General features: G+C 28.8%; 5 protein-coding genes, 1 long non-coding RNA gene and 1 pseudogene across 7 annotated transcripts in view; 6 read left to right on the forward strand and 1 right to left on the reverse strand.

Annotated features, from left to right (window-relative positions):
- The window catches only part of LOC149888552 (uncharacterized), a 2808-nt gene extending 1934 nt beyond the window's left edge, over positions 1-874 (reverse strand). The window contains exons 1-2 of the mRNA XM_090088094.1: positions 513-874; positions 80-204 (exon numbers count right to left, since the gene is read on the reverse strand). Coding sequence (XP_089944220.1) covers positions 80-98 — 19 coding nt within the window. The 5' untranslated portion in view covers positions 99-204; positions 513-874. The remainder of the gene's footprint in view (positions 1-79; positions 205-512) is intronic.
- A 980-nt stretch (positions 875-1854) lies between these two features.
- Positions 1855-5027, forward strand: LOC149888553 (uncharacterized; annotated as a pseudogene).
- Positions 5028-5338: 311 nt separating this feature from the next.
- LOC149888554 (uncharacterized) lies at positions 5339-6569 on the forward strand. The gene is made up of 3 exons (XR_016452670.1): positions 5339-5450; positions 5543-5588; positions 6408-6569. It is a non-coding gene; the product is annotated as an uncharacterized LOC149888554 (long non-coding RNA).
- Positions 6570-7562: 993 nt separating this feature from the next.
- Positions 7563-9598, forward strand: LOC149888555 (uncharacterized). Its single transcript, XM_090089091.1, has 5 exons — positions 7563-7567; positions 7745-7815; positions 8325-8506; positions 8746-8935; positions 9407-9598. Exons 1-5 carry the CDS (start codon positions 7563-7565, stop codon positions 9571-9573), a joined length of 615 nt encoding a protein of 204 aa, XP_089945217.1. The 3' UTR covers positions 9574-9598.
- A 4447-nt stretch (positions 9599-14045) lies between these two features.
- LOC149888556 (uncharacterized) lies at positions 14046-15262 on the forward strand. Its single transcript, XM_090089092.1, has 2 exons — positions 14046-14300; positions 14500-15262. Exons 1-2 carry the CDS (start codon positions 14046-14048, stop codon positions 14677-14679), a joined length of 435 nt encoding a protein of 144 aa, XP_089945218.1. The 3' UTR covers positions 14680-15262.
- Positions 15263-16993: 1731 nt separating this feature from the next.
- Positions 16994-55728, forward strand: LOC145188598 (lysine-specific histone demethylase 2-like). 2 transcript variants are annotated; one of them, XM_090089437.1, is made up of 21 exons: positions 16994-17133; positions 17788-17918; positions 24384-24798; positions 25204-25293; positions 25844-26048; positions 27506-27541; positions 35482-35623; positions 35697-35823; positions 35955-36018; positions 40360-40530; positions 41076-41150; positions 43443-43577; positions 44048-44225; positions 45184-45242; positions 46401-46601; positions 47461-47535; positions 47803-47919; positions 49355-49480; positions 49589-49708; positions 51698-51850; positions 55426-55728. In XM_090089437.1, exons 2-21 carry the CDS (start codon positions 17909-17911, stop codon positions 55513-55515), a joined length of 2589 nt encoding a protein of 862 aa, XP_089945563.1. In that variant the 5' UTR covers positions 16994-17133; positions 17788-17908; the 3' UTR covers positions 55516-55728. The 2 variants fall into 2 exon arrangements, with proteins under 2 accessions (XP_089945563.1, XP_089945564.1); XM_090089438.1 differs by lacking the exon at positions 16994-17133 and adding an exon at positions 17377-17400.
- A 12358-nt stretch (positions 55729-68086) lies between these two features.
- Positions 68087-68950, forward strand: LOC149888557 (uncharacterized). The gene has a single exon (XM_090088666.1). It carries the CDS (start codon positions 68087-68089, stop codon positions 68921-68923), a length of 837 nt encoding a protein of 278 aa, XP_089944792.1. The 3' UTR covers positions 68924-68950.
- The last annotated feature ends 3139 nt before the right edge of the window (positions 68951-72089 follow it).

The raw sequence follows: 72089 nt of genomic DNA on the forward strand, positions 1-72089 counted from the left end.
AATGAATTTGTTAATTATTGCTCTAAGTCACAGGTACAAGATATGCTGTTTACTTTTGTGAATTTCAAAGTTATTTTACCTAAATGAGAGCAGGCCATTTCACGAGTTCAATTCATTGCTCTATTCATTGTGATGATTCCTTGTCTTTTTAAAGAAATATTGACATGTTTGGCATCCCATCGTCTCCAAAACGACTTACTTAGGCTAGATAGAAATATATATATATATATATAAGTCAATGCAGTAATAAAGAATTGTAACATTTATAACAATAAAAAGTAAAGGGCTTTCTAGATCATATTTTTTTGTTTATTTATTTAGTTTGGTGTTTAAATATTGAAAACTTTATACATTATACTTTACACTATGATATACAAAGGGTTTACATATAACCGAGTAATAATTCCTAATTTTTGATGTTCTTTTTCTTGTAAATTTGTTTGGAACTGTGGACATATACAACTATAGAGATATGCAACTTCTATAGTTTTAACAAATTATGTAATTTCTACCTTTTCTTTAAAAGAGCTTTCCTTCCATTTTTAGTCAAAGCAATAAACTTTCTTCCTCCTTTCATCTTTTTGTTAGCATGATCTCGAATTTTTAACACATCCATAATGAGATTTGTTAGTTTTTTTCTGCTCATAGCTTGATAAGCACGATTTTTACAGCGCACATACTCAACTATAGTATCTTCTTCTTCAGCTGTTAGAATCATAAGATGTTTTTTCTCATTTCCTGTAAGAACTAGATTATCTAATCGCTTATCAATCACATTTTTACTTTTTATTAATGGAAAATGCCCTGTTGATATTGCAGCATACCCTCGCTTTCCATTAATTTTGCACCACTCTACAGCTTGGTTTATCTGTTTGTATCTTTCATCTCGGTTAAACTGCTTTACAGCTGCTTCTGATTTATTCCTTGGCTTTTTTATTACAGAACTTGCATTTGCTCTTACTCTTAAGCTAAATTTTGGTTTCATTTTTATTTTTATCTATGATAATAAACATTTTAAACTATTAAAACAATTACTCTACAAGCACTATAATGTAAAAATGCAGCACATAAATAAATGGACTTTTAAGTCTTTTTTTTTCAATTTGCACTAAAATAAGTAGCTATTAACTGAAATTGTAAGATATAAGAATTGTTACTATGTCAAAATAAACTTTAAGATATGAAGAGAAGAAAAAAATATAAAAATACTGAAATTATTTAAGAAAAAGATGTTCTTGATGCTTATTAAGAAATGAAGTATTTGAGTCAAAATACATGATTTTTCTAATTATTTTGAAAAATAATAAAGTAATTCCAGATTTCCTTATATTATAAGATACATATATCTAGCAGATAATACTAAACAAATTATCTCCATGATTGAGATAATCGTTAAGGAGATATCAACAAAAAAAAGATTGTCTTTTTAAGGGCACCCAGCCAAAAATAGACAATTTTTAAGTACAAATAAAATAGTAAAAATAAAATTGAGTAATGTTTTTAACCACCAGGAAGAAATTAAATGACTCTAGACAAGATAAAAATATAAAAATTTCAAAAAAAATACTGCTACCAAATTCTTAAAAGCATATTTAAATTTGTTGTCTTTTTAAGGGCACTATACCTGTACAGTTCAACTGTAGATAAAGTTCTTAAAATTTTTATCTTCAATTAAATTAATAAACTTTATTAAAAAAACCTTGTACAAATAATAAAGTTAATTATAAATAAAGTTAAAAAAACCTTGTGCAAATAATAAAGTTAATTATTTTTCTTTATTATAAAGAAGTATAATTAACTTTATTATTTGCACAAGATTTTTTTAACTTAATAAAAGTTAATATCTACAAAAATATGACTGAAGGCACTGTTAAAAAGGTCACAAAAAATTACAATGTCTATCTTTTATTCAGTTATGACTTTGATTTCATTTATTTAAACTTGAAAAGTTTATTTGATTCATTTCTTCATAACTGCATTTTAAAAAAAATTTTTTTTTCATTATATATGTTCATTTATTTTTTTAACTTGTTATTAATTTATAATTGTTCATTTAAAACAGTTAATTTGCAATTTTAAATAGTTCTTTAACCAATTTTTGTTTAACTTTTTTTTTAATATGCAGTTAATAAGATTAAAATTGGTTTTAGTGAAATTGAAAACATTGGTATTGTACTTAGCATTGGTTGTAGAAGGTATTTATGCTATTGTTTGCGCTTACTCTTTCTTTTATCTATTTATATTTTCTTATTATAGTATTTCTCCTATTGCATAGTATTTACCCAATTGACTAAGTTGGTATAATTTTAAAGATAATATGGGCCCAAAAAGAAATTTTCATATATTTCGTGGCAAGTTTAAAAACTTTTTGTTTGCTAACTTCACATAACCTTGCAAAACAAACAATCAGTGTAGGGTAGGGCATATACTTTTTTGTTTTACTTTAAACAGTGAGTTGTTTATTGAAACTGTCAAACAAGTCAAAGAGTATTTTGGCTTCAGCATTAGCAAAAATAATATTTAGACCCTTGTTAATAAAGCAAAGAAATGGGTTTACAACTTTAAAAGAGACTCTAAACATTTTATTGCATTTTGTAATGAGACCTATGCATTCCAAAAACCACTATTGACCAATTCATTGCAAGCTAATTCTAGTAGCATAAACCTTATATCAACTTCTTCAGTTGTGTCATCATTGGAAAACATTACTATGTTATCTTTAATAAATAGTGAATCTTTATGTTCACAAGATCAAATTATAAATTTACAAAATAGGCTCAGTTCAAGAGAAGAATTAGCTCCAAAGAAAATAAAATTAAAAAATAGGTTGTCTCATTTGTCTTCAAAGTTAGCTAGCTCTTCTAAAGAATACCAAAATAAGATAGCTTCATTAAAAGCTAAAATAAAGAGCACATCATATCAATTGAAAGTTTTAAGGCAAAGTGTCGAAAGAAAAGAAGATATTATAAAAGCTTTAAGAGCAGAAGTTAGAGACTTAAAACAAAAGTTACAAACATATTATTACAGTAGACGTATTCGTAACCTTATAATTACAAGAAAGGCAAAAAAAAGTTAAAGAAAAAGAAAAGTTAAGACAAATGAATCTCAAACATAGTAATGTCATAAGGAAAAACAAAATGGCATTATCTAAATTAGAAAATGATATGATCCAGATGGAGGAGGACAATATTTCACTTTCAGATACATCAGAAGACAATAAGGCTCATGCATTACAAACAAGAATGATAATTTACAGCATGTTGTTGTCTGTCCCAACATATAACATTCCATTCTTATTGCAGAAAATTGCACAATATTTGTGTTAAATTTTTACATATTCCTCAGCGTATTACAGTTGAGCAAATGGCTCATGAACTAGGCAGTATATCTGAATTGCAAGCAGCAGAATGGGCTTTCAATAATAATAATCTAACTCTTGGGTTTGATGCAACAACGCAAGAGGGTGTCCATATCAACAGCATCCACTTGACTTCAAAGAATAAATGTCAAGTCATTGCCCTTGACCAATTACCTGGAGGTACATCTGATGATTACCAAAATCACATATGTAATGCTGTGGATCATATAGCTTTAGTTTATTCAGATTATTTCTCACTTTCCTTTGACGAATGTCGTAAGTCTATTATTTCAAATATATCAAACACAATGACAGACAGAGTTTCAGCAAATCATCTTACCATTACCAAAGTTTGTGCAACCTGGGGTAAGAATTTAAATGAGCTGAACTGTCATTTGCACCCGCTTGATATAATAGCTATTTCATGTTGATCAGCATTACAGTCTTTGGAAAAGGAAAGTTGCCTATTATTTGGACACGACTGTATGGCAGTTAAAATTGTTTTGGCAATGAACAAAATGAGATTTAAAGATGGCAAAGGTGATCCGGCAGGATTCGTAAACTTTTTAGACAATAACGATTCGTAAATTTTTTAGACATTGTACTTGTTTCATCTTTATGAAACACTACAATGCTTTTAAGCAATTTCTGACCATTGGAACAGTAAAGTGTGGCACTTTACAAACAGTTCTGCGATCAGCATTTTGTAATACATCTGCCATAAAACAAATGTGTGTGCTAGCAATATTTGGAAAACTTCACACTGAACCCTGGATAAAAAAATATCCAAGTAGTTAAAATGTTTTGCAAACAATTAAAAATTGAAAATCTAATCCAGGTGCACTGATAAACAGTAAAAAGGATTTTTTTGAAAATCCCCTTAAATCAAATGTTTTAGAACCTGTCAAAAATTTATGCTCCATTGATGAGCAGGTTATCAACATGATTTTGGCTTGTCTTATTGCAGTGGAAGATGTTTTGAACTGTCAATATGAGCGATATTTCTCACTTTCTATAACAGAGACACTTAAAAAGGAGACAGCTAGTGCAAGGCTTCACAACATAGATAGTGAAGAGTTAATGGGTATGTTTAATGAAGCTAAAGGAAGATCTCCAAATGCAACAGTTTGTTATATATCTTGCAAAATAAGATAAAAAAATATAGAACTATAGATTACCAAGAAAGTCTTGACCAAATAACTAGGGAAAATATAGTTAATTGGTCAATGTAAGCAGCTCGTAAAAAAAGAATAAACAATTGACTGAAACACTGCATTACGAGCAGAGATTTCAAAAAGACAGACATGCAAAAGACAAAAAATGGATGAAAAAGAAAACAGAAAGCTGGAGCAAGAGCTGCGTGTTCTATCTTTTAATGATATGAAAAATTTATATAAGCACTTATCTATTAAATAACTTGATGACTTGTATGATGTAATGTATGAAAGAATTGTTGGGAGAGAACTCTGTCATGAATGGTTTGATACAGATAATAACAAATCTGTCATGAATGATGGGCGAGTAGAAAAAGTAAGTAAGAGAAAAGAAGACAGAATTTATAACATTTCTTACTGGAAAAAGGATGAATCTGATTCAGAAGCTGTTGACCATCTCATAAAAAATCCAGCTTGCTGCCGATATTATTGCAGGAGAGTTGATTTTTTCATAATTTTGCTGTTTTATTATGTGGTTTAATGTTATTTATGTAATAGTGTTGTCACTTGCAAAAAAAGTATAGCAAGTGTTGTCACTTGCAAAAAAAGTATAGCAAGTGGTGTGACTTGCAAAAAAAAGTATAGCAAGCGGTGTGACTTGCAAAAAAAAGTATAGCAAGCGGTGTGACTTGCAATTTTTTTGATAGACGGGCTCTGGCTTACGTTCTCGTCGTGTCTATCGTTAAAAATGATTATTATTTTGTTTAATTGATTGGTTTTTTCATTGATGGAATTTAGAATTTTAATCATTTACTAAAAGCCAAGACAAAAATTAATAATTAGATCAAAATAATTTAATGTAAAAATATTATTTTTAGATTGGGAAGGGGGATTTAAACGCTATTTTTACAGAGAGAATGGATCCTCTGATGCATCTTGTAATTTTTTTAATGTTATTTTATTTTATTTTAAATAAAAGTAATTTAAATCTTTTTCTAAATTGCATATAAAAATTTGATTCTATTTTTAGGTTGGAGGGACGTGGTAGTATACACCCCGTATTTCACTGAATCAATGTGTGTATTGCTAGTAGTAAAATAAAATTTTTGTATTTGATTTATTTAATTTTTTTTTTAATAAGGAAAAACATTTTATAGAAAAGATTTTTTCATTTTAGGGTGTGTTAACACCATTACACCCACTGACACCCTTACACCCACCCTAAGTCTCATATTTGGCAGTGGTCTGCAAACAAATAATAACTACTTCTAAAAAATGATATGAAAATCAACTATTTTACCAAAAAAAAACTTTTATAAATAAAAATTGCATTTATTGGCGGTGTAGGTGTTGGTTTGGTACCCCCTCTAGCCTCCCATATATGCCCGGTGGCTAGAAACCAACATGAATTTGTAGCCTACTCTAATACCTAACTTTTGATACCAAGTTATAGGCGTCTAAAAAATAATTGACAAACTTATGTTAAGTTTAGTTAAGAAAAGTATTTTTTTGACCACAGTTTCTTCAACAAATCCATATATCAAAAAAATCGGTGTTTAAAACGTTATAACTTTTTGTCAAATTGATGGATTTTGATAATTTTTTCATTTTTAAAATACTGTAATAAAGCTCTTTTCAATGATATAAAACAATCTAATATTAGATCAATTAAAAAATTTCATGTAACACACCTATTCTAATGTTTTTAAGCAAATGGACATAATCAAAGATTAAGAAAATACCATCATTAGTCAACCAGGGTTTATCTGGAGCTGATCTTTCAAAGATTTTAAAAAATGCCTGATATTTTCTGTTTCCATCGCATTATAGCTTTATTGATTGTATTTTAATATTAATTTTTTCAAAAAGAAATTGAGAGTTTAATTTACTTATAGGTATCGTTTTGGAAATGAACAATGGTCCACCAAATAAGCAGTTAACCATTAAACCCAATATATTTTGCAAGAGAAGTTGAATCGTCCATTGCTTTTCCGAATAATGTACCACCATGGTATAACAACATTTTTAAAACATAAACCTTATCATGCAATAAATAACAAAGTTTCTGTTTTTCTCCAACAGAGTGAAAAATATTAGTCAAAAAATGTTTCTCATTTAATTTAGAAACTTTTGAAGTTATTCTTGTCAAAGTTCTTTCAAAAGGCAATTTGTAATCTGTTCGCAATTGATTATACAAACATCTGGATGTAGTGAAATACTGAAAAGATCTAATAATAACCTCCTTAGAATATATTTTACTACCAACACACTGCCCAGTAAACACGCTTTAGTTGGTCCAACTGACGGGCCAGTATTGGCTATAGTTGGCTAACTGTTGGCATTTCTTGCCAACCATTAACCGACTTTGTACCGCGTGTTTTTGAATCGTTAAAGTTTCCCGTAAGTTTTATAAACGTATTTTAATAATTTAGTCGCATGGTCTAAGTAAACATATTCACTTAGACCATATTCACTTAGATAGACCATATTCACTTAGACCATGCGACTAATTATTAAAATTACTCAAATAGATTCATTCAATAATTAAAACTATTCAATAGAGTTAGTTTAGTTTAAAGCTTTTTATTATTATTTTTCTTTCAAACGCTTTTTTTACCCTTCAACTAAAGTTTTAAACTCAAACTCTCCTACACCTCTTAATAAAACCGTTACGCTGGTAAGTACAAATATTTTACATTTATCCATTAGTTACACATTCAGATATAATTTTTGACATTGGTTGAGTTTTTAATTTATCTTTATGATGACACCATTTTTGTATTTATATTAGACATTTTAGCTCTATTTTAACTATTATTAAAAGTTAAAATACAGCTAAAATGTATATGTGCGTGTATAGTAGTATGTAGTAGTATATAGGGAAAAGTCAGAGAAATCCACCTTAAAATATTGGCAGACATCCTTTACATAACATGCATGCATAAAAGTTGTTATATTCTAATATAAATGTTATATATAATAATTTATATGTATGTATTTTGTATATATTGCATATAATATATGCCATATATACAATATTGACATAATATATGCAGTATATAAATAAATGGTATATGCAGTTGCATATACAATATGACATATACATTTCATATTAAGCATATATGACATTTATATTATATTATGTGTGTGTGTGTGTGTGTGTGTGTGTGTGTGTGTGTGTGTGTGTGTGTATATGTATATATATATATTCATATAATGCATATAATTATAGCATTTTATTAAAAGAAACATCAACTTCTAAAAACTATGAGAAAACTATTCAAAATTTTGGGGATCAGGAAAGTAAGGTTTTGGATAAACTATTTGTTTGTTGTTTTTTTTTTGTTTTACTACTTGTTATACATTGTATATGTGTTACGCATACATACATTGATTATGATGCTGACATATATTGACAAAAGAAAACTATTTTTATTTTTTGTAAAAAAAAAAATTTTTCTTTTAATTAAAGTCATAAATGGATGAAGGCTTTAAAAAAATACATATTTCATGTTACAAAATTACACATTTCTATTTTTTTATGCAGATAAAGGTTTTAAATAACGCTCTTTTCCGTGACTTTAATAACACAGCACAAAAATGTGCTAGAATACCATTTTTATAGCAATCAATTCACCTGCAGGGATAAATAACATGAATGTTTAAAACTTTAACTCCAAATATTTGAGTTCCATAACACCTTCATCCGTGTATGTCTTCAATTTAATAACTAGATTGTGTTTTTGAAACCAGTTTTCCAATAAGATTCAAATGCAATGAAATATTATTTAATTATTTATGTATGTTTATAGAGAAGTTGGCAGCTTTGGAGTTAAGATTAACAGAACTGGAGCAAAAAAATAATTTTTTAGAAGTTCAAAGTTTTTTGGATAATGAAGACATTGTTGTTCCCCCTGGCCTTCCAATGGAAAGTAAGGAAGATTTGGAGAGGCTAAACCTTATGCTACAGATGAAATCTGAGATGGCTCTCTATGTAATTTGAAATTATTTTTTATATTATAATGTTTCTAGCAGTCTACAGGTTGCGTTTAAACTAGTAACTATTATTTTATAAGATCAAAGATAAGTTTTTTTATAAGTCTTATAATTGTAATTTATCAAAGGTAATTTAATAATACCTTAGTTATATTATACCGCATTACATTTTCATTTACCTTTGAAAAAATAATTTAAATAAAAAAAGTTGTAATATGTAGCATTATTTGTTTTTAGGTTGAATATCTGTGTTCTATTGGCGGTAAAGTTGAACGTCCAAAATACATACGATGTGTGTTGGGAGCCATGTTTTTCAAAAATTTTAGCGTTTTATGTAATCTAAACGGATCTTCAAGTAAGATGATAGCTACTGGAGTGGGCAAGATTAAGTTGCAATGTTATCATTTTGTGTTAAAGTGCTTACTATGTAAGTATTACTAGTTATGTAAATTTTTAGTCTATTAAAGTCAACCATATTTTTATATTTACAAAAATATGTTTACAACACTAAGAAAGAATACAATATGTTAGTACTTATGACAATTACCAGTGTTGTCATTAGTTGTGAATTTGTAAGATATTATGTTCTCCCTTGGTGACTTGAACTTATTAATGCCATATTTTATTGTCAACTAGAGACATTAATTGCCAATGTAAACCATGATTTATTAGTATTCAACTATATGATTCTTAAAGAGCATATAGAAGTTTGTCTTGAACCGATAAGCTAATTGCTCTTGGTTATCATATGCACATATTTTTAAAACTGCTAACCAGTTAATGTAATTCTTAATTTGCAAAGTATACGTATAAGAGCTTAAAAATAACTTAAAAATAATTTATATTTAAACAAAAAATAAATTGAGTTTTTAAATTTATTTTCATTTTATTCTTTTAGCAACAGTAAGAATTCAGTATCTTAATTCCAAGGATAAAGATATTTACCCGATCGTTTCAAGATGGTTTCAGGGCGCAATTGATCAAGGAGATGGGCGAATAAATAGACAGATGAAAAGCAAGTTTATAAAAAATCAGTTGCAGTTAATCAATGAAAAGAATATTTAGTTATTATTTTCTTTTGCAAATTTATAAAAGCTTATTTATCTTGATTTTTATAATTCTAATTTTTCTTAATTATAATTAATAATTATCTAATAAATCGCCACGTTTTTAAATACTTGTGTTTTAAAATATTGTTTTTAATTTAAACTGCCAATATTAGTTTCAAACCTTTAATAATATTAACTACAATAATAGAATATTTTTAGTTCTTTATTTGTAAATATTTTTCTTTAATGGTCTGGAAATAAATGTTTAATGATAAAAAATTTGTTCTTTTTTTTGTATTCAACTAAGTTATCTATAAATAATACAATATTTTGTGTGGACAGTAGTACTGTTTGGTAAAATCTGATATACAAACAATCACTATTAGATAGGAGATTAAATATTAAAAAGCTAAGTTATACTTTGTTATTAAGCAATATTCAAAACATGATTTATAACTTTTGCACTTTCAATTTAAGCGCAAAAGTAAGTTTGAAAAATCGCGAAAAAAAATCATATAGTTGGGCCGGTAATGGTACCAACTGTTAGCCAACTGTTTTATTACTGTTGGGCCGTTAATGGCAAACAGTTGGCTTAGTGTTGGTAAAAGCGTTACGTTTTTTTCACGGTACCAACTAAATAGCCGACTGTTGGCCTAACTGTAGCTAATAGTTGGTTATTAGGATCGGGCCAACTACTTACCAACTGTTCGATGTTTACTGGGTGTGTACCCATAGAAGCTAAATGTACCTGGATTACAATTTCATTTCTGCCTGGAATTAAATTTTTCAAATAATGCAAAACTTCTAATATAGACCATGTGTTGATTTTTGAAATTCTGTTTTTAGAAATTGTAGGAACTTTATTTTTGGCACCATGATGATAAGTTTCAAAACGCAAATCCTCACTAATCCTTATTAAAAAATATGGAACTCCATTTGAATAAACTTGTGATAGTAAATGAATAGTGTTATTAATTATAAAGCATAATAATGGAACACCTAAATCTCTTTCATTATTTCAAATATTTTTTTCATTTCAGCAAAAGTTACTATCTTTTTCTAAAAAAGTGGATAGTTAATCTTGAGCGAAATTTCGAAAACACGAAGAAGTTGTTGAACGAGTTGTTGCACGTAATGGAGGAAGATGGCTAGGAATTTGACAAGACGGTATACCAGGCCAAATAGATGGTGGAAATTTAGGACGATATTTTCCTCGAACTATTTGTTTTTCAAAATTTATCGGCCAATGCAACTCACAAACTACAGTGTTATTAGTTACTTTTAAGTTTGCATTTGGAATTACTTTAATCCACATTTGTTTTTCTTCTTCATTTTTAGGAAATCGATATACTGAAAGCTTTAAATGATCAGATTTCTTTTTTGCAGATAGATAATTTGTGGTGCAGCCATAAATACAACATTTTTTGCCCACATTTTAATATCACTAAAATGGCGACTAAAGTTAAACGAAATTTAAAATAGGCCCCCAGTCAGATACGCGGTTTGCACGTTGGCTAGGCCAGCAGTATAGATCGCCGTGGATCTATCCTAATGAACAAAGGCATTTGTATGTCATTTATGCTCGTAGATGCTATTTTATCTTAATTTCTTTGTTCTTATTTTAGTTTTTTGTGTTGAAAAAAAAAAACTTTTACTTTTTATTTACTAATTCTATGATTTGCCAGTAGGAAAAAACCGCATTTAAAAAAAAAATCGTGGTTTCAATTCTTCTTGTTATACAATAAAAGTTATCTAAGTTTATCTTCCGTTATTTATTTAAAAACTTGTTCTAACATGTTTTTATTCCAACATAAAACTTATAAGGAATTATTTTTATTGTAAAAGAGTATCAAGAAAACTTAAGATTTTAATGATTTGTCAGATAATCGTGATCTGATTTTGTGCAGAAACTGGTGCAGGTCGAAAAAACACGTTTCACATCCGTTGACGTGGGCTTTTTAGAGAGAATCGCATTATAAATCTTTTCAAGATTTTGTGTTCTCTTGCCCGTATTTCGACAGCAAAAACTCTTGCTTAAGTCATTAGAATTGATCAGTAGATTTGGGCCAGTGTGCGATACCATCTTTGTTGAGAAATGCGTTTAATTCATCCTTAAGAGAAACAGGTGAACTTTCAGATGTTGTACATGGAGCTTCAGCTAGTAGTGGTTCCTCATCATAACACTCTAAAGCCGTATGGTTCTTTGAAGAACCTTAGAGGTTCTTCAAAGAATTCTTTGATCGGGTTCTTCGAAAGAATCTTACGATAAGGTTCTTTAAAGAGCCCTAAACCATTTTTTGAAGAACCTAAGAGTGCTTGAGAGTTCCGATAAATCATCCGGTTCTTCGAAGGACCTTAAAGAGAACCTTTTTTTAAAAGAAAAATTAATTGTAAAGGTTCTTTAAAAATCTGTTTTTGGAGAACTATTTCAGATTCAAAACATCTGACTGAAAAAATGTCCACTTTAAAATTTTTGAATAATTTTTTGAAAAAAAACCCAAATTAATAGTTATTATTGAATTTTCGTATTATTTTTAAGACTAACAATTTTGTTAAAACTTATTACTTTTTTAAACTTTTCTTATCAATCCAAGTTCTTCCAAAAAGTCTACATTACGTGATAAAATGATTTAAGGTTTTACTATTGCCTTGTTATCAAAAATGATGAATTAAATAACGACTAGATTAACAAAAAGCATATGTTACAAGCAATAATATATTACAAAACTGTTGGATAAAATAAATTTAAAAAGTCACTTTATTTTAAACGTTTCTGTTGCGCTATAAAAAAACGATTCTTTGCATATAAACCATGGCTAAAGTTTATTCTAAATCATAACGACGTTTTTAATACTTACGTTTTTTTACTTCTATTCACAAATTCAAGTGACGTTAAATAACAAAAACATGAAAAGCCACAAATAAATTGCAGAATTCACATCCCTTCGTAGAATTAGATAAACCTAAACAAACAATAGACAATAAAGGTAAAGTGGTACTCATAATCTAATAAAACTCAGACTAATTCTCATTAAGTTACAGCATTATTAAAGGGGCTCTTTCCTTCTTGAACTTATTTTTTAGACATTCCAATAGCGTAGGCTACCATTGTAAGTAAATTTATCTGACGTAAGTTAAGGTTATTATATACATATATTATACACATACGTATATATTTATATACAATTATATACATATACATTGCATATACATTTTAATATATTTTACATATTCTTATTATATTATATAGTTCATATTATTTATTATATAATAGTAAATGCGACAAGTAACTTGAGTATGGTTAGCTAAATTTTGATCATAGCTATCCCAGATAAAACTTTCATTTTTTCTTTAGTAACTCTAGTTATTTTATGGAGCTTTGTAGACTTTCTACCAAAAATTTTAAAACAAACAGCACATACATTGTTAAATACAAAAACGCTATCTTTTAATTGAAAAGTCTATACTATTTTGATAAAAATGGCGGGTAGTTTTAACTAAAAATTCTTCATTTACTTTTTTGATTTATATTTTTCCACTCCATTAGAGAACTTTTACCAATCAAAATATAATAAATATACATAAAATAAAATTTGATGTGGGGAAAGTCAAACCTAACGATTACTCTGGAGCATTGTGTTTTGCCCATAATATTATAAGTTAGAACCTCAACATGAAATTATTGTTTATATATGCTGATAATACCACATTACCTACTTTAACTTAATGTATTTCTTGCTACACAATTATAAAAGAATTTTAATCAATAATTTAAGTTTTAAATCAAATTTTTATTAGGCTATAAAATTACTTTTTTTCAACTCAAAATATGTTTTATCTTTAATTTTAAATAATTAGCTAAATATACATAGACACATCAAACTTACCTTCAATGCCGGATTAACCCGGGTTCCAGGGAGCCTAGGCGCCCGGCCCCCAAAAATTAGGGTATCAGTGGGGCCCCCGATTTTCAACGTTTATATTATTTTTTTTTATTATATATGACTTGACATTCTAAATTAGTTTTATTAATTTCTAAGGAAATAATTTTGATAATTTCTAATCAAATTAATTCCATTAATTTCTCATGTAATTAAAAATAAAAACTCTAAACTTTAAAAAAAAAAAGCTCGAACTTGAACACGTTCGAACTGTATTGGAAAAAAGTTCGAACAATTTTTATTTTTTTTTACTTACTTGAAAAAGTGAAATAAACGGATACAAGTTAAATGCTAAACTGCTTAATTATTTATCAAGAAATGCGAATTGACATTTTGATTTGAATTTTTTATTTCATTTGAGAACAAATAATATCACTTAAATTAATAGTTGTTTATTTTTTTATATTTATTGTTAAATATGTATTAAATATTTTATATATTTTTTGAAATGTTAGTTTTTTACTTCTTTTTTTTTTTTTTTTTTTTTTTTTACCACTAAAGAGTTTTAAATTAAGATTACAATTATTTTTGCAATAATTGGACAATAATGTATAGAAAATATCTAAGCGGAAATTTAAAACGCAAACTAAAAAAAAATAAATGTGACAGACAGCAAACAACATTAAAAAAAATCCCAAAATTGACTAATTTTTTCCGATCTCCTGATAAAACATTAGAGGAGAATCAATGTTTTTCAACTGAATCAAATCCAACTGCAGAAAGTTCACAATTGCAGAACGTAACAGATAATTCTTCAATGAACAATTCAACAGCGCAGCAAGAAAATGTGTCATATGGCAATGTAAGAATACCTTGGAATTTAGAGGAAAGAATAAATAGTTAAATTTATTGTTATTATTGTTATTACCATTATTATTATTTCTTTTGTTATTGCTGTTTTTATTATCATTATTGTTATTATTTTTGTTATGAGTAATATTATTAAACGCATTATTATCTTTAATCGTTAACTTAAACGGCAACGTTGTTTTTTGTTTTAGTCCAGTTTGTTAATATGTCAATCTGACCCAGCATTGTGGACGGATTTGAAAGAAGCACAGCGCTACTGCGTTTCTATAAAAGAAATTCCTGATCAAAATGTTGAAGACAAAAGTTTTGAAAAATCTAAAAAAGTAACAAATACCAAAATAAGGTGCTGCTCTCATCTGTTTTTCTTTTAAGTTGAAAAATGGTGAAATTCGAAAGAGAGACTGGCTTATCTATTCACCATCCACAGGAAAAATATTTTTTTTCTTCTGCTTGCTTTTTCAAGATTCAGACGACAATTTTGGATCTGGATTCAACGACTGGGCACATGGACTGCGTTCTATACATAGACACGAACAAAGCAAGCAGCATTCTGATGCAGTCCAGTGCTATTTTGGAAAAGTTACATTAAAAGGAAAAATTGATATTCATTTAAAACAGCAGTTGGAGGAAAAGCGTTACTATAGGGAAGTTCTGAGAAGAGTTGTTAAATGCTTGAAAATTTTGTGCAGTCGAGGTCTAGCTCTTAGAGGTGATTCAGAAGAAATAGATGACTTCAGTAATGGAAATTTTCTCGGGGCCTTAGAGTTCTTAGCAAAATTTGATCCATTCTTGCTAAACACTTGGAAAACCGAGGAAACCAGGGGCAGAGGAAATGTTTCATACATTTCATCAACAAGTTATGAAGAAATTGTCTAATGAGAAGAATATATCAGCACTTGAATGTTTACAAGCAATTCGTAGGAATAAGTTAGAATCAGTTTTTCCCAATGTTGACATCGCATATCGGATTTTTCTTACTCTTCCCATTACTAATTGTAGTGCAGAGAGAGAGCATTTTCAAAAATGGCAATAATTAAGAATGATCTCCGTTCCTCAATGTTAAACGATCGTTTAAATGCTCTTTGTTTAATGACAATTAAAAGAACACTGTTAAAAAATACAAATTTTCAAGATGTTGTAATTGATTTTGCAAATGTGAAAGCAAGAAAAGTTTCTATTTAAATAAAAAAGTAATCTTATGTTTTTGCATTCATTTTAAAATACACTTTTTTAGGAAATGGGCCCCAAATATTTTTCGGCTCCCGGCCCCCAAGACCCTTAATCCGGCCTTGCTTACCTTGTTTAAAGAGGTATAAAATAAGATAATTTTAGATAAGAATGTGGCACATATTTGAAAAGCAACAACAATTTAAATTTTGAAAAAGTACGTTACGAAAACATATTTTTTATTATCATTTCCTACTACATTTATTTGGAAGTTGAGAAATGAAGCATGTTTTATTCGACTATCACCTTAAGCTATCTTATACGTTCGAAGTTCTAAGAACAATCTCAGTGTAGTTATTTTTTTTTAGATAGCTTTTCAACTAATTTAGCTTGAACAAGTTTATTTCAATCTGACAAACCATTTTTTGGGATCTAATTTCTGGGAATGTGTAACGGCTTACTCTTGTCTTTTATATAAACAAATTGCGGTGACAGTCAAATAACTAAAAAAAACATGCTCAGAAGGCGCAGTAATTGTTGCCTGTTTTGCCAAAAACTATTTTTAAAATCTAGACTTAAATATCACTTTTTTCATTTCTTCCAGCAACTAAGAAGAATTAACTCAGTCTCAAGTGAACGCCTTATATTTAAATTTTGATATTATAAAAGTGAATTGTGGAAAGGAGTAATTAGTTCTGATACGAAGATATTCGGTTCTTACTTGGGTAAAGCGGTGTCCAGATACCCGGTTACCCTAGTTCTTGCAAATAACTACCTAATGGTGTCCAATTCCAAAAATATACAAACCTCTCACAGTTTTATAAGCTTTAACCATTTAGTTCTAATTCTGTGCTATGTTAACCCTCAGCTATTTGGACCCATCATCTGAAACAAAACAGCCGTTACCATCGTCGAAGTCAGAATCAATGGGATTATCACTATCGTCGCGATCACTATCATTTGAATATTTTTCGGAGCCCGTATCTTGACCTCTTTCTTCAGTTTCACCGTCAGAGCTGGAGGAATCGCAACCATATTCCTCATCATCACTCTTAAGCATAGATTTCAACTGATTATCATCGAGTACTCTACGATACGTTATTTACAAAAGTTATTGACAAAATTCTGCAAATAAAATAAAAAAGCGATGAAAAAAACTTAAAAAAAAAAAAAAAAAAAAAAAAAGTGAAACGTAAACTCTCGCTTTTGTGTAACGTAAACACTTAGGCTGACCTGAGAGCCGCGAACAAATTTTGCGTGCGCGAGTAGTTAGGGTTAAAGTTTAGTATGTTGCGATATTCGGGAATCTTCCTATAGAATAATAATTACAAGAAGAGACTACGCTAGTCTACAAAGTTTCCATTTTAGATTAGAGATTTTAGCCTTAAACCATTTTAGATTAGTGATTTAGTTTAATTACTTGAAGTTAAAAGCTGATTAATACTAAGAACAAAGGTTGTTTTGATCATGAGATTTCTATGTAATGTAACCCATCTTACTTCAACTAACTCAGTCTTCATTCGATGTTAATCAAACACGCGTAATGATGGCGGTTTGTTTTGCATCTAACACGAAAGACTTAAACTCTCCCGACAATGACTTTTTACTTCCATGAACCCGAATAAAATAATGATAATAAAACTTACCATTATAGAAAAGTGCGTCAATTAGCAGATTTTTAAGCTTTAAATGAATTTCTACCATCTTAAACCAAATTAGTGAAATCAAAGTTATTTTAATCAATTAAATATTTGTAAAATTTTATTTAGCTTCTGACATAACTGTGTTAAATTTAAAAAGTCACAAAAATAAATACAAGAAGTGTTAATTTTCTTAAAAAATTACATGGAAACCATAAGTAACAGTTTCCAAGAAATTATTCATAGTTTTTTTTGTAAGAAAAAATTATGCATAGGTATATGTCGGTATGTATATGTGTATACATACATACATACATACATACATACATACATACATACATACACACACACATACATACATACATACATACATACATACATACATACATACATACATACATACATACATACATACATACATACATACATACATACATACATACATACATACATACCTACATACCTTCATACGCACATACGTACATATGCACATACCTATATACATACATACATAAATACATACATACATACATACATACATACATACATACATACATACATACATACATACATACATACATACATACATACATACATACATACATACATACATACATACATACATACATACATACATAGTTTAATTTTCAAGTAAATTTTTTTTTACATCAGGCTGGATGGCTAGGAAGTCCTCTAGTTAAATACAAATAAAGAAGCTATTTTGTTCATTTATTCAACATTGCTCAGCAAATTTTGTTAAAGAATATTCATATTAAGAAAGAGCTTCTATTTCATGAAAAAAGGTAACATATTACATATATAACAAAGGTATCTTTTTTCAATAATAAATTCCTTTTAGTTGTTCTATGCTGCTTTGTCAATTCAAAATTTATTTTTGTGCTGATAAAAGGGTTTTATTCTTTTTTTTCACAGGGTATGTAGAAATATCATGTTCAATAAATTAAATCTATATTTTCATTTTGTAGTATCATATCACTAGGTATATTTAGTTATTTTTAAATGAATAATATTAAAAGTAAAAACTTTCTTATAATAATATCATTACTTGTAAATAGACTACCAAGTGAAAAATAGAAGCTTTTAAAATCAATGCTCTTTAAAGTGAATTAATTTTACTGCTCATTCAAACATTATCCAGTTGCAAATGGTTCCAACAGCCTATATTCCAAGATCCTTAAGAGTTTTAAAAGCTTTATGCTTGTAAAAAGATTATCCATGAAGATTTTATGCCCAATGTTTTTTGACAAATGTTTAACAAGTTTATGCACTGCTGCTCCAACTTTACCATATTCTTTAGAAATATCTGTATTTTCTTCTTTGCCAAGATAGATAGTAAAATCATACAGCAATCCAATAACTCTACATTGTGCCCAGACTTTTATGACCCATTTGTGCGGCTTCTTTGGAAGATATTGTCTGATTGGACACCTCAATTTTGTGGGAATAATTTGTTCATCAATAAACTGACATTCTTCTTGTTCAACTAATCTACACATATCAAAAACAGATTGCACAATTGGTCTAACTTTGTACAGATGATCATATTCTGCCATGCCTTTTTTTGGCATGTGTGTAATATCATTTGTATGAAAATATTTTTTTAGTACTTCAAACCGCTTTAAAGCCATAACATCTGAAATTGATGCACATTTAGTGTGTTGAGACCAATACATTCTATATTGTGGATATTTTAGGACTCCCATAGTAATTAGTATCCCAATAAACTGTTCAATTTCATCACAATCAGTGTTAACAGATTTTCCTGTAATTTGTACAGAATATAAGTTTGTCTGATCAGCAATGATTTTAAATAGTGCTGGATCAAAAAAATTGTTGAAGTATTGTCTTGGAGACCATTCCAAATCTGGAGTCTTCTTGAATTCATCACCTTTGAAACTCGAATCAACATTGTGAGGTAATCATTTACGCCATCGATAATCATTTTTTCTGCATTTTACTACTATTTTTTTGATTATGACATTCTTTTGTGGCTTTCTTCAGCATTATTTTTTACAATATGACTACTCTCATTATCAAAAGCATCAATTTCACTTGTTGATCCACTTTTAGATTTACTTCTTAATTCATTTTCTGCCTCATTTGTTGATCCATTTTCTGATTCAATTACAAAATCAACATAATTGTTTGATTTACAATGCACTGATTTAATAATGCCAGTGTTTTCATCATAACTTTCAGATTCACTTTCACAAAACTCACTTAATTCTGGGTCGGGAAGATAAATAACATTTACAATACCTTGTTCACCATTGTCAGTTTTGAATCTTTTTTATTATAAAACTTGTTAACCCTTATACAAGTCATCTAAAAATAAACAAATTTGATATTTATACTATATAAACATAAACTTTGTGTGAGTATATACATATATACTTATACAAAATTTATATATATATTTATAATAATTATATATATAAACTATATATATTATATATATATAATGTATATATATATAAAAATATATATACATAAATATATATATATATATATAAATATTTATAAATATATATATATATAATATATATATATATACATATATATATATATATATATATATATATATATATATATATATATATATATATATATATATATACAATGTTTTTTAAGCAATGGTTTTTGCATCTTAAGCAGTAACAAAATTTAACCTAATCTGTGCAATGTTGCTGTACAACAACAAAGTAACTTTAATCATTTTTACCCATCCAAGTTATAGTTTAAAAAAAATTAAGTGTTAAGATGAAACAATAATAAATAATTTTTATAATTTTATTTTTTCCATACTTTCTAGACAAAATATATATGTAAATACAGACATATAGTTTAAGAATTATACAAACGGTTTTACTACAACACTTTCTCAACTTGCAAAACATTATTACATGCAAAGCATAGTCCAATTGAGCAGGAATACAATTTAAATTTAAGGATTTATCTGTGATTAATAATTTTATGAAGTCTGTTAATTAAATGCTACCTTTGGTTGCTTTATTTTCAACAATTTTCAACTGTTGTTGTGCAACAACACCGCGAATTAAAGGGTTAATTAGACTTTTTCTTTATATTTCTAACACCATTTGTTTTGAATTTTGTTTAATACTTTTTCTTATTGTATCAACTAAATGTATTTTAAAAAAATAATGGGGAAAAAAATCAAGTAGGATTATATGTTTAAGTTGTTTAATCTTTAAATGTTTTGAAGAGAAAACAATTTAAGCAAAAAATTTTCCCTGTAAGTTTATAATTGAATTTACCTTAGCTATTAGTTTTTGATTTAAAATATATTTTAAGATAAAAAAAAAGCATATTAAATTAGAAATAACAGTGAGCAACAAGTGAGGGTTAGCTATAAGAATTTTTTCACAGCCTTAAAATATAAACACAAATGCCCTGTACAAACCACACTCTAAAAGGAAGGGGTCCTAAGTTGGAAAAATTGTATCCAGGTTATATCATATCTTTTTGAAACTATACAGACCTCTAAAGTAATAAAACAATATCTAGAAAATAAATTGAGATCCAAGAAAAAAAAATTGAATTTTTGGTAGAATACAGAAAGTTGATTTTTTGTCTGCAGGTACTTCTTTTTAATTCAATCATGAAGTACTTTTTGACTATTGATTACTTTTTAAATATTTACTAGTGTTGTGACCAAAACTAAAAATTTTAACTAACTTAACTAAAAAATTTAGCCAACTAACTTTTTAGTCTAACTAAAATTAGTGGACTGACATTTTAGCATAACTAAAGTTAGTCAACTAACTTTTTAGTCTAATAAAATTTAGTCAACTAACTTTTTAGTCTAACTAAGATTAGTCGACTGACATTTTAGCATAACTAAAATTAGTCAATTAACTTTTTAGTCTAACTAAAATTAGTTGACTAACTTTGTATCTAACTGAATTTAGTACACTAACTTTTTAGTCTAACTAAATTTAGTCAACTAAATTTTTAATTTGCGAAAAATATATTGTTAATGTTACCCAAAAAATACTTTTTTAAAATCTTGTTATGCGTTAGTTGTGAAGTGGTTTGAGCGCCATGTTTTTAATTACAAATTGCTGTAAGTTACAATTTTTTATCTGCAGGGCATCTATTTCAAGGTTCAATTTTCAGAGTTTTTCAAGTTTTTGGAGAAAGATTTGCATTACAGACACTTGGAATTTTGTAATAAAACTTATCTAATTAGTCCCCCCTTATAATTAAGTACTTGTTTTAAATTTCAATGAAAAGCCGTTGAGACCTGGATTTTTTCAATTTCTAATTAAAGTGAATTACAAATTATAAAACGCATGTGAAATCAATTTATAAAAAAAGATAATGCCATGTTTTTGAAAGATCTGTTATGTGCAGAAGCATTTTCGGATTTCCTTTATATGATACCTGCAATCATTTTGTGAGGTAATAATACGTAATTTATTTCATTCTACACTCATAAAAACGCAGATATTTACAGTGACAACAATAAGGCAATAAACAGTTAGGCAATTAATGTTTTTTATTATTTCTATATTGTGTAATTGAATATATATCTTGTTTAACTCTCAATTTTGCTTTTCTTTTAAAAATTGTTATTAAAATGCAAATAACTAATCATGTTTTCAGTATAAAATATCAGCTGTTTTTGATGGAGTTGTTCTGCTAACAAACCAATTTTTATTTAATTCAATAAAAGAAAATTTGGGGCAAAACTAGGTACAAACAAAACATATTTATAAAACTAGTTGTCACAAATTATATTAAGTATTTTAAATTTTTTAAAAACAATAAACTTTGATGAATGTCTTGAAATAGGTTTATTTGTCATAATTTATATTATGTTTGTATAATTTCATGGTATATGTTATTCAGTTTTTTTTAGCACTAAATCTTGTTTTAGTCAACTAATTTTAGTTAGACTAAAAAGTTAGTTGACTAATTTTAGTTACGCTAAAAAGTTAGTAGACTAAATTTAGTTAGACTAAAAAGTTAGTTGGCTAATTTTAGTTAGACTGAAACTAAACTTAACTCCCACCCCTAATATTTACAAACCTAACATGTCCTTACTGAAAAGATATTTCAATTAATGGGTATTATGTTCTCCAAGGACTTGTCAGTTCCAAGTTTTTTTTTAAAGGTAAGAGAAAGTTTTTAAGAAATATCTTATAAACTTTCTGTAACTTATGAAAAAAAAAAAAAGTTAAATCCTCTTTATAAAAAAATAAGTAACTATAATCTTTAAAAACTTTTTATTTTATTGGTCAAATAAAACCATAGATAGTTTTAAAGTTGAGTACAATGAAATAACAAATAGCAAAGCTTTCAATCTTTATTTTCTATACCATCTATTTGAATACATACTCATAAATAGATATAAAATATAACAGTTCAAAATAAAGTCTAGTCCTTGAAGATTTATTGATATATTTCCATCATATCTGAAAATGTGTAGGTCTACTGTGGTAGAAAAAAATATCTTTATAGCTCAGATTAGTACAGTTTATGACAGCTTGTAACTTTGTATCCTTGCTTATGAAATTGTTTGAAGTTGTGGCATACAGTTTTATAAGTCTGCTTTGACCAAAACCTAAGACCTATCCCAGGGTATTTCTCTGTCATTGAATACAAAAATCTATGTAGCAGTGTACAAGTGGTACACAGTTTCTATGTGTATTGCTTTGTACACTATAAAAGCAGAAGAAAGGGAAAGAAGAATCCTGACTATGCAAGTGTTTCTTTAAAAATTTATTATAACAGTATTAAATAAATTTTTTGAATAATTTTATTTCAATGTTCCACTATTTGTACATATACGTTTCACTAAACATGAAGAAACAATTTCACTGACATGATTATAAGCCAAAAAAGGAAGAAATCTTTTGTTCTTAGTTGCTCCAGTAATTAAGCAAATGAACATTGCATTTGAATTTTATTTTGCTCAGTAAAATAACCAAAGAAAATTTGATTTTCAAAAGAAAAAAAAAAAAATAATAATAATAATAAAAAAAGGAACTTGACATAAACACTGAGTCAAATTATTGACCAAGTGAGCATAGTTGAATCATCTCAGCAAACTCTGGATTAAATCTACCCAATTGAACAAAAAACAAGTTTGTGTGGTTGTATGACTGTGTTGTGTCAATAGGTGTGTGTATTTTAATGCTACTTTGAATTCCATCTTATTACCAGCAGAAAGAGTATTGATACCTCTTGTAAGTTGTTGGTGATAAACTGTGGGAGAGCTATTTCTACTGTTCACAAGTTCTTGCAGTTGTTGTAGGAAAAAACATTATCTTTTTGTACTAACTATGTAATCTATAGAGGATATAGGTTGTTTTATTGATAGTATCCAGCAATCTGCTTAAGTTATTCAACAAAACAATAACAGAATTAATATTTAGTTAACAATCAGTGTAACAATCAATGAGTAATTACTGCAAGTTGAGGTTAGATCCTGTGGAACAATTCAGATAAATAGAGGATTGCCAGTAGCTTTGAAAAATTTCAATAACAAGAAAGATGAAGCAACATTCTAACATTCATTCTGCCAATATTTTAGAAAGTACAAATATTTATTAGCATACAAAATCAAAGACTATAAAACCAGAGTGTATTATAGAATAGAACAAGTATAAGAAAGGAGTTGATAGGGCTGACCAATATTTATCTTATCATTCTATTCTATTTTTAAGTGTTTTTATATTTCAATATATATTTTTTTCTAGTTGATGTTATGTTTTAGATGTTTTTTGTGATGCATGCATACTTCAAAATAAAAAGTTTCAAAATCTTTGTGGCATTTTACACTTACACTGAAAAAGATAAATAAAGTTTGTTATTTTAAAAGTTATGAGCAGTTTTTTAAATACGTACATATTACATAGATATGTCAATTATTGCCTGCTGATGCCTATAATGCAGTGATCACTGTATCCGCTGGTAGTGTGTTAAAAACATAACAACAACAGCTCAGAAAAACTTTGCAAATTCAAGTTAATCTTTGGACAAAAAATGTGTGTGTGTGTGTGTGTGTGTGTGTGTGTGTGTTTGTGTGTGTGTGTGTGTGTGTGTGTGTGTGTGTGTGTGTGTGTGTGTGTGTGTGTGTGTGTATCTATGCATATAGACACACATTTGAATAAGATTGATATTACTTTTTTTATAAAGTTTTGCTTTGCTTTTTTATTATTTTATTTTTGAGGTTTTTTTAGTTTTTGTTATTGTTATAGAATTATTCTTTTCCTTCATAGATACATATAAAATATCTAAAAATAGTATGGCAGAAAATGGTCTAAATCAATTAAAATCAAAGAGAACCCCAAAGAGAAAATCATTTCCTGATGAAGATTATGTTGTTCCAAAAAAGTCTTCCTATAAAAGAAAACCAGTCATAGTAAATAAATCAAAGGAGGCTTCAAATAGTCAATCCAATTTATTAAAATCTAAAGGAAAACTCTCTTTTGTTGATGCTCGATTAAAAAAAAAAAAGTCTGTCTCTACATCAAATAAACTTCAACTGGAAGAAAAAAAAATCCACTTAGAAAAAAACATTTCTGCAAAAAAATCTCTTCCTAAAAAAGTTACTAATAATAATCCACTAAAAAGGTGTCCAAAAGCTTCATGCAAAAGCACACGACCAGTTTGCTTTGCTAAAGGAAGCAAATCGTGAGTTATAATTTTTTAATTTTATTTACATTTAAAATTTCATTGTTTAAATTTATAAGTTTTTCAGAAAAATTACAAAAGGTTGTTATGCATATATCTAGCTAATAGTTGAGTTTATTTTTTTATTAAGTCTAAAAAGGAATTCAAATTTATACTTGCAGTAATATGTAAGTTGTTAATGTATAATATACTATATGTAAGTTGTTAATGTATAGTATACTAATGTATAATATACTATATGTGAGTTGTTAATGTATAATATAATTGGTTGACTATGAAAAATAGACAACAAATTTGTTGTATAAAGGTTTAGCTCTTTGAATTCAAATTATCTTTTCTATTTTATCTTATTTGATTCTTTATCTGTAATCATTCTTAAATTTGTTCATTTTTACATATCTTTAGATGTTCAGGAGATGGATACACAGCCAGATGGTATCATATGTCAGACTACGAACATTTTTGTAACAACTGTTTTGATTATTTTTATAGAACGTATGTTTCATGACTTCTTTTTAAAATTACATTTTTTAAGATTCTGACCTTATTCCTATAAAGTCATAACTTTATGAGCTTAGCATTGTGCATTTCTTTTGCCAGATTCTACAATAAAATTACAAAAAAAAAAACAAATTAGTAGGTTAATCATAGCAACTGATATAGAATATGCCTTAAGGTCATTATGTATATTAAATATAACTGGTATTATTAATGAAGTTTAAATACCACAGAAGAGAAACAAATACAATTTTTAAACTCATTTTCAAGTTCAGAAATATTTTTAAAAAAATTCTTAATATTTTTTAAAATTAAGGAATTTTTTAAAAACTTACAAACTTCCTTGTTAACAAATAAATGTTAAATTGTTAGCTAACAGATTTTCTAGTAACTTGATTCTGTTACACCTTCAATTAAAGATAAATCTTAAGTAAAAACAATATTTAAAGTTATTTATTAATTGCTTTAACTCCAATCTGAAAAATTATTACCTTCATAAGTATCCCAAAATTAGTTTAAGTTTTATTTCAAAATTTTTGATTTTTAGACATAAAGATGGTTTTAAAGTGTATGAACCATGGAAAGTGCACTGGAGCTCAAGTTGCAGAAAAGAAGCAAATCTAAAATTATTTATGTCTGAAGAAATGCTTCCTTTTTGGTTACAATGCACCTTGTGTGACAAATGGAGAAACATTGGAAATGACAATAAGATTATGAAGAAAGGACTTTGTGATAGTTTTGCATGTAAACAAGTATGTATAAAAGTATTCAAAGATTTGCTAAGCATAAAAATTTAATCTAATTATAAAAATTGAGTTTTCTGTAAAAGAATTTTAATGATAATTAAGATTGATTTTGCTTTTTATTTAATTTGGCTTTTGATTTAACTTTTAAATTAGAGTATCACTAATAATTTTGTGAAAATATTTAAAAATGAAATTATTATGAAAATATTTATTTATGTAATTTATCATTTTAACTCTTCAGTTACTGTTGTGGTAGAACCATTTTAAGAAACTAAGGTGGTTTAATATTATTAGAGATTCCCACTGAAATAAACAATTTTTTGAATTTATTTGTGCTAATTTTTAGTTGATTTGTAATTTGAATTTATTGAATTTATTTATTGTTTTTCTACAAGATTATCAAAAGTTAATTTTTCAAGGTAAGTTGAAGTTTCCTTTGCATACTTTTTTGCTAATTCATATCCGTTTTGTTCCTGCAATACTCAATATGACAACAGAGTTGTAATTAAGCACCTACAAAGAAAGCTTAAGTAAACCCTCTTGTTAACTGCCTGCTTACCATTAGCAAAAAGAGGCCTTCAAACAATTTGTCTTTTTTTTTTTTTTTTGTACCTCACTTGGAGTAAATGACACATCAATTGAATAGAATCAATTGTTTCTGCTCAATGTTGTAATAACAAAGATTTTTTCTTAAGCTATTTGACTATCAGTTCAAGATGGAATCTTCATATAAAATCAAATGTCCATTTTGTCTCTTAATGTTGCACTATTATGTGATTGAACAGCATTGAGTTTACAGTTAGCTTGAGATTGGCAGACACTATGCTGTTTGTCGAACATTTCTTTCAGCTTTGTAATGTGCTTTTTGTTAATTTTTACTGCTTTCCAATTGCTTCCTTTCTTTTGTTTTGGACCTAAATTATTTGCCATACAGTTACTTGCTTTTTTTCTCTTATAATTTTGTTTCAAACCAGAAACTTCAGTCTCCACTTAATATTTTTAGTAGTTGGTAGATGCTGCCTCTTTCAATTGCATATAAGGTTTATATAAAAAGTTAATAACAGAAATGTATATTTAAATTAACTTTATAGGGAAAGTTACAAACTACCAGATTTTTGTCTTTTCTCATATGATTTTTATATATTTGACATTAAATATATGCTTTCAATTGAAAAATTTGAAAATTATAAAATAATTGAATTCTAATTTTTCTATGAAAAGATAAAAAAAAAAATTATTGGAAACAATTTAAAATTATTTTTTGAATTAGTTATTTCAGTATATGGTTTTTTTCAGTATGGATCTTTAAATCTATATTAAGTAAAATACAATCTATTAAATTAATTTAACTATCATTTCGGCATTCTCTTTTTAAAAAAACTGAAATATAGAAATAATTGAAAAATTATAAGTATATCAACTATTAGTTACTCAATCCATTTTTTATTGGTTGGTTATTTTAGATTGAAAATGTTACTTGTGATACAGAAGAATCTGAGGTAACATTGTTAAAGCTGTATATATGTAGTGGTTGAAGTTCTGTCAGCTACTATATAGACCAAGTCTTTTACTGTTATCATGAAATCCAATATTGCCAACCTAGCTGACCCAAGAATGCCGTTATATGGGGTGGTAGTATACACATCCCAGGATCCCAGGTGCAAATTTTGAAATCTTTTAGGTACATCTGCAGGAAAAATGTGACTTTGAAGTATCAAAACTGGAAAAAATTTGCTATAAAATCCATACCATTATTCGTAGACCATTAAAATTTGGTGGCAATGTAGCCTATGCCAATACCAAGATTTGGGTCAAATTTTATCCCAATCCCTGCAATGTAACAAAATTTATGGTAGTTTTAGTGTTGATTTTTTGTTGATTATTTCATTTCCAGTACAAAACTTTTCTGATTACTGCCTATTACAAGCCCCCAGGCCATAATGTGGGTAACACATGTGCTCTAGTTGAATATACTAACAACATTGTAAAACAAGGATTATCATGTTCTTACCAAAATTTTTGGTTTCGGGCGGTCAAAACTGTTGTTCTTGATTGAGCCCTATTTACAGCATATGCACCTTTTTCTATATAAAACCTTATATGACAGTACTATTAGTGCCCCATATGCTTTCTTTTAACTAAACTACTACCTTAGAAGTTATTTGAGACATTTTGACAGATTTTTTGATGAAGATTATAAAAAAATCTTGACATTTTTTACTCTAGTAAATTTGCGCTTATTCTACACATGGATTTAGTCTTGAGGATTTGTGAGCAAAGCAAAGAAATGTGCTGAAAACCTTTTGCATGTGATTTTTAACTGGGAACATGTATTGTGTGTTGAAAAACCCACTTCATAAATAAAATCAGCTAAAAATGCCAAGAGTTTTCTTAGTGCTTTGTTTTCAAAATCATTATCAAATGTACAAATTGTAAAGTTCAATAAATTTACACTAACAGTGAATTAATTTCTAAAATTTATTCAATTTTATTCTTTTCTTGTGATATCTTCACACTCTTTAACTTATTTGACATGTTATTTAAAGCACTGGTCGGCTTACTATTCTCAAATGACACTTAACTTTGACATAAAATTGGCACAAGCTTTAAATATTTTTTTTGAAATTGACTATAATTCATTATAATGGGTTGCTTATGAGCTTAAATTTTCTTCTAACAAGTAATATAAATGCATCAAAATGAAGCTGAATGGATGAAAATTCTTGATTATTTTCTAAGGTGTTTGCTATTCAAATCCACAATACAACTGAACAGCCTTCCTTTGTATACAGGGTGGGTTTTATCTCTTTTGTATCATGACCAATGCTGGTGAAAATCCTGATGTGCAGTCTCAACAGCCTGTTCACTGAATTGTCCTATGGGCAGTTGCTTTATGTTTACAAAGTCCTTGATGTGGTGGAATACTAAGCAGATTTTGGGTGTGATGCTTGTAGTTGTACATGTAGCTTTAAATTGTTCAATCTTGAAAGAAAAATCCTTTTCTAGTACATTTCCAAAGCATAAAATTAAAATTAAATTAAACTTTTTGAAAGCTTTAATGACAGCAAAATCTTGGGTGTTGTAAGTTTCTTCAGCAAGACATTCTAAAACATCAACATTTTTCTATAATTTCCTGCATTTATTGCCTTCAAAGTGTCCGCCATGATATTGGCTTTGGTGAATGTGAAGCATGGCCGGCCACTTTTCAGCATCAGACCACACAGTTTTGAGAATTTTGAAGAGCAGATTGACTGTGCCCAAAAGAAGGTGTAACTCCATTGGTGGAATGATGTCTAGAATCACTGTATCCTTAAGTCCATTGATATTTGACTTGTGAAAAACATTGCCAAATATTTTGGCCTTGGCCATAACTCCACCTGATTATTCAAAAGACTTGAGATTTCTTTTGACTGAGCCAAGTGTTCTTAAACTGCCTCTGCAAACAAGGTTCTTTAAGTGAAGATCACACCAACAACAAGAGTGCATGCTTGAGTGTGTTTGAAGTCCACAAATAATGTTGGTAACTTTCATGTCACATGCAATAATCAATTTCAGAGCATCTACATTGATGAGTGACAAGACCTTTTGAATATTAGAATGTTTTTTTGGCAAATCTTCAGAGGTTGCTACAAGAATTTGTCTTTTCACACTTGTTGCTTTTGCTGCTCTGGAACTCAAAAGTCGCTTTTGAGGTGGTGAGTTCGATTTATCTTGTTCTGTGGAACTCTCAATAACACTGACACAAAACTTGAGGAAATCTTTGCCTCCATCAATACCTAATTTGACAAAGTAGCCATCTGAAGTTACTCTAAATTGAATGACTTGACTAACCAGAACAGACAAATCTTTGCAATGAACAACAAGGGTTGTGTCACAGCTTTTGGAATCTGTGGTTTTTAAGTCTGAAAAAGTAAAAAACTCCTTCAGTTGTTGACCAGCCACTTGAAAATTGGTATAAAAGTTGGGTTCAATCATCTTCTTGTCTGATGACTGATGAACAGCTTTCCCTAATTTTTTGATCCCTTTGTTGGAGAGGTTAGTGTTAATTTGTACATTGATGAGGTCTTGGGTTGTCAATGTTGATGTGATGTTGCTGTACTTGAACCTGTAGAAAATTTGCATTTATTACCTCCAGGAAACAAAAATTACAAAAACTATCATTTTATAATTAATCACTTACGAAATTACAATATTGTAATTAATTTTTGCTGACATTTTACCTGGAGTAACAGGGAGTGGATAACCTTCAGATGCTTTTGCCAAACGAATTGTGGCTTTTGGAGAAGCTACCTTATTTTCAATCACAATCGGTGCTATCTGTTCCGCAGCTTTGGCATCTAATGAAGCCAATTTTTGTATAATTTCCCTGTTCTTTAACTGAGAAAAATTATGTGGTAATCCCTTGCCTAATGGGCTGAGGCAGTTACAGCTGGCATTTGATTCACTTTCATTTTTTCATTATGTTCAGATTTTTCTTGAAACCTAGACTGTCCAATTTTGCAAATCACACATGACTACGTGTTTTAGCTTTGACTAACACATGACTACATGTTTTAGCTTTGACTCGGATAGTTTTGAAATCAAACAACTTTGGCAAAGCAATATCCTTTTCTTCTTCTTTTCGCCTTAAGGCAATTCTGCATGATTCAAAAAGACCTTTAGGCACACAAGAGTCACACATCACTGTCAGGCTGAAAGAGTTCGTCGAATTTACCAAACATCATTGTCTGGTAAGTTTGACAAACTCTTTCAGCCTGAAAAGTAGTCATCTGTCAGCCACATTTTTGGAGGCAGAGCATGCAGACACACTTTCTGTTCTGCTCATGGTTTTTTGCCTGATTTTGCATCTTAAGGAGTCAGTGGATTGTAGCTGTGTACCTAAACAAATTGAGCTATAATATGATATTGAAGAATATAATTGACAAACATTAGGATTTCTGGCAATGTTATTTTATTATTGATATTACTAGAGGACTCTCTATAATGTCATCATAAGAGATGCCTAGATTTATTTTGATTAGATTTCAAGATTATTATAAGCTTTAGAATCCTGCAATCTTTGATAATGTGAATTTAATACACTAACATATATGTCACATTGACTCAGGTAGGAGTATTTCAAATAAATAGCATATTACTACAAGTAGAGCTAAATATTTAGCTAAATCAATCCAAGTACTTCAGCCTAACAATTTGTATATTATAAAAATTGAAAAACAAAACTTTTTACCACATGCAACAATTTTCATATAAAAAGGTTTAACAATTTTGGATATTTCTGCGAAGAATTATGTTCAGTGCTACAGAAACAAAGTATTGTTATGATTTTAACTTTTTATGATATGTACGTCAGAGCGTACAAAATAAAACAAAAATTCAAATTAATCATGTACGCTCTTATTCACGTAATGGTGGATTGATATTGTTAATTCCTCTTATACAAAACCCTTTTTTTTCTTATCATTGTTAAAACAAAAATGGAGCAAGACTAAAATTAAAACACTTAAAACTTTAAAATTAAGTTTAAGCATATCTTATGATAGAGTAGAAAAAATATTCATTTTAAGAATAGTAAGCCAACCAGTGCTTTAAATAACATGTCAAATAAGTTAAAGAGTGTGAAGTAGTGAATCCAAATCCGGATTTCAGAATTTCGGAATTCCGAAATTCCGTCATATTTTGAATTTTTAAAAATCCGGAATTCAAAAACGCAAATTCCGGATTTTTCGAATTTAGAAGTTCGATTATTTAATTCTTTTTTTATTTTTGAAGTTATTTAGAACTGTTTTTATAAAAACTTTTGTTTTTTTTTTATATTATGTATTTCTTCCGTTCTAAAAATTTTAATTTTTATTACTAAAAACGTTTTTCAACAACAAAGTTGTCATCGTCAGTAGTATAATACAACAGTTTTTAGTAATAGAAATTAAAATTTTTAATACGGAATAAATACATAATATAAAAACAAAACAAAAGTTTTTTTTGGAAATTCTTAGAATTTCGAATTTAGAAGAACTTTTACTATAGATGGCAGCATTGTGTACTTTCATTGTTATAAATTCAAAAAATTTAAATTTTAGTAGGCTTAGGCTACTGCAAATGCATTAAAATTTTTTTATTAAATGAAATATTAACATTAAGAAATTAAATTGTATGCAGAGCAGACAAAGTAAGTCATTATATTAATTTTATGTTTCAAAAATTTTGTAGACTTACATTGTTATTGTTTTAAATCCCAACCCAAGTATGGTAGATAAATCTGAAGAAATTTTTATGGACATTTCAAAAGAAAGCTCATCAAATTCTGTGTGGAAATATTTTCTACGAGGGAAAACAAATCAGGTGGCGAAATGCATGCAATGCAAGCAAGTTTTAAAGATATTGGGTGGATGTACAACTCCCATGCACACACATCTTCGTTCTAAACACAACACAGTTTTGAACAAGCGAAAGTTTGATGAAAATACAACAGCTATACATCTGACAGTAACGATAGTGTTGTGAGCACAACCAGAAAAACGAACACGATCATTGATTTTTTCAAGTAAAAAAAAGATGAAACTTTTCCTGCCGTAGTAGCTAGAATGATTACTTCTGATGGTTTACCGTTTCGTGTTTTTTGTACGACAAACGATTTAAGAAAATGTTTAACAATGCGTGGATTTGGTGATATTCCAAAATCACCCACCAGCATACAGAAAGTCGTGATGGATTATACTAAAAAAATTAAACAATTGCAAATTGCTGAAATTAATCAATTAAAAAAGAATTTATGCTTTAGTCTAACATTGGACGAGTGGACGTCCTCTCGAAATAGACGTTATATGAATGTTAACGTTCATGGGTCGAAAAATATCTGGAATTTGGGTCTTTCTCAAATTAATGGTCGATTTGCGGCTGAAAATTGTGTAAAATTGTTAGAGGACAAGTTAGAATCATTTCAGTTAAATATAAGGAACGCTATATCGTGTATTGTAACTGATGGTGCTTCTATGATGCAAAAAGTGGGTAGATTATTACCATGTAAACAAATTTTGTGTTTTGCTCATGCAATTCAGATTGCAATTGTAAATGTGATCTACAAACAAACAGAGAAAGAGGTAGATGAAGATGATTATGAGAGTGTCCTAGATCTGGACTCTGATGAAGAAGATTTAAGTGATGATGAAGGAATGCAAGTGGGGACGAGAAATGAATGTGATGTAGAAATTACTGAAAAGTTTACATTGCGAAATGTAATCATGAAAGTTCGGGTAATTGTTTGAATGTTTTGACATTCCCCTTTAAAAAATGAAGTGTTGCAAAAATATGTGAAGGAAGATCATGGAAAGGAATTGCAGCTATTGCTTGATTCGAAGACTAGATGGAGTAGCCTGATGTTAGAACGTTTTAATCTTTTGAAAAGTTCAATAAAAAAGGCAATAATTGATATCAAAGCGGATACATTTTTGAATGATTCAGAATGGAATATCATATCTACAGTTTCTAGAAATTTGAAGCCTATAAAATTAGCCGTAGACGCGTTATGCCGTACTGATGCAAATTTACTTTCTGCGGATGCAACATTTACGTTTGTGTTAGAAAATTTTGATGAGAATGAAGAAATTGGCAGTGAAATGAAAAAAGAGTTTGAAGTTCAAATTAATCGAAGAAGAACTGTGGTATCCGATGTTCTTCAATATTTGCATAATGGGGGTAAAACCAAAATTCACAAGAACATTTTGCGTCGCTTGAAAACTGAAATAACCAAAATTATCATATCCCTAATCCAAAGACTTAGTGGTGAAGTAGCATTAGAAATAGACCCGACAGTATCTGAGTCTACTAAAATGGATGATGATAAACTTATCGAATCATTGGAAACTCAGTTATTTTTGCAGGAAATTCTTCAGCAAAAGATAAAGGAATCACTCTTGGAATCACGGTCAAAAGTTCTACAAAAATCATCGATTCATTCCGAAATTCGCAGTGAAATGAAATTTTGGGATGAAGGGGGATCCCGCAGAATGCTTTTAGAAGATCTTTACAAAAGTTTAATAACAATTCCACCAACTAGTGTGGACTCAGAGCGCGCTTTTTCCGCTGCAGGAGCATTTTCAACAAAAGTTCGATCAAGGCTCAACGACAAAACATTGGATACTTTGTGCTTTTTCAAAAATCAAAATGAAAATTGAACTTTCATTTTGCAATTTTATTTATGTAGTTCAAAAAAATTTTAATATGAAATATTTCCTTATTTTGTAATTTGTTTTAATTTTATTGTTTTGAACTAAATACATTTATGTTAAAAAATAATGTACTTTCTTTTCTTTATATTTTTTAAATTCTTCTATAATAATTCCGGAATTAAACCGGAATTCCGGATTTCATCTCCTGTAATTCCGAAAATACGGAATTCAGTTTTTACAAAAAAATGGATTCACTAGTGTGAAGATATCACAAGAAAAGAATAAAATTGAATAAATTTTAGAAATTAATTCACTGTTAGTGTAAATTTATTGAACTTTACAATTTGTACATTTGATAATGATTTTGAAAACAAAGCACTAAGAAAACTCTTGGCATTTTTAGCTGATTTTATTTATGAAGTGGGTTTTTCAACACACAATACATGTTCCCAGTTAAAAATCACATGCAAAAGGTTTTCAGCACATTTCTTTGCTTTGCTCACAAATCCTCAAGACTAAATCCATGTGTAGAATAAGCGCAAATTTACTAGAGTAAAAAATGTCAAGATTTTTTTATAATCTTCATCAAAAAATCTGTCAAAATGTCTCAAATAACTTCTAAGGTAGTAGTTTAGTTAAAAGAAAGCATATGGGGCACTAATAGTACTGTCATATAAGGTTTTATATAGAAAAAGGTGCATATGCTGTAAATAGGGCTCAATCAAGAACAACAGTTTTGACCGCCCGAAACCAAAAATTTTGGTAAGAACATGATAATCCTTGTTTTACAATGTTGTTAGTATATTCAACTAGAGCACATGTGTTACCCACATTATGGCCTGGGGGCTTGTAATAGGCAGTAATCAGAAAAGTTTTGTACTGGAAATGAAATAATCAACAAAAAATCAACACTAAAACTACCATAAATTTTGTTACATTGCAGGGATTGGGATAAAATTTGACCCAAATCTTGGTATTGGCATAGGCTACATTGCCACCAAATTTTAATGGTCTACGAATAATGGTATGGATTTTATAGCAAATTTTTTCCAGTTTTGATACTTCAAAGTCACATTTTTCCTGCAGATGTACCTAAAAGATTTCAAAATTTGCACCTGGGATCCTGGGATGTGTATACTACCACCCCATATAACGGCATTCTTGGGTCAGCTAGGTTGGCAATATTGGATTTCATGATAACAGTACTTTAGACTTTTTCTTTAGAAGTGTTGAAACTTCTCCATTATGATTAGTGAGTTGTGATTTTTTAGTATGTGACTTTTGCAAAAGATCCCAATTGGATTAAAAGTACAATAGCACTTCCATATTTGAAAGATAGTCCTGCTACTCCATTTTTAAAAGATTTTTATTATGATGGAATAGGACAAAGTCCTCCAACAGTTACAAATGAAGGTACTTTTTTCAAAATTTAAAAAGATTTTTTAACAAAATAGTTAAGTTTTACATTCAAATAAATTCTTTTAAGAGTCACCTACAAAATTCGCTGAAAACATGGTTCCATTCTACAGTCCAGAAGATTCTGAAAAAGCCAGGTGTATATGTGCTGATGTCATGACTGCTGAAGAACGTCAAGAGTTTTTGCACTATTTAAAGTAACATTTAAAGTTGCTTAATTGATTTTTATATGTTAAAAGTATTATTTAAAGTACAGATTTAAATAAAACAATCTATTTAACTTATAGGTTCTGTAGTTAAAATCTTTATAAAAACATTAAAATTTCAGAGATCCATCAATGTTCCTTGGTTTGCGAAACATGGTTATGGCCATGTGGAGTTTAAATCCAAAGGTAGGAAAAGTTTACTATTAAGGAATTAGATTCTTAATATTTATTTGTAACTCTTTAATTTTTTCAATCAGGCTAGACTTTTTTAAAAATGAAAGTTTAGCAAATATCATCTTTTAATGGTACTTATGCTACAGCTTATAAACTGTACACAAAGAAGCATTTTTTTAAAAATTAGATGGTTTTGTAGTTTTCTTTTGTTCTTTTTCTGGTGAATTTCTTCTTAAACATCAAAAATTGCCTGGTAACATTTTAATTTCCCATCTCCTTTAGTATCTTCCCTCTGTGCACAATTTTCCTTGTTCGGTAAGAAACTAGAGTTGTATGATGGTCACTGTTAGAAAATTTTAGGGTGTATCATTGATGAAAACACCCGAAAAAATCCTTTTGAGGGGTGATAGTACATACCAATGTGATATCATTCCAAGTATTTTTAAAATCCAGGATTGGCGTCCGTGAGAGAAATTTGCGTTTCAATGTTTTCCTACAATAGTCATAATTAAAACCAGTATTCTTGATTGAAAAACTTTATAGAACATTGTTTTTTTCTGTATTTCATTCAAAAATTATACATTTTGCAAAAATAGCAAAGCAACACATGAATAAAAGAGGCTTCTAAAGACTAGTTTCAGAAAATAAATTAAAAATAGGCTTCTATTCTACTCTACCAAATTTTTTCTTCTTTCTGTTTGGAATGTCGTTACACTAACTAAACATGCTTACTGTTAAAGTCAACAACACAGTTAAGCAAATGCTTTCCATATTCTGGGTGAGTTGTCTGCCTCTTGAACCGTTGCCAGTGAGGCTTAAAATTTGAATGAAGTGCTTCTGTGGCTTGTTCACTATAATGGCCAAGACCTTTATGATTGTGAGAGATAAACTGAGACACATGGAAGAATACAGCATGAACCTTTGGTGTGATGGTTGCAGGAAGATCATGGTATGAACTTCTGAAGTTTTCAATGTGTTCTTGGTAATTTTTATCAAGCTGCATTCCAAAACAAGCCACGACCATCTTTTCAAACTTTCTGAATGTGTCAATGAATGGAAATGCTGCAAATGCAGCTGCAGCTTCAGCCTTTTCCTGAAGAATGTCTACATTTTTCAACAGCTTTTGGCAGTGGTTTCCTTGAAAATGTCCACCATGGAAGGGCTGCAGAGGGATGTTTAATGCCTCAGGCCAAGTCTTGCATTCTGGCCAAATGTTGGCCAAGTTTTTGTAGAGATGGTTGACAACACCAAGAAGCAAGTGAAGTTCCATGGGTGGGATTGCATCCAGAATAAGAGACTCATCTGGGAAGTTCAACAAAGGTGAGTGGATGACATTTCCAAATTGTTTAGCTTTTTTCACATCATTTCCATGAGCAATGAATTCTTGGTGTGCTTTTTTAATGCCTCCAAATGTTCTCAAAGAACCACATTGTCCAAGTTTTGAAGAATCAGCATCACACCAACACCATGGATGTTTACTGGCATGGGATTGAATTCCACAGATGATATTTGCAACTTTCATGTCACAAGACAAAACAAAGTGAATTGAATTTGGCTGTGTTAGTTTCAAAAGGTTTTGTATGTTTTCATATGTTTCTGGCATTCCTTCAGAGATGGCAATTAAAAGCTGTTTTTTTACTCCAGAGTCTTTGAAGGAAGAGCTGCAAAGCTTCGGTGATTTTAAGACTGGACTTGTTGGTTCTGGAGTTGTCTCTAGAACACCCAGACTCATCTTAAGAAAGTCTCCACCCCCATCAACTCCAATCTTAACAAGGGGCTGATCAGAAACATTTCGTGCATATAACACAAACTGCAGTAGGCTGGCAACATCCTTGCAATGTACAACATCTCTGATTGTATCACAATTGGAAAATTTTACTTTTGAAACAGTGAAGTAGTCATCAAGCAACTTTCCTTGTTCTGAAAATTTTTTAGCAAAGTAAGGCTCAACAACTCTCTTAATAGCCCTGTATTAAGCTGAACTTTCACTAAGCTTTCAGCAGAAGGTGGTTCCTTGAAAAGTTGAGTTGGTGCTGCTTTTCCTAAAACAAAATTAAATATTTTTTAAAAATTGAATGGTGGATTTATGAATATCGGTTTTCTAAGGCATAAACAAGAAAATATCAATTTCTAAATTGATCAAATGGACATACCAAGTTTGAGTGGTAATTTAGGACTTCCACTTGCATGGCTAAGTTGCACAGTACCATTGGGTGATGAATCATGTGTTTTCAACACAGAAGAAGCCACAACCTCTGCACCTTTGGTGTCTTCTGCCACAACCTCTGCACCTTTGGTGTGAGATTTTGCTTTGTTTGGCATTTCAAAACTTTAATTTCTTCACTTAAATTTTTTTGCAAATTACTAAAAACACGAAAAATTCAAGTTTAACTGTAACAGAAAACAATAACAATTTTGACAAATTTTAAGCTGTAGGGCTGTGGCAAATAACAAAAAAACACTCAATTTTTATCAAGTGCACTTTTAATGCTTATCTGCTTCAAAATAAACTTTAAGACTTAATATAAACTTAAGACTTTTTTATTTTAAGACTTAAAATAAACTTTATTTGGTTGTTTAATTCATTTTTTTTCAAGCAATGAAAATTTCATTTTTTTCTGTTTTAAGCAAATATTTAAATGCAAATTTCTCTCACGGACGCCAATCCTGGATTTTAAAAATACTTGGAATGATATCCGATTGGTATGTACTATCACCCCTCAAAAGGATTTTTTCGAGTGTTTTCATTAATGATACACCCTAAAATTTTCTTACAGTGTGGTGTATATGATTATATCTCAATTGAAATTTAAAAGGAACTAGTGAACAAAATCACATTTGTTATATGCGAGAGTGCAACAAAGATGCATTCAATATCTAATGAGGCTAAGGAGAAAGGGGGTTAGATGTCACAATTATCCAATAAGACATGTTGGAACTTTCAGGTTGTATGTTTAGAGATTTACAAAAGGAACTACAACATTTATTATATTACATATTATTTATTATAAAATATATTATACATATTGGAGATCTGAGATTTGAGTGTAGAACATAATAAAAGTCTCTGTGAACATCAGATTATATAGCAAACCCAGTTTTCTTTTCATGATCAAATGAAGGCAATTGGAGTTGCCCTAGGCATAATACAAGAAATAAAGAAGAGTATGGGGATGGAGACTGGGGACTCTGAATGGGACTCATTTGATATTAAAGCTAAAAAAGTAATTGGAATGTTTTTTATTTTTTTAAGTAATCAATGATTATTTTTTTGATAAAAATTTTTGAAATGAAAGACATGAGTTAATCTCTAAGAATCTTCGTTTTTATATTATTGGTTTAAACCAGCAAATAGACAGTATTATATTCTATGAACTATTTAAAGAATGAGTGAGAAATAATTTTTATGTTAAAAAAACTGTAAAAAATGTTCATTTTTGATGATTTAGGACAAAAGTTTACAGACAACCACAGGCAGCTTTTTTTTACTTAAACAATTTTTTACTTTAAAAACTTGATTAGTAAACAATTCAGTTAGCAAACAATAGAAAGTTGAAGTCTTTTGCTAATAAAAAATAACTCTTCCTGATATTAATGATATTCTAGATAAGCAAGCGTACTCCCAACTTTTGTGTCTTGATTGTGAAGATGTAATGAAATTTGAAATAAGCAACTGCAGTCAAATTAGTTATAATAAAGTCTTTATTCTTGTGTTAAAACTTTAATAAAATCTTTTTTTGGTGGATTTTTTATGCTATTCCTGACTTTCACACACTTGCTCATTAAATTTAGTTGTGTTTCGGTTAAATAACCTTGAAAATACTTTCTGCTTAAAAACACAACAGATACTTAGTTTAAAAGGAGATTGGCAGACAAAATTTAAATTAAGAATTAAACTTAAATTACTTGTTTCCATAACACTCAAAGAAATGTTGTTTTTTTTTGTTGTTTTTTTTTCCAATTTTAAACAAGTTATTAAGAAGGGTTTTAGAAATTTTATGCAACAGTTGTTCTAAATACATAATTTTGCATTTCTGTGATCCTTTTCTCTTCAACTATTTGACTTTTTTATTTGAAATTTTTCATGCTGCAGAAATATTATTGAATGATAGTCAAAATTTGTTTAAATGCCAAATGAATATTAATTTTAATGAGTATGTTTAAGTAACAGAAAAAAGTTTTTTAGAGAAAAGTGGTTAATATTTTGACCTGATTGAAAAAAGTCAATTCAACAAATTATATAAAAGTCAGCTTAAAAAGGTGTCATATACCAGTATCGTAGTTATTTGAATTTTCTTTCTACCTATTAATATTCTGTAGGTTACTTCTGAAATGAATTTATATCTATTTTAGCAATACTTGACTCATAAGTTGTGTATGAACAATATCATATGCAGAGGGTTGGGGAGAGTCACATTATCTGAAGAACTTAAAAAAGTTTTAGATTTCTTGACAATTAATGGTTACATAAATTTCGGAATACTTCCACGAGTTCCCAAACCCTTCAATTTGAAATACTGGAAGGTTGGTTAAAATTATTTTATTTCATAATTTATTACTGTTGGTGTTAAATATGTCTTAATTATTGAGATGTTTACATTATTTAACATTTTGTTTACATTTGTGCAAATGGTTTTCATTTCATTTTCAAGTGAAATTATAAAAAATGTAAATTTTTAATAATTGGATTTGCGCTAAAAAATAAAAAAATTTGATACATTTCTGGTGGAACCCAAATAAAAATGTATACCCCATTGCATTTTTTTCACATTTTTAGAAAAATGGAAAATATTTCATTGTATAATTATTTCCTCATCAACCTCGGTATAATCAACAAAACAATCAACAAATATGGAACAATTGTTTAAAGTTCTCTTGCAATGTGAACGGGTAAATCCGTGAAACTTTTTATAAAGATAAAAATTTCCTAGTTTAATTAGAATATGCCAAAAAACCCAAATCCGCATAAGAAACTATGCAGATGCAAACAAAAAAACTAATTTCAAGCTTTGAACCTATTTTATTCTAATTATATTATGAATCATTCGTAAATTATGAAAATTATTTAGGGTTCTGTGGTAATTATTGGTGGAGGCATAGCAGGTGTTGGAGCAGCAAGGCAACTACATAATGCAGGCTGTAAGGTATGAATGTAACATTGCTTTTTAAACAAAACTTCGAAGAAAGAAAATTTTTATCTATAAGTAGTTTATATTTAATATTTTGAGACATTTCTTTTTTATCCAAACTAAAGATTTTTAAAATGTTAATATGTAGCATACTAAGAGTATGGCTAGAAGTCAGAATTGAAAAATGAACAGTAGTTTGTCAAAATAGATTAACAAAAATTGTATTACATTTGAAACAAACCTAAAATATCGTTTTTATGATTGAAAAAAATTTGCTAAACCCATTTTACTTGATGGATTCCTGGGACCCATTTTACAATTCTGACACATTACCATTTTAGCATCTTTCTAACTATTAACTTTCTGTTTTAAACACTTTTTCTATTCAGAATTAATTTAGTAGTCTTTTATACTCTGATATATTTTAATCTGTTAATCAACTTAATGGAAATGCAAGCTGGGAAAAATAATTTTGATAAAACATCAAAACATCCTAAATAAAGTCAAATTACTTTTATCAGTTTTTGTTGTTGTTTCTAATGAGTTTAACAGTTTGACTGTTTTAATCATTCTATATATGAGAGTATTTTAGATTCAGTTCATGAAAATATTTTGAGAGGATCGCCTTGGCATAAGCTGTAACAATATTTGTTAAAGAGAATTTGTTTAATGTTTTCAAACTTTTTTTTATAGTTGTGGGACTAGTATTTCCTCTCTAATTGCTCTGTTTTTTTTTTTGTTTTTCTTTTGGTGCTTTAAGAAAAGCAATTAGTAAGTTCTAAAGAAGATTTTTGAAAATAGTTAAAGAAATTTTTTTAAATAATTAAGTTCTACAAAAATGATATAAAAAGCTGTAAAATGATGCAAAAACTGAAATATGAGATTGGGTGACCAAAGTTTAACGAAGTTAGTTTAACTCCTTTCAAAGTTTGTTTCATATTTGAATATGATGAGTTAAACATAATTATTATAAAAATGCATTTTTTTTTTTTACCTCATTTTTTAACAGTGGGTTTTTATTTACTTACCAGGCATAATTGATAATATCAGAAAAAAAGGGGCAACTATTATACCTTGAGTAATAACTTATTCTTTATGCCCTTGCATTGTTCCTAATAATCAATACCAGATTCTACTTTGGGATTTAGGGTGTTGTTCCCTGGAATGAAAAAGTGAACAAAACTTTTATTTAGCAACTAATTCTTAGTTAATACAAAAGTACAAAAATCAGAACAAAAATCTAAAAAAAGTTTATTTTACTACAAGATTCGTTGACATGTCAAAAGAGAAAAACATGGTTGACAAACAAGAAATGAAGTATGAAAACATGAACATGAAAAATAAGATTAAAAAAGAGAAAAACATGGTTGTTAAAAATGTTTTAGGTTAATAAGGGAGTAATAACTTATTTTATTTTTTTTGAAATTTAGTACAATGTCATAATATTTATTACAGACTAAAGAAACAAAAGTAGGAAAGAAAAAAAACAACAATCAAACATTAAATATTTACTTACCAACAGCAGATTTTTCTTTTATTATTCAATTTCCACAAAAGTCACTGAAATGTTGTCAGTCACTCTATACTCACTCCTAATGGCCAAATGAAGAACTTAGAAAGGTTAGTTTTATCTGACCACACACAAATGGCATAGCAATTCAGTTTGTCTTAAGGTAAAACTGCTCCAAGGTACAACATTCTCCCTTACTTATTGTTAACTAAACTTTTATCGAAAATTTATTAACAAAAGAAAACTGTATTTCTTTTTGTTTATTAAACATGCTGTGCAGGAAAGTCTTAGTGAAAGTCTTCCTTCCTTTTCCATGCCTATTCTTCTTGTAGATGTTTTTGAACAGAATAGATCTTGTCTTGATCTTATTTCTTTAAAAAAAAAATCTCTTTAATAAATGTGTTTTGTTACCGCTTACCAAGATGATTCTCTTAAAATATTTTCATGAACTGAATCTGAAATGCTCTTATGTATTTTATATAAGCATAAGCATACCTAATCAGTTTGAAATGATAAGTTAGTTAAAAAATTTCTAATCCTGATTAGAGTTTTTTTTTCACCTAGATTTTTTTTGTAGATTAACTTATAGCAGGAAAAGGAAAAAAAGGTAAAAAAGGGAGTTGTGTGAAGAAACATACATACAGTAGTTTAATTGAAATATACTCAGTAGTTGTATTAAAATATCACAGTGGCTGCATAAAACTTAACGAGAAGTTAGTAAGATAACATGAAACTTAATGAAAAATCAGTGAAATAACATTTACATTTGAAAAATTTTAAACTTATTTGATTTTTAGGTTACAATTATTGAAGCATCTGAGCGATGTGGTGGTCGTGTAAAAGATGATTACACACTTGGTAATTGCATTGGATTGGGTGCACAGATAATTACAGGATGCATTAACAATCCACTTTTCATAATGTGTGAACAGGTTGTATTGCTGTTTTCTCTTTAATTTTTCTTTAGATATTGATTTTCTTTTCTCTGCTTTGATTGAATTTAAAAGACTTCATGTTTTGTTACACTGATTGGTCTATAATATCAAAAATATACTGTACAGCTTATATATGTACAACAATTTTGTTACTACCTGGCATTTTTAGTTCTAAAAATGTTGCAATTTATAAATTATATGTACAGAAATTTTGTTACTTCTGTAAATAAGTGTAACATTAACATCCTTAAAGCTATTCATAACATCAAAAAAATCTTGCCAACTATGCATCATTTTTTTCTAATGTTTACAATGTAATATTTAAAATGCAACCTTAAAAGGTTCGTCTTAAAAAAGTAAAAAAGCTTTTCACTTTGTTAAGTAATTTGAATAAGTTGAACACTTGATCTATGCCTATAACTCATATTTGACTAGTATTGTAAATTACATGTTTTTCATTAAATCAGATCAATCTGCCCCTTCGTTATTTGGGAACACGATGTGACCTTATTGATGATCAAGGTTTATCTATAGATCCTGCTTTAGACCAAGAGGTTGAATTTCGTTTCAATCTTATACTAGATTCTCTTGAAGACTGGAAGCAAGTTATAAATAAACAAAAGCATGAAAAATTTTCTCTCTCAGGTAAAATTTTATGCCTTAAAAATATAGAGTTTGCACAAATATTTAAAAGCTATTAGTTATGTTGTCACTTCAATGATTTGAATGTAGTGAATGAACAAAACCAAAGTTTCAGCCTAAAGTACCAAAATTTGAGTGAAACCAAAACTTGAAACCAAATTAATGCTAAAATAAAATGAAATAACTGTTTTACTTATAATTAAATGATCAGTACGTGAGATAATTGAATAAATAAATAGAACATATGACATTTTAATATTAGAAGCTCACTTAAAGAATAATTTGAGAATAATAAGTTGAATCAATTATGTAATGTTGTTTTGATTAAAGTTATTACAACTTATAATTAAAAACTGATTATGCCCCAACAAAATAGAAACAGTTTAATTAGAAAATCATCATTAAAAACTAAATCTAAACTTAAAAGAAATCTACTAATTAAATTTTCGTTACAGTAATAGTTTGTATCAAAGTTTTAGCTGAAACCAAACAAGTAGAATGTTGAAAGCCAAAACAGAGTTTACACTCTCTGTTTTGACTGATACCAAAGCTGAAAATTTCCATTTACTATTTGAAAGTGTTCTAACAATATCTCTAAAATATCTGTTGAATTGATTTCATTATATATAAAAGATAGTTCTTACGCACACTCACATAAAACAATGTTCTCATTATATACAACACATAGCTTATATGAACACACACATTTATAAAACAATGTTTTCATTGTATGTAAAACGTGACTTTTATATACTTCTATGCAAAACAGTATTCTTTTTATTAATTATCTTTATATAATTTTATGGTAAGTAAAAAAAACAAGTTTAAAAAAAATATTTTGTTCTGATGATTTCTTTATGTTCTCCTTTTGTTTAGAGCAATTTACTTAACATGATAGTTTTGATTTTGATCAGGATTTTTGAAATAGAAAGAAATATAGAATTTTTTTTTTTCTTTCTAGAAGCCCTGGCTGAACAGCTTAAAGAACTTCAAAAAAATATTTGTAAAGACATGACACCAGTAATTTTATCTATATTAATTATGTGTTAGAAAATTTCAAAACTTTATAACTATATATCATGTTTTATGTCTCCAAGAAATTTTATGTTTTCATGTTCATATTAATATTTTAATGTTAAATTGTAAAACATGGCAGAACTAAGTTCTTTTTTACATTAAAAAAATATAGATTAGTAATAAAACAATATAACATGTAACAAGAAAAATCAAGTTGATCCATTCTTAATCCTACAATACCTGATTACAAATTTTTTTAAAATTTTAATGTTTAGAACATTGATAATAATAAACCTCTGAATTTTGAATCTAATCCAGTTGAATCAATTTGGGTTTAGAGAGACAACAAATAAGTTCCATGATAATATCCTAAAACAAATAATAAATACTATTGAAGAAAACTTCCAAAACAAATTTACAACAATTTTTCAAAATTGGTTCAAAGGCATAGCCTGAAAGAAACTTTTTTAAAAATACTGTGATATTTTAAATATTAGATTTGGTGTTTATTGTTGTTGCTCCAACATTGATTTGTTCTGCTTTTTTTATTGCTTTATATTACTATTATGTTCAATAACATTTTAAAATATCTGGCAACCTGATGCATTTAAAATGATGCTGTTTTTCTTAAAAATACAAGTAAAGATTAGGTCAATATTTTCTTTAATATTTATTTTATGGTGCTTTAAAAAAGCTTTTTAAAAAAAAATGGTCAATGTGCCTTTTTTTTTTTTTTTTTTTTTTTTTTTTTTAATAATTTCATTTTTTTGTAGTGATTAAGAAAATATTATACTATTGTAGTAGAGCATGATATCTTAAATCATAAATGTTGATTGAAAAATTTTATCAAGAATAGTCTTCAAAAAATGTAACAACTTTAAGTACTATAATGGTTTTCTATACATTAAATTTGTTGCTTAGATTAGTTTGAATACAAACATGCATCTTCTAGTATTCTTGTATTTACTTTCCTGTGATCTCCAATAATTTTTGCAATACAATGTTTAATTTAGTTGTTAAATATATGCTAATGTTGTTGCAAATACTTTAATAAAATATCAGTTTGTAGGAAAAATATCTCTGTTAAATTTTTTTCTCAGATTTATATTATATAGAGCATAAAACTACTGTTTGATAAATTTTTTGATTTTATTAATTTAGATTGAGATGAATCTTTTACAATTTCACCTTGGTAATTTGGAGTATGGTTGTGGTTCATCTCTTCAAAATGTCTCAGCTGTCCATTGGAATCAAAATGAAGAATTTCCTCAATATAGTGGTGCACATGCCTGGGCTGATGATGGGTTTGAACCTGTTATAAAAAAGCTTATAGAGGGACTTAAAGTTGAGTACAATTGTCAGGTATTTGAGTTTAGTATTTTTTTTTCTTTTTGTTTTTTTCATTTTTATAAAAATTGTTTTAAAAGTTAATGTTAAAAATACTTGTTTTAAGATCCTAATAATGACAATAGAAATATGAAGACTACCACAGCAAAAATAATCAGATTGCATTTTTTTATTTTAAGTAAATCCATTTTTAAACATCTTGGCCATAAAATTGGGCAGTGATTCCTAAATAAATATACAACTCAAAAGCTATAAATGCTAACTAAGAAAGAATTTGTTTTTCTTTTAGTAATATTAGGTTATTAAACTCCTTACAAAATCACCATTTTGGTCATACTATTGAATAACAAGTTGTGATTGTAAGTTTTTTAAACAACATTGCTAAACCTTTTATATATTGTGATCTTCACTCTAGCTTTTTTTTTTATCAACCTAATTTTCAATAGGGTTAAGGTCCAGGCTGTTTACAAACCACAATAAAGCATTTTATAAATTTTATTTATGGGACACAATAAAACATTTTTTATTATAAATTACCACTGCAATTTTCATGCATAGTAATATTCTTAGATATTTATCAATAATGAAGGTAATAGTTAATTTTATGGTTGCTATGTATTTCAAAATTTTAATCTTTCAGTAGATAAATTCTTAAAAAATAAATAACCAAATAGTCTAATTTGCTTAATTAATTACTCTGCAGATTAACAGCAACATGATCTTATAATAATAATTGAAAATGCACCACAATCCAATTGATAAATGTAAAAATGTTGTTTGATTACTTTTCCTGTGTGTTGTCTACATATATATATTTAGCATGTATAATTCATATATAGAAATGATTTTGTTATTCTCTTGCTGAAAATTACAGGTGGCTTCAGTTGACACATCATCAAAAAAGGTTTCAATTGAAACTAAGTCAGGAAGGAAATTCTCTGCAGATAAAGTATTTTAATTTTTCTAATTCTCTGCAGATAAAGTATTTTAATTTTTTTACTACTTTCCTGCTTTTCATTTTTGTTTTTCTATGTTGTATTTCATTCATCTGCTATTTATCAACACAATTCATTCATTTATTGTTTCTTACAACAGTTTATTTATCTATTGTTTTTTATATCTATTCATTTTTTGTTTTTGTTTTTGTTTTTCATTTCACATTTTAATGTTTTTTAATGTTGATTACATATTATACTTTTTTTTTTCTTTAAAAAAGGTAATATGTGCTGTGCCTTTAACAGTATATCAATCAAAAGCAATCACCTTCAAACCAAGGCTTCCAGAAGAAAAGCAAGTAGCTATAGATCGTCTTGGAGCTGGTTTGATTGAAAAGGTGAACTTAAAATTAGGTTATTCACCATTTTATAAGAAATTAGATGTTTGCTGTTTATTGGTTTTTTCCAATTAGAGAAGTTTAAAACTTTGGTAATAGTTGATGCTTTTAGTTTAAGCTTGGCATTTCACCTAAGCATGTATTTAAGGTTGAAGAATTCACTGGACTTTCTGATAATTTAAAAATCAGAAGTATTTAAAATATCAGCAAATCAAATGAAAGCCTTTTATAGCAAACTTCAAAATTTTTTGGCAACATAATGGCATATTTTTCATGCAGGAAATGGCTATATAATTTTGAAAGTGTGGCTCAGTAAGTAATTACTTATCATTTCATATATGTAAAATGGGCTGATAGATTGGTATCACCATTTTTCTTGAAATCCTTAAATTTCATAAGGTAGCAGTAACAGCTTTGAAATGTATTGTTAGTAAACTTAACTAATTTTTTCAATTTTTTTCAAAAATTTGATAGTGCAGGAAGCCTCATAGGCTTTTTCATTAGTTGTCAAATATATGTATACTCAATTTGAAGAAAGAATTGTAGAAAACTTTTTCCTGTGACTTTACTAAACTTTTTTTTTAAACTTGGATACTTTGGTTGGTAAAAACTTTTTAATGATACGCAGGTTGGTGAAGTTAACAGCTATTTGAAAGTTGTTATGGAAATGATAAAGGAATCTATTAATTAGCTTTTCAACTCAGGCAACAAAACAAAGTTTTGTTGTCTGAATTAAAATGCTGACCTCATACTCTTACATAACAAAAGTGTCAAACTAAAATATTTAAATCTAAATCCAATATTTTAATACACATCATGAAATGATTAAGTCTACAAAACAAAAGTTGCTGATCATCTGTTCAACATATGAAAAGAATTTCATTGGCTAGGGAAAACACAATATGAATAACAGATACATTACCACCTTGAAATCACTGATGGTCCTGGTAGCTTCAAAACCATCTTGAAGTCTCAGTTTTCAAGGCATGGAGCTCCAAATTAGTGGGCTACATCAAGACCATGTGTTAACTATTTAGGTGCATATTTTAGGTGGTGATCAAAGCTGAGGGCTGTTTTATTGATGAATGATCTTAATGTTTTATTTTGCAATTGTTAACTTTTTTTTGCTTTCAGTATTTTTTCAAAAATTTTTTTTCAGTATTTGACTATAAAAAATTTTAAAGTTTAAATCATACAAGGTATTTTTTGATTGCCCCAGGACAAAGAAATGTCTGGTATTAGGCAATAGAGATTGCACAGTTTTCTTTTTGCACTAATTTATTTTAATGAAATAATTTTAAAGAAAAAAAAAAATTCAATGCTAAGCATTATTATTTGTTTTTGTTTTTTGTAAAAGATGATTTCGTGCCATATTTTTAAGCTTAAAACAAGTTAGATATAAATAAATTTTTATTTATTATCATGATATGTTTAGATAGCTCTAAAATTTTCAAAGCCATTTTGGCGTAATAAAATTGGTGAAGCAGATTATTTTGGTCATATTCCAAGTTCTCCTGAAGATCGTGGTCTATTCTCTGTCTTCTATGATGTTTCAAAAGGGGTATATTAATTAAAGTTTTCAGTAATTTCAACTAACTGTGCTGTAAGTACTGTGGTCTTCTGCTTTTACCAGATGTTTTTTATCAAACTAATTTTTTTATTTGTTTAGAATAATTATATCTTAATGACTGTGGTTGCTGGTGATTCTATTAAAATAAAAGCTCAGCTTTCTGATAAAGAACTTATCCAAAAGTGCATGGTTGTGCTCACAAATATTTTCAAAGATGAAGTATAAATAACTTTCAATTTTGATATACTCTTTTTTTTTTGTATTTATAAATTTTTTAAATGAAAGTTTTTACTTTTGATTTTACTTTAGAACTTTATTTTCATGTGTCCAATGATGTATTCAATACCTATTACCTTGAGCCTAAAGCTAGCGCCATTCAAGGCCAGGATATTGCTGACTATTTTAGAACCATGTGATCAATTACTTCATAGAAAATTAAATAGAAAGATAATTAAAAAATTGATTTCACAATTAAAAAAAATAATTATTAAATATAGAATTTTTGTTCACATAAGTTTCATAAAGTTAAAGAGCAGTTTTTAATTACATAAACTCTTTGTATTCTTTATATTATGTACTGAAAAAAAAAAGATGAAATACCACAACTAAGTAAGAACTTTAAAGAACATTGTTAATTTTTTATTTTAATTTCAAAAAAATGAAAGGAGCCAAAAAAAAAATATTAATTTGAACTTTTAGTGTTTCTAAGGGAATTTATTATAAAGCAGGAGATAAGCAACCAGCATTCTTTTCAGAAAAGAGTTCTCTTTTTTCTTTTTTAAGTTAATTTTTTTAAAAAAAAAGGTTTTGCTGTTAAAATGAATTATGCAAGGATATCTTGGTGAAAATTTTTTTAATGACTTAATTCATTTTCCAACTTGCAGTTGAAAGACTAGGTTTTGATTTCACGTAATTCTTTAATCATTGATAACTCTGTGTGGATTTTTGAAAGAAATATTATTTACAGTAATCATCAAGTGAAGCATACCCAGAAAAATTACCTTCAGGCATAAGTGCAGAACTTATTCTTGTCTCTAACCAATTAATTTGCATCATCTGATCAGTGACTTTTGCCTTAATCTTTAAGTCTTAATCACAAAGCTTTTCATTAACTTGATGCATCTTCTAAATTAATGCTTTCCAACAGAGCTATAATTTTGATTCACTACATCTTTTTTAGAATTCTTTTTAGTTATTCTAGAATTATTTTCTAAGGTTTGTAATGTAACCATAGAATTATTTTCTAAGGTTTGTAGTCTAACTGAAGAATTATTTTAAGGTTATTAGTATAAGTGTAGGATAATCCTCTTTCACTCATCTGGGTTTTTTGTGTTGTCATTTCACTACACAACCTCCCACTCTATATACAGAATTACTGGTAGATTTTTTAGTGCAACAGTAACTCCCATTTAGTAAGTTTGATTGACAATATTCAAAGTGTTGTTGAATAACAAAGCCTGTAAAAAGCTAATTTAAAAACTACCCCATGAATCTTTGTGGATATCTAAATTGTAAAGGTTTTTTTCTTTTCTTTTTGATGTTATTATTTAGACACTTGTATTGCTGACTTTCATTCTTTGAATAGAAAATGATCCTTCTTCTTTGATTTTAAGGCTACAATCACTTTTACCCTCTTTCTGAGGTTGCTCCTTTGGAGGCATCCTGTCTGTAAACGGCTTTTTTAAAAAACTAATCATTTCCTTAATGTAATTTTTGATTTTAGTATTTTGTGAAAATAGATATACAGTATATATTTTTATCAGTTTTTTTATAAGTTTTAAATGAATAAACCTGTTTCAGCCTTCACTTTCTAAGTAATAGTACATTTTAAACTTTTGAGAAAAACTTTGAATAAAAATGAAATGTGTTAAAAATGTTTTGTAAAGTTTCAGTAATACTGAACAGTATTTACCAGCTGTAAAATCTTCATATTTGACTCAAAAAATTACGTTTTTTATAAGAAAATATCTTTGTGGGTGGATTAGTTGTAGAATTATAAAGTGATTAAACTTATTTACTTCATATATGCCTTAAATATAACTTTTGTCTATCTGCTTTTACATATTAAATTCCTTTTCTTTTGTAATTAATTTTTCTCTTCGTCCATTGAAATTTAAAAATAACTGATGACTTTGCATTACTATGGTTGCTAATATTTATTGGAATAAATTCGTCTTTTTTTTTTACATTATTATACTTTCAATGTAGAATGTACCTCAACCTACCGCTTATGTTATGAGCAGTTGGGCAAATGATATAAATAGCAAAATGGCTTATTCTTATGTCAAAGTAGGCAGTTCTGGTGATGACTATGATGTTGTTGCTAAACCAGTGGGCAATAATTTGTTTTTTGCCGGCGAGGTAGGTTATTTTTGTGTTCCATAAATACTTAATTGCAAAATTAACACACCACATATACATTTCGATTTTTTTTAAATTGTTGTCAATATTATCATACATTTTGACAAACATGTTAAGAATAGAACACATGAACACAGTTATTTCGATGATAATAATAAAATTGACTTTGAGGGTGGTGAAAAAAAAACAAAACAAACAAAACCAAAAATATGGCTTGTTTAACAAAATACAGCAAAATGATTATTATTGTTATGCACACTAATGCAGCTTAAATTGAAACATTTTGACTTATCAATAACATGTATTACCACCTCTTGATGTTATTACAGCCTGACAGCGCCGTGGCATACTTTCAATTAGAGATCTAATCTTTTCTTGAGGGATATCTTCCCATACGCGGATAAGACTTTGCCGCAGCTCGTCTTGACTGTTAGGTGTTGGATGTTTGCTTCCACCATCAATAATAAAAAACTCTGTGCGAGCTATTAAAGATATTCCGCCCCATACCATCAATGAGCTGCCTCCATATAAAGCGGTTTCTTGAATGTTAAAAGCAAAATATCTTTCATTTGGTCTTCTGTACACTCTTGGGCGGCGATCATAACTTAGTCAAAATCTTGACTCATCTGTAAATAAGACCTGTCCCCAATCATGCATTTCGTAATTCATGTGCCTCCTTGCAAAGGAGGCATATGCCTATCCCTTCGGTGGTCTAAAGAAAAACTCTTAGAAGTACAGATATAATTCTGAGGTTTCATTATAGGTGTTAAAAAAAGACTTAAAAGTACAGATTTGTCAGTAATAAATAATTTTTTTGATAAATTTGTTCTCATTCAATATCAAATTTAGCTAAAATAGTTCAGGATTCGCTACAAATAGTTTTATTGTCATCAAGTTTCAGAAAACTATAAAAAAAAACAGTGGTGATTGCTACAGGTTGTGAGTTGTGTGGTGGATTGTGTGGTGGTGGTTTGTGTGGTGAGAACAGCAAATATTGCACCTAAGTAATCAAACTTGTTTATCATCTCTCATTTTGTGATGGAAAGGGATAAATGAACGTAGCGTAATGTAAAAAAATGAATCAGTAAAAATGAAACAGAGAAGTTTAACCTTGTCAAGGAACTGGATTTCAGTCTATCCAGAGGTATTTTACCTAATTTGATACCATTTTTTTGGAGAGATATCTTGATTTATCTTCAGTTTGGTATTCAAACTAAACCAAGAACGATGATAACCCTGGCTGAACTGTCCTGCATTTTTTTCGGATTTTGTTGATTTATAGAAATCTTTTTCCGATTTTGCAAATAAGTTCGAAGTTTTTAATGCATAAAATAAAAACGTTTTTAATGAAAGCTAAAAATGAATTTTAATCCTTGTCAATGAATTTTTGAATGATCACACTGAGAGGAATGACAGCATCTTCTTGCTGTAGAAGATAGAAGATGCGAGCTCCAACAAAGATTATCTGCAGCCAATTAAGCAGAAAGAATAAGTAAAGTGTTTCAATTTACGAATTTACGATTTTTAATACTAACATTTAAAATTAATGGTTTAAAAGTCTCCTTTGCTTTTGCTTGACCTTCTGTGAACTATATTACATAAGTTAAGTCGCAAATTATGCAAAATCTGAACCACTCATTGTTCATCATAATATATTTTGCAACCGCATTTTAACTAATTAAGGGTAATCATTGATGAATAAACAGAAGTAGAAAATAGTCAATTATTTCAACTGCTAAGGTCCTAGCGAAAGATTCGAAGAAGTAAGTATTTGCAACTGCCGGGAACCCAAAAAGTTATAAAATCTAAAAACTGGGGAAAGTTGCGGTTCTCTGCGGAACTGCAGCATACACACACATATATACATACACACAGTGGTGATCATAGAATTATCACACCCCATAATATTTTCTTTTAATTGCATTTTATAGATTGTTTCTCCGTATTTAATTTTAATAGTATTTCTTATGATAATTTACAAGTTGGACCTTGCACTATTGTTTGGGCTTAATACGATAATGTGACAATAAAAACTTTTATTGTCAAATTTCGTTATGTGGGTGGGTTCAATGAAATAGCACACGCTAGTGGAGAATCCCATTTATCAAAAATTGAAGTTTTTCAAGTGAGAACTGGTGCAAGGAATTGTAAATATTATTTGTAACATAAATTTAGTTTTCTTGTAGTAACTAAACATGGGTCTAAACTAAAATTGCTCTGTAGAAAAAAGAAAAATAATGTTAAGTAAGTTATCGAATGGGGTTAACATTTCTCAAATTTCGCGTCAACTAGGGTGTTCTAAAAATTGGTTTCATAACTGTCGTAAACATTAAAAAGTACAATACACTGTTAGTAAAACTCAAAAGCCACCGCTAAGAAAAACTTCAACCAATATGGATCGCTAAGTTGTAAAGATGCCTAAAATAGAACCTTTTTTAACATTCTCATGAAATAAAAACTAAAGTTGGAGAATAGTACCACGTAGTTGTGTCGACGTCTTTGTTTACAAGAAGTCGAGCTTCGAGACTGTATAGCAAAGATGTTTCAAAACAAAATCGATTAAAGCAATTAAGGTTTCGCAAAAATGTTCCTAAACAAAAATGTTTCTTTTTGGAAAAACGTTTTATGGGCTGATGAATCCAAGTTTAATCGCTTCCAGTCTGATGGGAAAGTATATGTTAAGCGTCCTAAGAAGCAAGAAGACAACCCATTTTACACTCTAAAGACGGTGAAGCACAGTGGGGATAATATTAAGGTTTGGGGAACTTTGTCCTGGCGTGGTATTGGTCCCCTGGTCAAAATTGATGGAAATGTTGATCAATACTAATACAAAGTTATATTACTAAAGGTAATGGAGTCGTATGCTGATGATAACTTACCTGTTACTTGGATTTTAATGCACGACAGCGACCCAAAGCATACCGCAAGATCTGTAAAATCTTGCCTTGAGGAAAATAAAATTAATGTTCTATAATGGCTACCCCAAAGTTCTGATCTGAATCCGATCGAGAACTTATGGTACGATATTGGTGTGGCTTTACGAGATAAACAAACCTCTAATTTTAATGAGTTTTGAAGGGAAATTCAAAAATTCTGGAATGCCACTACAGTCGAACTATGTAAAAGGCTTGTTAACAGTATGCCATCAAGATGTGCTGCAGTTATAAAGAATAAAGGTTATTCAACAAATTTTTAATGTTAGTTTTAATGTTTTGGTGTCGACTTTAAAACTGCACAATTTTTTTGTTTGATGTGCTATTTCTATGATCACAACATTTCGTTGTATTTTGTAAACTTTTCAATAATTTTAGTTATTTTTCAGTTAAAAATGTTTTTTCTCTTACGATTTATAACTAATAAATAGGAATTAATTAACATTATCATTTTTTTATTTCCCTAATATAAAAAGAAATTATATTAACTCTGATAAAGAAAACGCTAGGTGTGCTATTTCTATGATCATCACTGTATCAATGTGTGTGTGTGTGCGCGCGCGCGCGCGTGTGTGTGTGTGTGTGTGTGTGTGTGTGTATAATGAATATTTGGGTTATATTTTGATAATATATCTATTACAGGTAACAAATCGTCAGTTTCCTCAGACTGTAACTGGTGCATATTTAAGTGGCCTACGTGAAGCAAAAAGAATCTTGTTATGTGAAAGTTGACAGACAGTTGATTTGACATGAGATAATACGCCAAATATGCTGGTCTTCAATTTAATGAAAGCCTCTTCATATCAAATACATTCTTGTGGAATATTAACACCAAAAATGGACCTCGTGACTTTTCAGAAGAACATTTGACCAAATTAAGTTTAAGCGACACATTTTTAGTCTGTTGATTTTTTATTTTGACTAATAAATTAACTGGGAATTGGTTGCCGTTTGTTTTTGTACAAATGAATTTTGATTCAAGTTGGCTATGAGGACGAATTTATTTAAAACTCTACTTTATTCCCATAGTGGTCTAGAAAAGTTTATTAAATGAGTTTATTTATCTTTTTTTTTTTTTCACATTTAAACTTCATCTCCCCAAAACCCTGTTCTATTTAAATCTTTTTCAGAATTTTATTTTTTATTTTGGTAATGTGCCACCTTTAGCTGAAAACATTTAAACTTCGCAATGATCTTATAATTACGCTTGATTAGTTAACGATTTACCTTTAAATAGAAAAAGATTGAATGGTACCACTCCATCAAACATATTTCTATGAAGTAATGAAAATTCTGAGAAAATCTTCTGATTGATTAGAGCGCTGTTTGGTAATTCCACTTCAATGTATATAACCATTAAAAAAATCTAAAATGTCACCATTTAATTCAGAATGACTTAATTTTTAGATTTCTGAGAAAAATTATTACAACCAAAAAAAATCAAGAAAATTGAAATGAAAAACATTTAGTTTTAATATAGTGGTATTATAATGAATGTTGACTTTTTAAAAGATTAATTAGCAGATAAAAACACTTGGATATTATCATTATCATACGTATTTATCTAAACAGAAAATCCTTTGAAATCCATTCATTGTATGTTAACTCCCGTTTCATTGGATTTGTTAACAAACAGACGTGCTAATTTGTTGTTAGATACAAATACCAACTAAATGGTTTCTAGATAACCCTGTTGTAATAGACTACAAAACTGAACAGAAACCATTTTTTTCAGTTGGAAACTTCGTTTTGAATGCTACGTACAACTTCTTAAGGTTGCCCAGTACATTCATGAAATTTCTTTTTTCCAAGTCTTTTGATATACGAATCTATTAGTCTGTTACATTAAAGTATTCAGAAGCATACTTTCTGGACCAAGACTCATGAGTCATTATTAGCAACTGAATCTGAGTATTTCTGTTTGAGTTTTTTTATTTTATATTTAATGGCTTCAGTAATTTTGTCCGAATCTTGGCATTTTCATTTTCATCACAAAATTAGAAAGTTGTGGCGCTTTATGTTAACAGATTTTGTTCTTTTTTCCATTAATGAAAACTAGTTTTCCTACTCCATTATTAGCCGTACAAAAAGTTTAATGAAATAAGAGTTTTACTTTGTTTTGAGACATTTATACTTTTTGCAGCAATCTTCGTTGAAGAAATCTTCGGGTTTTACTTTGACGTTGCGAATCACAGCAATTCTGAACTGGTCGACGACCTTTGATAACTGTCCTTATCTTACTTTGTTAAGTACTAAGCCGGTTTTATCAAACAGTTTGATGACAGAAATAGTTATTGACTGCAGTTTTGAATTATTAGTCAAAAGAATATCGCAACTTTTTGAAGTTTTATTTAGTGTAACTCTGACATAAACAAAATTAGATTATTACAACAAAGAGATTTTTCTATTCTTTTTGAAGTCAAAGTCTTTTGGTAATTATCAAAAAAAAAAAGCGCAGAGTAACTATAATCAAAGAAAAGGTTTATTGAGGTTAGTGATCCTAAATCACTTACCAGACAATTATCCCCAGTACCCAAATGAGCTAAGACCTAAAATTGAAATGTTTAAGATTATGTATACATTCGATGTATTTTAAAGTGTGATGCGTGATTTTCTAATGTAAACATATCACCGAGATATACCCTGTCATGTTGAGTTTGAGAAGTGTTTTTGTTTTCGCCCTTGTCATTAAATTATTTATTTTTGTTTTGAAACGATATTTTAAACAGGAATGTCAATTTAGAGTGAGTTTATAATTTGATTGTATACAGGATGCTTTTACTTTGACCTATTTGAATAAATTAAACTGAGACTGAAAGCATAGTTTTTTAATATATTTTAGATAATTTAGATAAAATTTAAATCATTTAAAAGATGTTGTTTCATAATTTTATATATGCTTAGTGGATCCTTGAATCGAATCAATAAGCTTTTCGCAATCAGCGCTTTTTTTAAATTACCATCAAATTTTTTGTGTTCATTGTTTTTTTGGATACATCGGTATATTAGACGAGACTTATATCTTTAGTTTAGAGCACTGATCTCAAAATATAACTGGATAGCGTGTTCTATTGCTTTCTTTGTTTTATTTTTTCAAAAAAAATTGATGCCAAAATTGGCCTCTCAAGATGGCTGCGATCAGAGCTCTTGGCAGTGACCGATGTACATTTAATAAAGTTTTAGAGAAATACGAAAAAAAATTAGACTATGAAATAAATTTTTAAAAAATTGAAAATGAAATGATTTTAAAAAAGTTAGACAATGAAAGAAATTATTTAAATACCAAAGTTCAAGATATTCAAAATACTTTTTAAGTGCAATTTACGATTAAAAGTAATATGCATAATTTATGTACCTTTTAGTGTATAGTTACCCAATGCAGTGTGTTAGAAGGTTAATGACATAACTGTATGGTAAACGGCAATGGTGTCTACCTACAATTTTGATCAATTTTCTATTTTTGTAGCAAGATATTAGATATGTGCATACTGAATGAACTATTATCTGAGTGCTGTGAGTACAGATAACTCAGGGGTTCCTTCTAGGATTATTTAATACATGAATGTAATTAATGGATATATTATTCAATAAAAATGTTAAATACAAAATATAAATTTTTTTATATTATATTTTATTCTTTGTAATATTCCAACTCTCAATAGTTGAGTCAATTGTTTTTGACTAGTTGTTCAGAACGACTTAATTTATTAAGAGAATTTTTTGATAACATACATTACGTATGTTATCAAAAAATGTATGATACATATAAGTTTACATCTTTAATGTCAATAATTATCTCTTAAAGTTTAGGAATAATCACACTTAGTTGAAGATGTAAATTGCATGATGTAAAAACACCTTTAAAAAAATTTTCATTATAAATTGTTTAATAAATTTTAGACTATAGAAATATTTAAATCATTTACTATACTAATTTACCTATATTATATATTCTTATACTTGCTCTTATATATTATATACTATACTGTTCTACTTATTTTATATATTATGGTTACAATAGTACAGAAATTAAATAACTTCATCACGATGCCAAGTTCCCAAAAAATTTCATCTTAAAAAGAAGCTCAACTGCTTACCATGGAGTTGTGTTATTAACCTTCTAAAACACAGCATTATGGGTAGATAAGAACTAAAAGGTACATAAATTATATAACAAATGCTAATTATTTGAGATTTCTGTACAAGCGATTAACAAGTTACTATGTTGGCAGCTGCCTACAGTTGAAAGTTGGTTAGCAATTATCATTTAAGACTATATTTTTTTGGTCTAAAATGACGATTGCAAACCAACTTGACAAGATAGTCAAATTGGTTAGCAATTTTCAACAAATACTTTTTCTTCACTACTATTAAATAAACTAAATTTAAACTAAAATTAAAATGTATACTTAGTTTTACTGAGAACTAGTATTTCATTTTATCATTTTATTCAAAAAACGAAAAACAGAAATATACAAGTTATTGAAAGAATGTTTTATTAAACAAAAAAACATTTGTATTTGAAATTTATGTAAATACATAACATTCCTTTATTTTTAAGAAAAAATATTGTTTAATCAAAGAAATAGATTTTTAAAACTTTTAGAGTAAAATGGGGTCAAATGAAATACTTAAGAATTATAATTAATTTTTTTTTAAGGGAAAAAGTTTTTTAATTTTTTTTTTTTTTTTAAAGTTGTAGAGAAATTTGAGCTGTATTTAAATATATACAAATCAAGTAAAAAAAGTTTTTAGTTTTTTAAGAAACTTTATTTAATTGAAAAGAAAAGTTATTTCATTCTACCCTCACATTCGGGGAGAATGAAATACGCAAATCTATGTGTAATTAAAACAACACTTAACTAAAAAAAACAAAAAGCAACCAATAATAACAATTTAAAAAACAACCAATAATAGCTATTAAAAACAACCAAATAAAAAAAACTTTATTTTTGTGATGATATTAAGTCGTAAAAAGGTACTAGAGGTTGAGCTGAATTGTCACTTGTGCGGCACTTTTTGGTGCAATAAAACTCAGCGCCTTTTACATATCGCTTTGGTATGCATGTTTGACAAAGCCAAGCCTTGCATTTTGAATTTTCACATTGATACCATTCCATGTATTGACTTGTTGAAGCTTCGCCTAAAACTTTACGGCACTCTTTACATTTCACTTGGTTTGCAGCTTTTATTGTTGTTGGAGTTGCTGTTGTTGCTTAATTTATTTGCAGCTCGTCATTAAAGCTTAGCTTACGTTGTTTTTTAGCTTGCTTGGCTGCTTTTTTTGCTCTCAGCATCTTTCAATCTTTCGAGTATTTCAGGTTTACTAAGACACTCCCCATCGAACCTTGGTACATCTACATTTTTTCTTTTTTTTGTGTCAACGTGTTGGATACGAAACATTTGTTGCAAAGCTGCTGCAAGCGATTGGGCCGATTGCAATTGTTTTTCAACCTCTTTTTGAATTTCCTTTTGAATAGCCGGAGTTACTAGACTATTGAAGGTTGTTTGCAGGCGAGTTGGCTTTGGAGGTGACTTTGAAGCTGATGCTATGCAACACATGCTGATGCTAGATGTTGTTGATATAGATTCAGATAGCAGTGGCTGAGATGGAGTTGTTCCTGGTGCTAGTAGTGGTTGTGGTACTTTCATAGATTCTGGTGGTTGAGATGATGAAGGCTCAGGTTGAGATGACGGTGTTTCAAACGTATTAGCAATTTGCAATTTTGACTGATCGATTTTACTGATGTCAAGTGGAAACAAGCCAGTATTCTAAAATCCACTAACTATTTGGGTGCGTGTAAAAACTTCGCCAGAGCTAAAAAGTTTTGCTTGCAGTTGGCTAAAACATTCTTTTGATAAGTTACTGAACTTTGTCTCTGCATAAAACTGTTGAAGTAATTTGCGCCAAACTCTTTTGACATGACAATAAACACCGACATCTAGTGGCTGCAGAATGTGTGACGATTGAGCTGGTAAGCAAATTAACAAGATATTGTTTTTGATACAAATAACTACGACCCGATAGGTGACATGTGTCACATGTCCATCTACGACTAAAATATGAATGCCTATAATTGGATAACTATAATTAGATTTGTTTAATTAAGTAATTAATTGATTAAAGTAAAGATTAAACTAATTACCTGGAATTTTTGAGCCAATTCATAAATTGCTTATCTTCCATCCATTCGGATGGAGATATGGCGTAAACGGCATCGTCTGGACCACTTAAGCACTAATTTCTGTACAGGCGTTTTTTTTATTTAAAAATAATATATGGAGCAAGACGATTACCTTCAGCATTGATGCAATTTCCAACTGTGTAATGGATTTTTTCATTGTTGCCAACCAATTTCAATGGTCGTTTTGCACCACGCCGGCAAACTACATGTTGCTTGCCTTGATCACCAGAAAATCCAATTTCATCAAAATTCCACAAATGACATGAAGTACTTTCATTGATTTCTGCTTCGTTGAATTCTTTTTGCAGTGTGTTGAAATACTTTGCAACTATTTCTTGTGTGCAAGAAGCGGCTCTGAAGGATGAAATATTGCCAATGGCCCTGATGCTTAACTTATGACTCCACCGGTTTATGAAAAGCTTATACCAATCTCTCCCTGGTGTACCATTAGGAAACAAATGAGATTGACCTTGGTGTTGCAAATAGTCGGTAACAAGTGTGATGACGTCATTGTAAGTTCTACCAAAGCCCCAATCGGATAATTTGATTAGGATATCTGCCAAATTTGATTCAAGTTGTTGCGACAATCTCGTGTTTGAACCACTCCCAATTGTTTCACCTATGCCGTGGAGTTGCTACTGGTATGCTGAATGATTGAGCAGTTTTGTTAAGTGAAAATTCACCGCTTTGTACTTTAGCCACTGCAAGCGCAACTTGCTCTTCGGTGTATGGTTTTTCTTTTTTCTTTGAGAGCAACTTGTTTCGAGGCATATTTTATATTAGAATAGATTTAACACGAATTGATTTAAAATTTATACAAAAAATTCATAGACATTAATTGGTCACTTGAGATTTAATAAATAAAAGCCGCATTTAACAAGTGAGTAATTAGCGTATTTCATTCAACCCCACATGTCTCCGTTTTCGTTTTTTTCTCATAACTTTTTTCCCTGAATAGCAAACTTTATTTTGAAAAAAGATTCTTGACCAGCGTAAAAAGTTCTACCAGTAAACTTATTAAAGTCACTAGTATCAAATTTAATTTTCGAGAGTTTTATGTCCATTTTTCAAAAAAAGAAAAAAAATATCATCATGATTCGAAAACTTAGCAAATTGTCAAAAAAACTTTTTTTTTAAATTAAAATTTGACATCATCTTATTCAGAAAAAAATCCTCTACAATATGATAAAAAAATATTTGCAAAAAGTTTATTCAATAATTAATTAAGAGCAAAAGAATAAGCATAGTCATAACTATTTCATTCTACCCTCTATTTCATTATATATTTATCAAACATAAGATGTAAAACTTCATTATAATCAATTTCTTAATTTTCATATAGCCGTACATTAATTCCGCCGCCATCTTGAGAGGCCCAAACTAAGCTCGGGCGTCTCGAAACTATTTTTGTTACGAGACATTACGATAGGAGATCTCGAAATGACACTGAGTTTCGAGAATAGTCTCGATCGAGAAGTATCGAGAATAGTTTCGGTCAAGAATAGTTTCGATCGAGAAGTATCGAGATTCTCGATTGAGAATTGTTATAAAATTTCCCTTCTCGAAACATGACAATATTGCGAGAATAACGAGAAAATTAACGAGTTTAAAATATTTTTTCGATTATTTTTGAGATATTACGATATTGAAAATTGTTGGAACAAAAGGTTTTTTTGTTCATTTTTGTACCTAAAATTTGATTAAAATAACAAAAAACTATTACAATGGCCACCTAAGCAGCCATTGGCAGTCCTCATCGTGAAACATTCGACTCTTTTTTCAGTTTCTACCAAATTGAAGGGAAGGTTGCATCTGACCAAGAACTTGGCAGTTTCTATGTCTCCTCGTTGCTGCCCTTTGTCCTGCGGCTTATTCTTAATGCATGCATCAATGTTTTTGGCTTTTAAAATCCACGTTTATGGACTTTAATAAATGTTAATTATATCAATAATGAACAAGTGTAAACCTTAATATATTTCTTAGAAGAAAAAAAACAACTACAACGTTACGCCATTATTAAACTTCGAGCCCTAAATTAAAAAGCCCGCCAAAAGAAAGAGCACTCCAAATTATAAAACGTGCTCACACACTCCTCCATTCTCATTAAGTCCCAGTCTTATTTACATAGTTTCTACACTCCCCACCTTTAGAGATCACTATCTCTAATCACTAGTTGGTCAGTTTCATCTTTAACTCTGCAGTTTTTGCCGACACCCGTTTCTCTGGTAGATCGATTGGAGGTCCACAGCTCGATTGAAGTTCCAAAGGAACCACCCGAGAAAAAAAACCAGCTAATCCTGTTAAGTACTTAATAAGTTTCCTTCTAAAACTTAGTAAGTTCCTAACGAGTACTTACTGGGAACTTAGTAGGATTAGCAAGTTTTAGTAGGAAACTTAGTAGGATTAGCAAGTTTTAGTATACTAAAACTTGCTAATCCTACTAAGTTTCCTACTAAAACTTGCTAATCCTAATATAAAATTAACTAAAAAAACTATTAACTTAACTATTAACTAAAACTATACTTTTAGTTAATAGATTAGTTAATAGTTTTTTCAGTTAATTTCATATTTTATTTAGGTTTTATTGAATTATTTGAGTAAAGATTTCATATTTACATTAGCAGGGTTACTTTTCAAGAAATATGTATGTTTAAGTAAAAATGTAAATATAATTATTTTTCAGATTTTACTTAAACATAGATTCTTGAAAAAATAACCCAACAAATCTAATTTACCTAGTTGCCTTAGCAATGAGGACGCTTATTTATAAAACAACAATAAAATTAACAAATAATAAAGTGTTAGGTTGTTTAACTTGAACATTTAGAAAAATACAATAAACAGCAATGGTCAGTTCTTTTGGTAATTTCGCAGGTGCTAAAAATATACAGAAAAGATACAGAAAATGCTGGAATTTATATCGAGTTAAAATTAACATTTAAAACCACATTATAAATCATTAACAAACAAATCATCAATTTAATAGCAAGCCACGCAATCGTCCCCAAATGTTCTTGAGCTTTTCCACTATAGAATTACAAAAGTTAGTCAAACTATTGAATCTGAAAAAGCTGTTTCAGAGCTGACTTGACTTCCGCTTGAATAAATAAAAGATGGCGTATAACATTTAAAAACTCGTTTTTATTCTTGTTTTATTCTCGAAAACTTACTAGGAACTTACTAAGGATTTCGTTTAATCCTGGTAGGTACTTAGTAGGAACTTACTAGGATTAGCAGGAAATTCATAAACGTCATCTGCAGATGACGTTTATGAATTTCATTAGTCATGACTAATGGGAAACTTAATAAGTTTAGCCGTGATAAGCGAAAACTTACTAGGATTTGCCGTATTAGCAGGAAGTTAAACAGATTCCTAGTAGTATTAGCCGGTTTTTTTTTCTCGGGCAAGCGCTTTAAAACACGTTTCAACTTTACGGCAATCCCATTCTTTCCAATTACGCGTAGTACAGCCCCCCGAACCTTTCCATCGCTTCCAGTTATTTTATCGATCACTACACCCTTTTCCAACAGCTTCGAGGCAGTTTATTGTCGTCTTTAATCAACACCATATCATTTATTTGAATGTTATTTATAACATCATATTTCCGACGATTATAAACGTGGTGTTCCCGTAGTTCATTTAAGTATTCTTTGTAAAATCTTGTTTTAAAATATTCAATTGAAGTCTTCAGATGTTCAAAACGTTCCAACGCATTAATTTCAATCTGGGGCCAATGCTATAAACAATTCGAAGTTTTTTTCGAGAAAAAAAGTCTTTCGTAAAAACGCATTTTTTTAAGTAAATTATTTTTACGTAAAAAAATTCGAAAACTCGAAGAATTTATCGCTGTTTGTATTTTTTTCGGTCATTGCTATAAAGCATAAAACGTATACGTCACTAAAATTCACGAACTTTTTTTATCCGTAATATATAGTAGTAATATAATATAATTTTTATTGTAATTTTTATTTAGTAGGCCTACTTAATAAATTTTATTAGTCATTAAGTATGCTGTGCTGTCTATTCTATTTTTATGAATATTTTTACATTCTAGTATTTGGTGTTTAAAAAAACTGTGTAAAATTAAAGTAGGAACAAGGATTTAATTTTTTCGGATGAAGACTTAGATTTCGAAGATGCAGAAAACGAGCTTCGAGAGGTTGGTGTTTAAAACATTACTTAAAATTACTAAATTTTGATGTTTTTTTTAATGATTTTTATCGAACAAAATCAGAAATCATACTAAATAGGCGCAGAAATTATATTTTTGTTTTGTTTTTCAATATCATTTTAGTTTAATGGTCGCTTTTTTAACGAAGATGTTTCTGACAACGTTTTTCGAGAGCGGTATCGAGTCCCAAGAGCTGTATTAGATTTTTTAGAAACTAGGCTTAAAGATGGTTTGCAACATTACACTAAGCGAAATAAAAGCATTTCAGTACGTTTCCAGACAATGGTATTTCTTCATTTTGTTGGCACAAATGTTTTTTTTCATGTTCTCAGAGACTGTCATGGAATCTCTACCAACACAATTTATCGTATTATACAGTGTAGGAGAAGCTATTTTCAATGTTAGTGTATTAAGTTAATAAAACTATTGGAAGTAGGGGAGCATGGGGTAAGATGACGAATGGGGCAAGATGACGACCTACCATTATCTTCAAAACTCAACTAAATATGAAAGCTGACAGTAGCTGAGAGTGATGTAGATTACATCTACTTGATTTATTTATGTTTTCTTTATAAATATTATTTTCGGGATGAAAGATAAGTATAAAATAAGGTTTTTCCAATATTAAGAAAAAAAAAATTATCCACTTGCATGTAATTTTTTTCCTCATTACATCACCAACTTAAGGTAAGCGAGAATTTTTCGTTTAGCTTGTTCAATTTGGAAGCCATACGATTAGTGTTAAGCTATGATAACCTATTTGTGTATAGTACTGAATCATTTTTGAAGATTGTGTAGTCTAGGGGCAAGATGAACGGGGTAAGATGACTCGTTCGTCGTTTTGCCGAAGTACATGTTTTACTAAAAACTGTATAAACGCTGCCGCTTGTTTTGTTTAACTTAAATCTTGTTGCCTAGTTGTGTTTAACTTATAACAATAAACACAATTATAATAAAATAACTTAGAGCAATGGTTAAAGTTACTTTAAAGTTAATTAAATATAACTATGTTGTGAATATTATTATTTATGCATATTTCAATTTTAGTTACGCATATATCTGTTTGTAAAATAAGCATAGCTAATATGATTAGGGTTAGTAACTATACTTTATGGTTATATTTAATCTGTTTTATACACACACACACACACAGACACACACACACACACACACATACACACACACATATGTATATATATATGTGTGTATATATATATATGTGTGTATATATATGTGTGTGTATATATATACAGTTGAATCCCGTTAACTCGGACCCTACTTAAGTTCATATTACTCATGCATTCAACTTGTTGAAGTAAAATGGTTTTCTTTTCTGACTTTTCAAAAGATGTCAAATATTGTAATGCCTCGTGAACTTGTGACCAACATTTGAATTTATGAATACGATTTTTAACTAACAAGGTAACAGTGCATCTAACTCCAGCATGATAGGCTTCATATGATAGGTCATTAAATACTATTAGACAAAATTTATCAATACCAGATTTGTTTTCATGCTCTTTTGATTGAATGCAACATCTATTCAAACAAGTATAATAAAATATTGAATCATTAAGTCTTCCTTGAGATAACGAATTGCAAAAAATTTCAAATGAGTCAATATTGTCAAGCTCTACGAATTTTGAAAGTTCATCTTCTTTAACTGATCTTACAGAGCTTTCAGCTTTCGCTGTTCTTCTTTTTGCTGGTGGAGGAGTTGGCACTAAACTCTTTGGTAATAATTCAAATAGGCGGATCTCGAGGTCTTTCTCTTCCTTTTACTTTAATAACTTGGAAGTTTGATGGAAAATGTTTTACACAAACTACTGTGTCATAACTGTCTGGTATATTCTCTCTTGGTATTGCTTTAATCCATCTCTGGCGCTCTTCAGGATCCCTAGGTAATCTGAAAGTTGTTGTCTTATTCTTTACTGAGTCATAGTTAGAATTACAACCAGTAACACAACATTTTCTGTGCATTTTTAAGTCTTGATATGTATACAACTTATTCTTATTCTTAGCAACTTTTGCCGCTACATCAGCCTCCACATTTTTCGAGCCGTTGCGCGATTAGGAGGCCTGTTATTTTAGTACGCCCTGGTATTAGCCTTTTTCAAACCGCGTCAGACCTGGTAACTAATATTTACTTGAGGGGACATTTTTTTAAGCGCAATATTTGTTTATGTATTGAACTCCTTTTTTTAGTCTTATTATTTTCTTAATTATGAAGTGGTATTGCAGCTCGTATTTGTGTTTCAACAACTTTAGATCTAAAGATAATAAGGGAAATCATTTAAAAGCTTATCGATTGCCGAGATGTGAAAATATTCAGAAACTCTACATGAAGCTTTTTAAAACTTCTGGAATGAATTGGCAAAAAGGACATATATGTTCTGCCCATTGGAGTAGGAACACTAGAGATAACACCGACCATTTACCAGATATTATTGTTCCTCCAGATCAGTTGGAAAAGCTTAAAATAGAGTTATAAATTCAAAAAAAAGCTATATTAACGCAACTTCGACAACAAATAAAGCAAAGAAATTGTTAGTATTTAAAAATGCTGCAAGAAGATATAAAACTGCTTTATCAATAGTCCAAAATATAAACAGTTTTAAAAATAGACGAACCATGGCAGTTCTTACTAAACAAACTGTTAAAAAAACTAGAGAATGTTCAAAAACTGAGTTGAAAAAACAACTTGAAAAATCCTTAAAAACAATAGAATTATTGCAAACTGTTATCAAAGAAAAAAACAATTTCATAACCAAATTTGAAAATAAAATACTTGAGCAAAGTGTAAAAATTCAAGAGTTAGAAGTTGAAGTTATGCATCTTTCTGGTAGCATAGTTAACTGCAGAACAAAACAATTTACCTATGAAAATATTAAATCTAAGAAACAATGATTTCAATATTTATGTGAGGTATCAAAGGAAAGTTTTGATATGCTTTTTGAATGTGTTCAACCTTATTTACATCTTATACCATACCCAGATTGTCCAAATACAGGGGAAAAAACTGTTGATAATGAAACACAGTTCTTTAGTGTTCTGACTGTGTGTCGTCATGGACTAGATTTAAAATTTATGTCATTTTTGCTTGAAAAGTCTTATACAACTGTACATAGAATTTTCACTGGTTGGGTAATATTTTGTGCTAGCATTTTTAATGAAGTAGATTTAAAAATTGATGGTAGTTTTCTTCTAAAGAAAATGCCAGATTTATTTGTAAAAACTGGCAATGAATTAACTGATATTGTTATAGATGCCACTGAATTCAAATTTCAGCATGCTTCTAATCTTGATTTGAGTAGTTTAATGTTTTTTCACTACAAAAACACTCATACAGGGAAAGCCCTTATTGGAATAGCCCCTCATGGAATGGGCCTTTTTTTCAGTGACATTTATCAAGGCTCTATTTCAGACTCTGAAATTACAGAGAAGTCAGATATATTATCACTTATACGAGAAGATCATGAAGTGATGTCTGATAAAGGATTTGCAATAACAGAACTATGCTCTTCCAAAGGTATATATTTAAATCGACCGAAACAAAAAGAAGGGCACCAATTTTCAGAATGTGAAATACAAAAAAACTTTAATATTGCTTCCACTCGTATTCATGTTGAACGTTATATTGGGAGAGTACGTAATTGGAAAATCTTAAACAATGTCTGGCCTTTTAATCAAATGGATTTACTAGGATCAACTTGGCAAATGTTGTGCCATATTACAAATATAACTTTAACTCCTATAGGACCAAAGAATAAGTTATATAATTGATAAAAAATATTTCAAAAAAAAAAGAAATACAGTTATATGTAAAAATATATTATGTTTGAATTGTAAAGTCAATATCCTCTTTAAATTTTAATAAAACAATTGATTTTGTGTATTTCTTGACAATATTTTGAACCGGTTTCAGGTTTTCAAAGTTTAGTTCTTTGGCGAGCAATTTTTCTCTGAGCAAGCAAAATTCTTTGTTTTCAAAATAGTTCCATTCTAAACATTTTGAATCTGATAAAATGTTGTCACAAATGTCTAATAATATATTAATTAGTTGATTATTTATTTCAATTTAAAAAAATATCCCACTCTCAGACTCTGGATGATAAGATAATAAAATACAAAATTCAGCATCAGCGCAAAGCATTTGCAATTGGCATTGTATATAATAATGTGGAAATTGATCTAATGATTGAAGGAGTCCATCACAGTTCTCTGCCCTTGTTTTAACCTCTAAAAGGAAGCCACCAGCAGCAAGAGCATCTGGGCTTGCTCCGTAGCGTACTTTTGTAGGGTGTGTAAAGAAACCACATTTAATTGTTTTTGATTGAGAAACTTTTTCAAAATAAGAAATAGCAGTTTTTTCAAACTTAACTCCTCTTTTAATATTTTTAATGGCTAAAAGTTTGTCATCTTCCCTTTTACCAGTTTTTACAGTACTCCAGCATTCCATAAATTTATTTTTTCCCTGAAGTCCAAGTAAAAGAGGCAATCGAGTTCCAGTAATTTTAAATCTACGTAACTGATACCACTCTTCAGTATTTTGTGTTACATCTATATAATTGGCTACCTGTGGTTTTGATGAGTGTAAATGTCCTATGTCTATATAAACTTTTGCTTTTAGGTTAATTAGTAATTGTTTCTTTATACTGCTCTTAATATTTAGTGCATTATTATCTTTTTTAGTATAAGTAAACTTTATTACTTCAATAGGTAAAATATCTTGTGTCAAAATTTCTTCAGAGCTTGCAATACTAATTTGTATATTTGAAGCAGAATTGTTGAAATTTGTTATTATCGTGTTAATTCTCTGTAACTTTATTGTATCGTCAGATAATATTGTTTTATCAAATAAAACTGCTTTGGTATAATCATGATCAGCAAGGCAAATTGCTTTTTTTTTTCAAAGATAAAAGTTAAATGCTCTCCTAAAGAAGATTTTCTACCACTATCATATTTAGAAAGAACTGAATAAAAATGTTCAGTTACAGGTTTCTCATTTTTAAGCTTTTCTTTTAGTACACGAGATATGTTAGAAACATCACGTTTAAAATATGAAGCGTGAGAGTCAGCAGCCGAATATACATTAGTGCTATTTTTTATTTTTATTTTTGCTGATTTTACTTTAATGTCTTTAAGAGGCACCATAGGAATAGAACCTTTCGCAATTCTTTTGTGCCATTTTTGAAGTGTTTGTGCACAAGTAAGGTCGAGTATTTTTTCTTTTGTAGATGTGTAATGTTGTAAAAACAAAAGTAAACATAAAACGTGGCAACATAAACCACTTGAACCAACTGGACAAGGACAATGTGATTTAAATGGCACTCCATTAACGAATAAAATAACAGCAGGTCTGGCATTTTGTTCATATGATTTTTTCACCATTGCTTTAACAAAAGTGTTACTCAAATCAGTTTGAAAAACTTTAACATTTACTATTTTTCTGCTTTGAAGCATACGTGCAGCTTTTTCTTGTTGGCCAAAACTTCCCTCGTTTTTATTCAACAAATATTTTTAAAATATCTTTTGGTCTACAAACGGCATTTTAGAGTCTTCTATTTCCCATTTTGCAGAATTTGGTGGTATTATAAAAGGATCTAAACTGCATTCAAATTTGAAATTTCGATCAGCCCAATTCTTAATTTTGTTAAGCAAATTCGGATATCGATTAAACTTTTTAATTAGATTTAGAAGTACATCCTTTGTGCCTGAAGTTGGCAGTTGCAGTTTTTTTAACCACGCGGTAGCTTCTTCTAATGTGAACTGATCAATTTTACAAGCTTTTTCCATTATAAAAGAAAGTTATTATCAGTTGTTCGATGTATGTTGTTTATATAGTTGTTTGAACATAAACTGCGCTTGAAAAAAATGTCACCTCAAGTAAATATTAGTTACCAGGTCTGACGCGGTTTGAAAAAGGCTAATTGGGTTTCGAACGGTACGGAAGAAAAAACTCATAAATAAACAGTTTCATTCTTCAACTAAATTTTATACAGAAAAAACTTTTTATATTTATAAACTCTAATAAAGCAAAATAAACTGAAAATATTTTTATTTTATTTCATTAGAGAGGATACTTGTCATGTATATGTTGCAAATAAAGTGTAAAGTTTTGCCAAAGATTCTCAGACTTGAAGGCAAAATACTCCCTGTATATAGCTTCATAAAGTCGACTCCACTTTAAATCACCTTGTGATCCGCAAACAAACTTCAATCTTCTTTTTATTCGACTCCAAAAAGCCTCAACATGGTTTGATGTTGCTTGGGTTACAGGATCAACAAAGTTAGTTGTGTGGTTTACTGTCAGATGGTTATAGCCTATGTTTTTCAAATCAATGTAGGCAGCCCATTGATCTGAATGAATGGTATAATTATGCATTTCCTAATTTAAATATATATATACCTATATATATATATGTATATATATGTATGTATACATATATATATATTTATATATGTATATATATATATTATATTATATTTATACATACTATATTATATATATGTATATATATAATATATATATACACATATTGTATATGTACATATATGTAACATATTATATATATACATATATACATATATACATATATATATATATATATATATATATATATATATATATATATATATATATATATATATATATATATATATATATATATATTAGGGTGCGGTTGTGCCTCACTATAGGGGCACAACCGTTTTTTTCACTAAGTCTAATTTTTGTGTTATAACATTTTCAAAAACAGTTTTATTTTTTTCTTAATTGCAGCAATTTAAAGCTTAATTATGTGTTTATCGAAATACACTGTTAAAAAAACGCATGCCGTTTTTATTTTCATACTCCATAAATCTAAACGTTACGGGGGCTGTTATACCCCTACTTCCCCTACTTTTAAACAATATTTTCAACTTTATAAAAGGTATGGTAAATTTTAAT

The sequence above is a fragment of the Hydra viridissima genome, unplaced genomic scaffold (assembly GCF_058129835.1).
Source record: "Hydra viridissima isolate aposymbiotic clone 2 unplaced genomic scaffold, HvirCarnegie_v1 scaffold_5, whole genome shotgun sequence".
NCBI classification, from domain to species: domain Eukaryota; kingdom Metazoa; phylum Cnidaria; class Hydrozoa; order Anthoathecata; family Hydridae; genus Hydra; species Hydra viridissima.

Bases quoted from the DNA above. Each gene is read 5' to 3' on its own strand.
- LOC149888555 (XM_090089091.1), top strand. The intron at 7,816-8,324 runs GTAAGGTTTTGG...GTATGTTTATAG, and splicing joins AAATTTTGGGGATCAGGAAA to AGAAGTTGGCAGCTTTGGAG. The intron at 8,936-9,406 runs GTAAGTATTACT...TTATTCTTTTAG, and splicing joins TGTGTTAAAGTGCTTACTAT to CAACAGTAAGAATTCAGTAT.
- LOC149888556 (XM_090089092.1), top strand. From the start codon at position 14,046: ATGTATAGAAAATATCTAAGCGGAAATTTAAAACGCAAACTAAAAAAA. The intron at 14,301-14,499 runs GTAAGAATACCT...TTTTTGTTTTAG, and splicing joins AAAATGTGTCATATGGCAAT to TCCAGTTTGTTAATATGTCA.
- LOC145188598 (XM_090089437.1), top strand. The intron at 27,542-35,481 runs GTAACATTGTTA...GTGATTTTTTAG, and splicing joins GTGATACAGAAGAATCTGAG to TATGTGACTTTTGCAAAAGA. The intron at 47,920-49,354 runs GTGAACTTAAAA...TGATATGTTTAG, and splicing joins GAGCTGGTTTGATTGAAAAG to ATAGCTCTAAAATTTTCAAA.
- LOC149888557 (XM_090088666.1), top strand. From the start codon at position 68,087: ATGCTTTTTGAATGTGTTCAACCTTATTTACATCTTATACCATACCCA.